Source organism: Dromaius novaehollandiae, chromosome 2, assembly GCF_036370855.1.
Source record: "Dromaius novaehollandiae isolate bDroNov1 chromosome 2, bDroNov1.hap1, whole genome shotgun sequence".
Classification (NCBI taxonomy): domain Eukaryota; kingdom Metazoa; phylum Chordata; class Aves; order Casuariiformes; family Dromaiidae; genus Dromaius; species Dromaius novaehollandiae.
In genome coordinates, this window is record NC_088099.1 from 118,202,775 (window position 1) to 118,274,863 (window position 72,089).

Below are 72,089 nucleotides of genomic sequence, written 5' to 3' on the forward strand. Positions count from 1 at the left end.
AACATAGAAAGTTGATACCGCTTCTTTTTGCAGTAGCCATTGCTCTGGGTTTGAGGATGCTTCACATGTAATTGGCAGGCTGGGAGGGATGGGGACATGCCTGGGCTCTTTGGACGGCAGTGCTGGAGGCAGCTTGATGCAGCTGTATAGAAGCAGGTGTTAAAACTGCCTCCAGCCAGTTCTACTCCTTGACGCTCTCCGCCCCGCAGACCCCCTGCCCATGCTCAGTCTGCCAGGCCACCCTCCTGCCTCGCACCACTCTTGGTGGGGGGGTGGGAATTATCAGTTGGGCAGCACAACCTCAGCTATTTCTACCCATACTCCTTCTTTTCCTTGCTCCCTTTCACTCTTTGCCTTCCTGATTAAAGGTAGTTGCTATTACAAAAATCAGCACTTTTACTTGCTGCCCCAAAGAGCTTAATTAACAGGAGGTGGATAATTTCCATATTTTCCAGAGACCAGAACTATTCTGATTTGCAATCCAGAAAGTCTGATGCCTCCAGGTTTTGCCAGAATTGCTGAATGCCAAAATTAGCATCCCCCAAGCCTGTTTTACAGGCAGTAATTCTGTAGATAACTGGTAAGGCACTTCTATTGTTTTCCTATTTTAGATTTACTTTTTTTTGAACTCAAGAAGCAGAAAATAAACCAATATAAGAGACTCAAAATTGAACTTCTCAGGTGGTCCTGGAAACATTTGTGTCTCATTTTACGTGTCAAAAGCTATCCTATATGGTGCAGTTATAGCTAAAATAGAGGAAGAAGGTATTATTCCTAGTGATAGATGATAAGGGCAAAAATGCATCCTGCAGTCTCCTAATGAGCCACAGAGAAAATGCTCAGCTGGCCAGAGCTGTACACTTTTAAATAGATAGCCTTCTTGCTACATGTTGCACACTACATTTAAATGGGGGGAAAAAAGTTTGTCCCTTTCTTCTAAGGAGCAAAATGGTAGAATTTCATGGGACTTTGCTTATTTTTAGTAGAGCTGAAGAACCACACAGATGATAATCTGAGATGAAGGTTAATGAAATCTATTAGCAATGATACTGTTCAGACAGAAATTATTCATTACTAGTCCAAACTGCTGAGTAATGAAGATATAGGATAATACACTCATTGCAGGTCTAAGCATCCCCCCACTCTTCATGCACATCTGCAAAGCCTGCTGAGATAAATCTATTTGCCTTTATATAGACCTTGAAATTACTTTTAACTGCTAAAGAAGTGTCATTCCAAAACTGTGGTATCTAATCAGGATAATAACATTTTACAGAAACTTTGAACTTACACATTAGGCACAACTGGAAATATTTCTATGCTGTAATACATGAGGATCTTAGCCTAGAGATCCTTTGCTACTGGCACTGCACTGACAACTAACAAGTTCCTTCAAAATCAAGCAGCATAATTTTTTCTTTGTTTATTTCCATATTTATTACAGCATTTGCCTTAGGCTTATGTTATAGGATTATATCTAGAAATGTATGGCAGCAAGGACCTCAAAATCTATTTCTTAGCCCACCCTAAAAGTAAGACAGCTTCATCAAATGCTAAGACTCAGCATCCAGAACACCAGGAGCAGAAACCAATCAGTCAAACACACAGGAGCATAAGCAGTACCTTGATTATCATAACTTAACCTAAGATGACAAATGAAAACCATCTTTCTCTTCTAGTTGCGCAACAATTTGTGTTTGATTATTAGAACTGATGCAAAGAGGGAAATACATTTTTATGAACTGGCACCTCCACCTTCTAGAAAGACCTTAACCATTCCTAGCACTTCTGAATTCTAATGTCTAGTATTTGTTACAATTTCTTTTAGTTTAAGTCTTGTGAATTCTCACCTTTCAAGGGGAGCAAAAGGCTTAAACTATTTGATCTGAATAAGCTTACTAGTATGAACAATAAGAAAAAAGGTACTAGTGCTTACTGCAACATATGTTTGCATTCAGCATTTACTCTCACAAAGCCCTGGACCTTCCTTAAGGCAGAAAGTATAACTGGCCAAGACGCCAGCTCTCTTTCTCTATTAAATTGTATTGATATGAACCTCATTTTCACAGAGGCTTAAACTCACTCCAAAGGAAGAAGTTACAACCCAATATGCAGTTAATATCGCTACTGAATACTAAAAAAATCACACACAAAAGGAATAAAAAAAATTGTTACCTAGTGTCACTTCTAAACTTTTTAATAGGTCTTTCTCAAAGATCAGAGAGGTAATAGCAGCTGTGTTGGAAATGTTTTTGCTTTGCTAACTCAGAGGCCAACATGACTTAATTCTGCTTCATGGTGTTCTTCAGTGTCATCCACACTTGCTTAGATAAATCTGGATGTGCCTCTGTGCAGACCAGGGACTGGATGGTCCTCTGATAGTGAGCATTTATTGTGGTAAATGCGGTCAGAAGTTATTGCACTGGTGGAGGCTCATTCTGCTCAGTGCATGCTGCGCCACAGATATCCTCCCCCTGCAGAGTGCAATGAAGTGAGTGAGGTTGTCTGAAGACTAAGAAAAAGTATCCTGCAAAACTTTATTTCAGAGTATGATCTTTTTGCTAGCATAGGCTAGAAATGTAATGACTTCTCAGTAGGGAGGAAGGATGTGTGTGACAGCCAGAATTGGTCAATCAGGCAGAAAGCACATTTGCCATAAATTTTGTTTTGTGTTGTGTTCTAACCAGAGTGATGCTGAGCTACTATTGTATTAATATATCACAATACATTAACCAAATCTCTGTTTTCTGTCTAATGAGAGGAAATAAATATAGGCAATTCAACTAGCTTTTTACAGTATAGTGTCAGTTACAATAGATAACCACTTAGTCATATGGGAGAAGCATTTGCACCTGAGAGAACAAGAAAAAAAGTCATTTCCAAATGACAAGAAAGGTGAGAATTTTAAAAGAGTGAGGATACCCACCACATTGTATTTACCACTGTGAAGACTTGCTCCTGAGTGGCTGCTGCATTCACTCTCTCCACCTCCACTTAAAAAGTTTCTTCTGACAAAACTGTATCATCCAGGACCAAAACTGATTTACAATATACTTACTTGCATTCAATCTGTTAAAAGTAATTACATGACTTCGTAGGAAAACAGATCAGCCAAAGTTTAATGCCTCTCAGAGGCAGCTGGCAAGATTGGTTCATTTCTTACATAACAAGAGCACACAAAATGACATTGGCAGCAAAGCTACCTAGATGCATCTACATAAGTTTAAAAGGCATATTCACTGTTGTTACATTTATCCTCTCCTCTGAAAGGAAGCCCATTTCTGGAAAGTATAAAATATGAAAACATCCATCAGGTAAAGCCACATTGCTGCAATTGAAAGATGTAAAGAATGTTTTAACCAGACCACTATTTCTGGACCAGCAATCAGAGCAGAGATGGAGACTTGTTTCTGGCCAAGGCCTATACAGTCCAGACAAAACAACAGAAGACAGGTGGAAAAAAAGCTAAAGTACTAAGAGTTTAAGCAACTTGCCTAGGATTACAGGATTGATGTGAACAGAACTAGGAACTGAACTAGCAATTGTTTTTTCAACAAAAAAACATCCTTGCTGCAAAAAGCATCTTTGATTCACTTTGATTCACATGCTACTGAATTCAGTCTGCAACTGACAGGAAGTTTAGATGCCATCAAAACTTGATAGAAATATTCAGAAATGATGAAAAATTGAGTATAAGAATATTTCTCTAATTTGCTTTATTTTCTGGAAATTTTGCTTTTTCATATACACCAAAAAATTGGTTTATTTCTTGGGCTAGCTGACATGAATCAATCAATTACTATAGAATCAAGTTACACTGAGATGCAAGCAAATTTCCGTGCTCACACGATATCTATGACTCTAATAATATCAGTAAAGACATTCACAAGGGATGATGAATTAAGATGTGCATAAACCCCCAGGAGATTTTAGCAAGAATTTGCCACAATAAACATGAACATTACTTTTCTGCCTCTGCTTCATGCAGAGCTATTCTTCAGATACAGTAAACGTGTCCACATAGAAAGTTAATGAGGTCTAGAAAATATACTGCAAACTGACTAGTCCCTTCTAAATTTTCTGCCATTCCCAAAGAAAACTGTGTAGCCCTTAAAATAGAGGAACTGCGTCCAAACTGCTTGTCATGAATAGCTGCAGGCTCATGCTGCTATCCAAACCAGGCATCACCTAGGCGACTGCTAACCAGCCACTAGTGGGCATAAGCTGAAAATGTGCAGGGAAGCAAGGTCATAATTAAAAAGGGTGAACTGGCAGCTGCCAAAGTCTGTAGATTGACCCTATTTTATTTACTAGTACAAGTGAAGCATTCATATCTGTCACACACCTCTAAGGTGACAAGGTTGTTCAAAGAAGAGGCAACAATTTTTTTTATTAGAATAAATACAGCATCATGTTAAATTCTTCTGATGCCTCAAAGTGTGTGCACATATGTTCAGTCTTTGCAGAGATTACACTAACCTTTGAACAAAGGGGAGATCTGAAAAACTCAGCTACAGAGACAAAAGCAGAGAAAAAGAAGCAACTGAAAGATGTCCTTTTCAGTAGAAGTAATTAAACAGCTTCATTTTTATTGTTGCCAGATGTATCAGCTCCAAGTAAACCCTGTCCTAATATTCACCTTGATCAGCTTTCCTAAATTCTTCCCTGTCTGTGAGCAAAGCAAAATTAAGCGCTTCTGCAGAGCTGAGCAGGGAAGCATTGGGGCAGCCAACATCAAGCACTTCACACAAAGCCCGAGGTGGAGTCCAGGCTGCCCTCAGTCTTCCAGCTAAAACGGCAGAGTCTGCTAAGCCCTATAGATATGTTCCTATGGAAGAAGTAGTTGGGTGGTAGGCTGTTTGTGGCATTGCAAAATTCATATTGTACATAGTAACTCTGAATCTAGAAAGTGAAGATGAAAGCTTGCAATTATTCAGTGATACAGGAGGGAAACATGGAGACAAAATCTACATAGTGAAGAATGCTGACAGATGTAAGGGAAAGACACAACAAATAGTGACTTATTAACATACTTATTAAAAATCAAAATAGTTTTGGTCATTATTCCTTCGACCTCCACTGGAACAGGCAAATGCCTAGAAATAATTAAAAACAAGAAAAAGCAATATAGTGAACCACATGCAGAACATAAACATTGCACCTACTAGGAAATTATTGGGTCTGGAAGGACAGAAAAGGGTAAAAGTTATGGTAACGATGTATATGTATATGCACACATACATACAGGCACACACTCAGCAGCTATGAACACAGCAATTAGCACCTGCATATCATGTGAGATAAGTCTGTATCCCAAATTGCTCTACTCAGACACAAAATTAACACAAACACCCTGTATCTATGTTCTCTGTGCATACATACTCCTTTGCTGTAACTATCAAGTTTCCTTATTTATTTGCTGCAAAAATTTATTGCTATTTCAGTTTTGCAAAAGCAGCTTGTGAAGCGGTGCAAAGAGTAATCCTCAGCTGAGTAAGATAGGTGCTAGCCTGTACTGTGGTTTCAGCCGTATGAAATTTCCCCATTGTTTATTGTTATTTACAATTATTGTAACTTACGTTATTAATTTTATATAAAATAAATCCCAGGGATTTTTTCCAACCTTTTTCTTAACTACTGTGCAAATTATTTCCCAGTAAGGATTATTAAAGCATATGCTCTGAGACCTCAGTCCTATAGATGCTAATAATCTTCTCCATGTGAGTAATCCTAGGGAAACCATTGCAATGACATACCTGGGTAAGTACTTTCAGGACTGAGCTTTAACGTCTTTCTTCTCTGGTTCAGATAATCCCAACTGAACAGATAACTTCTATTTTCAGGTCTCTTAACATAGGAGCACCAATACTAATCTCTCTCTCTTTTATTTACTAATTTTTATTTTATTTTTGCTGACTGTAGTTCCATCTGCCTTAGAAGCAGAGGTATCAGGTTTCCAAACCACAGATATAGTCATTGAGCAATGAGGTCTCCCTCATTTCACATTCCTGAATTAATTCCAATCCAGAAACAAAATGAATAGTCTCTTCTAGGATATTAAGTTTGCCTTGGTGTAATAGGACACAGAAGTCCCCACTACCCATGCCAAAGCTTCAGTTAAAAAAAAAAAAAAAACTTAATTTTAACTCAGGATAAATATTGGGTGGCGCTTGTTTTAAATTATACTCATTCATATTACCTCCTTAATTAATTATGCAATTACTTGTCACAAGATCAATTATCTAGATTGATATTACAAGGAATTTCAAACACAGTTCCTCAGGCAAGCATAGGGCACAGACAGGAGCAAAGGCCAATGTGATATTAAAGGATACCGAATGGGCAAGCACAGGTCATGAAATTGAGTTCATATACTTTATGAGGGATGCATTTTCAGCCTGAAGCCTGCTTTTCATTTAATCTCAGAATTTCAGACCTTGTGGTATAGCTACAGCATTTATTTGTTTTCTTGTTTCCAGCAAGAGAGAGAATCACTAACTAAGATTAAAGAAGATGGACAAAATATTAAAGAACAAACCGCTGAAGGGTACAACACTGAGCACTTACTGTCTTAAGAAAGAAGCAGAGATTTGAGTTTATCAGATAGGCCAATACCATAGGCACTTTGCAGAGGCACAGATTGCCCAGGGAGGTCAAGAGGTTGCAACTCTCACATTAGTGAGGGAGCATGTTTCATGTCTCGTGATGGGCTGCGGAAGGAAAGGAGAGGGGCAGACATATAAACTATGAGCAGCTCCTCTTTCTCTCTTCCACCATCACAGCAGGATCTACTTTCTGCCTCTTTGCAAGGATCTTATTTCTCTGCACATCCCTATACTTTTTGTTGAATAAGCAGCTTGCTACTGCTACCACCACACATGCAATTCAAGAGAAGGGAAACTGGTGGTTTCAGTTATTAATACTGTTCAGTTTCCCAGTGCTTTTTTTCTTAATTTTTTCCTTAAAACTAGGCAGGCAGCATTATTAGATTTGGGGGTCAAAACATTCTTCCTAAGGATGCCAAATACTGGGTGAGATTTATGTGGAGTTTTAGTAACGATAGCAGAAAGAAATTAAGGAGCCAGCCCTTTCGCAGAGCAGCAAGCAGCCCATGCCCTCGGCAGCCTGCGGAGAGACCATGCACAGTTTCTTGCCTGCATTCATCGGGGACTCCAGACAACACTCTGAATTCCTGCAGCCTGTGATGGCTCCCAAAGGGCTGCTGCTGTAGCCGAGGATTGCTGATGCATTGGCTGTTTCAGCCATCGCCCCTGCAAACTGAGGCCCCAGAGACTCCCATTACAAAGGCTGCAAGCAAAGGGAAATACGCAGCCAGCATAATCTGCATCGGGGAAACCCTCGCTGCCTGCTCAGCCCACAGAAGAAGCAGCCTTGCACCACTGTCACGGCACAACATCCGTTGTCTTTCTGAATCTAACTGTGAATTTCCTATAGCACATCCTAGAGTTCAGGTCTTTCCCATGTTTCTGACATGTCCGGAATTCATAAAGCCAGGTTAAAAATGCCACTCAGATGAATTTTAGAATATGTAGCTACTTGAGAAGTGCTCTGAAAATGCTTAAGAGTAGGTTTCCACAGAACACAAGTCATTTCCAACCACAAGCTAACGTTAGGTGGGTAGGGGTAGCATTTCCAGAAGTGGGCTGCAGCACACTGAATGCTGGGTGCGGGACCCAGTGCAGGGACCCCAGCCTGTCCATCTTGAGATAGGATCAATTCACAGTCCAACAGCAGCTTTGCAATTGCCACATAGCATTAAAACTAACAAGCCGTCAACGGAGATAATGAGCTGGGTCACCACACGGTACAGACATGGATAAGTTTTCCCAGTTCCTGAGGAAGCCTGAGAGCCCAGCACAATCTTGCACTGGAAGTTACAGAACTGAATATCTGCAAAGACCCATGAGATCCCCAGCGCTTATGTCACTCTTCAAAAAACAGATTTTTACTCCTGAGTCATTTAGGTACCTTCGAAACTGTCACTCTGATTTCACATAAATGATTAAATAGCAACAGTTGCATATTAACACCTGTATTAAAAAGAGACTTTTTTAAGTGTCCCTAGATATTTTTAACATGTCTTCGATGCTTATGGAAAAAGCTGTACCAAGTACCATTTCTGTTTTGATATTTTCTGCTACCATTAACATCACAAGGATGGCATGTTTTTGATGAATTTTCTCCAAAGGATTACCTCCCGGTAAGAGTCCTTCTGTGAAAGAGCTCAAATTGTGGGTGTGAATGAAAATGAAGGCTATAAGCTACCACTCATATTCTGTTATACAACATCTTCTTGACTCTAATTTACCCTATTTGCGAAGTTGCGATGTTTGGTGTCTTACACAGCCTACACTCAGTTCCTCAGGCTCAATTCAGAACATCCACTTCATGTAGCAATTAGTGTCATTTTATTATTATTATTATGAATGGCACAAAATCTAGTTTGCAGCAGGAAGCAAAGTAATTTCAGGGAGAAAGAACAGAGATGGGAGACGGGAAGAATCAGCTTACTAGTATTTTTAAAGCCAGCCAGAGTTGTTTTCTGCGGCACCAGCATACATGAATCCCCTGGCACCTGTTCTTTTTGCTAAAAATCAGCTTTTAAAGACAGCATTAAAATGAAGCACTAGAACACAGCATTAAAAAAGGCTCCAAAGTAAACCCCACCTCCTTCCTATGCAGGAGACCAAACAATTCTGCATCTAGCAACTCCAAGGGTAGATTTTAGCAGTTAAATACTGCAGGTGTCCTTAGGCAGAATATGGCCCTAAGGGTTCCCTCTCTATTTTCCCTGAGAGATGATGCTGAGCATCAGAATGGGGTGCTAATTACAGAAGTCTGTTGACAGTTTATTTTAAGGAACAGTTACTTCACAACCATTCAAGAGTTTTATTTGTATTATAATCATGATTACATCAGTTAGCTTGCTACCCCTGTAAAAACTGCTTCATATCCTTAACTCATGTAATTTTATCTGTGGTTCTAAAATGAAAACTACTATTATTACTACTACTAATAATAATAATAACAGAAATTGAAATAGCTTCCCCTTCAGCTTTTTTCTCGTACCAGTGTTAACTGAGGACATTTCAGATTAAGGAAGTTGTTCATCTAGTATCCTCACTTCTTACCCATTGCCAGTGCCTGACTGTCTAAATGACTTTAACATATTTATTCTTGCAACATTTTTGTAGGAAATATCTCTAGCCTCTGTTATGAGAGATGTGGAACTTCTGCACATGAAGACAACAGGCATTCCTAGACCACATCATGGATTAGGATGCAGACAATTCAGAATTAGCACATCCAAACTTATTTTGGAAATGGAAAGAGGCTGTTAATGACTGGCAAGTTCTCTCTCTCTGGATGCCCAGTATGTTGCTGAGCAGTGCCAGATTTTTAATGCCATGTTATCTTGGGAGGTTTGGGCAATGTACTTCATGACCTACTTGATTGTGGATCAATTGCAGTTCAAATTCCTAAATCCTGAAACTGGGAGAGCAGAGGGACACATTGTCCAAGTGCCACCAGACTTGCAAAGGCAATGTGACTGCACAGGACAAGAGAATTTCAGCTCTGAAAAAGAAATTCCAAGCCCAGACAGTCACATCTTGGCAAAACAAGAAATGCACAGATCTGCATCAAAGAAACGTGCTGCTTGCCCACTTCCTTTCCTTGAGTTTTGGTCTGTTCCTCCTCACTGCCTCTCTCTTTTCTCTTCGCTGTCCACTCTTATCTGCTTTTGCTCTCTTTACTATGTGCAAGCTTGGTGCCCAGTAGGTTCCCCACCTTAAAGAATATGTTCCCTTTTTTCCCACAACTGTTCTTCATATTTCTTTCTCTGTTCTTCCTTGCCTCCTGAGGGTTTCCACCTCTCCAATCTCAGGCTTTTTAGACAACCCACAAAAAAACATTTCTCTGAACCTGTCCACTCTCTAGAAAACCAGCGCTCTGCCGAAGCCAGGTCATTCTGTACGAATGATCTCCAGCACAGGAACATGAGCCTAAAGTGCAAGCATGACTTGGTCATGCAAAAACTGATCTCAAGAGGACTTGTGAGATATTTAACTAGTCTTTGCTACCTAACACTGGGTGTCAGGGCAACACTCAGAGTCCACAGAGTTATTCAGAAATCACACAGCTCTATGTAGATGACATTCTTGGTCTGTCAGCTTTCTCGCCTGGCATCTGTTTGACATCACTCCTGTTTCTGCAGCTCTCCCATGCCAACAGTGGCTGAGGGAAGTGCCTTCCCTTTTAAAAGTCATATTAACAAGAATGATGTCCACCATCCTAGAATTTATGCTTTAGAGTATGATACATATAAACAAAATTGCTGACATTCTCCCAAAGCTTGATCCCTTTCCCTTCTGACTCACAAAATAAAATAATCCTTGTAAACAGAAAACGTAATCTTATAAAACAATCCTTTCAGCACAGCCGTGTGACAGAACAACCTCTTGTGGACTTAAGCATATCCAAGAACAAATGGTTCTCAATGTATGTCAGAAGCTAATCTGGCTGGCTGTGCTGCTGCTCTACACAAAATTTTGCCTCTTCCTTTTGCTAAGGCCAGCTCTGTAATACCACCAGCAAAGGAACATCAGCTCAAGGTGCAAGTCCCTGAACTGTGAATTGCCTTGGTTAACATTACCCTGTAGTTAAAATCACTGGTATGGAGAAAGTTATGTCAAGAAAAGAAAGTCCATCTCAGCCTGTACTGTTTTTCACTGAAGTAGTAAAACTATATGACCAAACAGCCCCTGCCATAAGTAGACTCTGTCTGCACAAAGGCACTTTTTTGACACAGATATGATGGATTTCGTACAGCAGAAAAAACAGCATAAGCATTACAGCATAAGCAAAGTCTTCATATTGGTACAGCAATGCTCATAAGACCATAATCCTGCTTGGGTCGTGTGTACCAGACTACATAAACACACAGGAAAAACATCTTTACTACAATAGTTCTACCATCTGAGATCTCAGTGCTACAGCCTAACATATTCATGAACACGTTCAAGTTTTCCTTTAGTGAAGGAGGTTTCTTTGCTAAGAAGGTGAACTGGTCCCAGATAATACAGCAAAAGCACATACTATTAATAGCATCACAGTTCTGTGCTTACAACTGGGATTTCATCTTTTAAGCACCTTGCCTTGCATGAAAACAGAGCATTCAGAAGTAGCCACCATTCTTTCACCAACAGACTGTACACGGTACTTGAGAGTGTCATGTCATTGCTATAGGGAACTATAAGGAATTCTCTCCTAGGAGCAGAGGGTGTTTTTGTGAACAAAAAACTGTAGACAAAACAGCATGTTACTTCATCACATTGCAGACTTAGCAATGACAGGAGTAGCAAGATCAAACAGAGCATCTGATTTAATTCTCCCATTCCCTTTCCCTGTATCCCAGGTATACTGCAGTTCCGAAGACATCTGGGAGGTTGTGAATCAACGCAGATAATCTCATCCTTTGCATGTGTGGACACGTTCTCAGTAACAGAGTGGGGAATCAGTGCAAATGAATCCATTGATCCCTTTCACAATTCAGCCACAAACCAATTTAGCGCAAGATTTATGTGATGTCAAAAGCAGCAGTTGTAGCTTGAGCAGTGATACAATTAAGGATGTTTTAAGTGTTGGGGGGGGGGAATGAAAGAGTAGTGTTTCTCTTAACAAACAGTAAAAAGGCACCGATGGAGCAATAATGCTTTTATTGTCTGCATAGTTCTAGTGACCTGACTGTTTTAGCTATAAAAGGTCTTTAAGCTCTAGTAGTTTACAATAAAACCGATCATTACTGCAATGGCCCGTGTCATCATTAGAGACAGACAAGGAGTTCTTTTTCTCTTTAAAACTGGCCACAGACAAACATCCCACACACATGAGGCCATATGGAATCAGTAGCATCAAATGGGCCAAAGAGTAAAGAAAATTCAAGCCAGCCATATTGTAAGAAGATGTGGTATCTTGTGTAAGAGGAACCACTTTCGAAGCAAGCCAGCAGACAGCCTGCCATCAGCAGGAGGTGACACCCTGGCAAAAAGTTACGACACAAAAGGAAACAGGATACTAATGAGTGTATAATGATTTATCCATGCAGGTGCACTTTTACTTGCCCCCTCACTTAGCTCTGTAGAAAAGATAACTTCAGAAATACTCTGTATTCTTGGAAATTATTGTATGAAAACACTTTCACTGCAGTAAAGAGGCACACAGCTCCTACTTCTTTCTGTTCACCTCCTTAGCAGCCTACATGAACATTTTTCCTAACAGGTTAAACATGTTCAGAGCCCATAAACTGGTCCTTAATGCCATCACTCAGGAACTTCTCCAGTCACTTGTCTGAAGCCAGCATGAGATGAGTGGGATGCACCATCCACATTGTACTTTTGACCACCTACTGCTCAGATATTTCCACCTTTTAAGTAGATCTAAGATTTATCACTTAATGGACATAACACAATAATTAGTTAGTTGTGTTTATAAAGCATTAGAAAACAGACTTTAGTAAAATATTACCTATTAAAAGAATGTGTTTCTACTCAGGTAGTGGCTTCTGCACAGGCTTTTCAAAAGGCTTGATATAAACTGAAGGGGTCTAGGTAGATCATTGGAAACAAACATTTCATTCAACAACTGAGATATTCACACTCAAGTTTTACCATCATCTTTGTGATCTTCTCTACCACACTTAGCTCTCTTATAAGTTTAAATATCTGTTGGTCACAGGCAGTTAAAAAATTAATTTTGTTAGCACTATTTAAATATGCTTTTTTGATCCATGGCTTTTTCAGACCTTTTCAAGGTGTGTGTTTATTACGTGCATATAAAGCTGAGAAAAGAAAATTAAATAATTGGCCTTTCTAAATAGTTACATAAAAATATCACAGAAAACATTGCTGTTTTCTCTGTGCAAGACTTGGAAACTCCTGCCCCCCCCCCCATTCAACTAATAATAGGTAGTGTCTGACATTGCTTGATAGCTTAGCAGCTCACAGATAGCCACAAATTTTGACTTGCCAGACACATGATAGAAAGGAGATCACACTTCTTTGAAAAAGAGATTTACCTCCCTGTAAATCATATTGTTCTTACCCCCAAGCTCTATAGTGCACTTACATATTTGTAAACAATATTCATTAGCAGTTATATATTACACTTAGTATATTCCAAGTGGTTAACATTTCTATAGTATTTATAATATAACATTGTGCTCTATCAGTGATATTAAACGTGAACTCTGCAAAAATTTTGAAAATCATCTTGACTGCATTATCACAGAATATTACTGCTGCAAAGACAGGCCCATTGCCTAACTAACAAGTGTTTCAAACTGAAGGTTAACTGTGCTTTTCTTTAAGCTGAAGCTTGTAACCCTGCTTAAGTAAACCACCAACCATTTATTTCTGTCTTATGTTACAAAAACTTTCAGCAAGGCCTCTTCAAAAGCACAAGTAGTTTCTTTACACAACCTTACTGCAAAAAAAAGCTGTGGTATTAACAGCAAATAACTGTCTACTTAAATGAAGCTATGGAAAATTGAAACACAACCTGTATATTATAGCAACCAGTATTTCTTTTCCTTTATTCTTCCGAAGTCCCTAAATCCTCACAGATTATATTTGAAAATAAGACTTGCTGCAAATTATATCACAGCAAACACTTCCATTCCTGAGATACTTCAGCCTTGTTTTTGCATATATCTTTTCTCTTTGCTTTTCTGACCAGTGTTATTGTTGTGTTTTCAAGATACGCTAAAAAAATTATCTGAAAAATAGCATTCTCCTATCAATGGATTAAAAGCTTAAGTTTTCTGTAGGAAGAAAAAAATGAGTGTAGGAGCTAAGTTTCAATAGCTTTTAGCAAGCTGTGTGCCAGATTTAGAGCCAGTGAAACTGAGCTGCCTTTATAGATTCATCCTCACTTAAAGTGTACAAAGCCCATAAAAATAGAAAAATTACGTCATATTCTGCTGCGTCATTTCCTCACTGGTATCTGCATTTTCATATTCACATGTCCATGAAAAATGGCATATTGGATACGAAAACATAGTCATCTATTCACAAGGCATCTTGTCAGGTTAAATGCACACCTCTCTCTGCTACCTTCCTCTCTCTGTACCATAACTGTACTAAAGTACTATAATTAGTAATAGTAAATATATTGCAATCTGGCAGAAATGATTTCTAGCTTGATAACACCCTTCCAGTATGTCTCTATAATACTACAGGCCATATTCTTATGCCTGGGAGAGCTGCACATTACACTTGTCCATTTTCCAGCATACTATGGTTAACATTTGAAACAGTGCAACTTCCTCATTAATCTCCATATAAGCTAAGCAATTCCCATGAAACATATGATTTATGGAGAGGTTTTAAGACTCCTATCCAGAGCAGCAATATCCATGCTTATTTGTCAAATAAGCATGCTGCACACAGGTTGGCAAATTCCCATCTCGCTTGAAGAGAATCTAAGATTTAACGCCCGAAATGTCTGTCGTGCTGAATTATCGCCGAGCATAACAGGAGGGAAGCGGAGAGAGCAGGGAATTCTGTCAGGAGCCATAATCACTTCCTTGATGCTAAAGACTCATTTGCATCATGCTATTCCCCTGGGCAGCCTAAATGCGAGCCCTCAGCTGGTATCCGTGGTCCGCACAGCCCCCGCTCGGCTGGAGCGTGGGGCACTGCAGTCCAGCTCCAGCCCAAGCTGCATGCAGAGAAGGGGCCAGCAGCGCCGGCTGTGCATCCACGGAGAGCTCGCCGGGGAAGCTCTCCAAAAGGAAGGATTTTCTCAGCTAGCCGCTTTATTTTCTCTTTGACCCTCGGCGGCAGTGAAGGAGGCTGGCAGGCAAACAGACACTTGTCTCAGGAGATGTGTTGGCCTTAGTAGTAGCATCACTGTGTTAAAGATGTTAATGGATTTTTCCCACATGTATTTTCAATTTCCAGAATGCTTTAACACCTGGAAGTACTAAGCTAATATGCTGAAATAAGCTACACCTATATAACTTGTGGAAGTGTGTAATTAGTTTAGTATACTGCAGAGCCTTGCTTATATGTTCTAGGTTTTTTTAATAAAACATGTAGGGAAGTCATATTTGTTTGATTGACGTGCATTGCATCCATTTTTCAAAAGGTAATATTCAATCTGTATTGTATCATACAAACCATTCTGCAACAGTTACACAAAGGACTTTTTAATAATGCTTACACTTTCATAGTTTTATCAGGAACAATCACAAATTCACATGTTGTATCCAAAAACATGCCATTTATCTGAATCTCTGATTGAAATGTGATAAAAAATGGAAGTCTCATGCAACAAACAATCACTTACTAGGTCAATAAATCAAACAGCTCCAACATAGGAATACCTACATACTTCTTCATACTGGCTGCGTTTTATTCCTATAGATTAATATTTTGGGGAGAAGAAACTAGAAGGGAGAACCAATTTAGTCTCCCTGCTAAAGTCAATATTAACTGTAGCACTGCTAACTACAGTTAAAATCTGAGCAACATCTCAAACACAACTGTGTGTTTTCTTCCCTTCCTGAAGCATATAGCGAAGCATAAGCTCCACTAGAACAGGCAAAATGAAGTACAGGAGGCAAAGGTGATTCCATATGAAAAAAAAGTTAGGTCGAGATATTCTCAAATACATCTTGTTAGTGTTTTAAAAATAAGGTAGCTCATTCCTTCACTGGCACATCGTATTTAATCTGACTTCCCTTCTGATGTTCTTCCTGCCATGTGCTCTCTTTCCCAAGGCTCTGAGTGACTCAGCTAATGTTTCACAAGCACTAGTTTTGCAGATAAAATCTCTCCTCTTCTCTCCTCTCTCTTTATGTGTGACACAATTTTTCAAAACCAAATGCTTCAGCGATTAGCATTATCTGAGCTGGCCAGACTACAACAGAAACCTACTATGATCTTTCAAAGTCCAGATTCTCAAACACGAATCCCACTGAAATGAAGAGACTGCAGCCCCAGCTGGGCGCTCTGTGCCGTGACCCGGGAGGATTTGCTATCTTCTGATCTTTCACGTCCAGGTTCTTTACACAGGGAAATACACCCAGAGTAGTCCTTTGTCTCCCAGAGCAAGAACTGTGACTCTGGATATGTACACTAACAATTTTTTTCAAAGGCTCTGAGGCACGTGCCCCTTGAGGTTTGATTTTTTTGCTTCTTGACTGAATTCTGCTTTCAGACACATATTAGCCTTAATTGTGAGTTACCTGGTCTTGCTATCATTTATGTCAGTATAACTAGTGTTTTATCACATGGTTGGAAAATTTCCTTTTAAATCTAAATCAGAGGAGAAATGCATGGTAATACTTCTTTGATAGAAAGATGCGTTAAAGCCATATGAGGTATATTGTCCTTTCATAAAGCCTAGATCATTTATTGATGTCCTATGTTACTCTAGATTAATAAAAATGTGATTTTGTTGATTTAGTTTCAAACCCAGGTATGCAGCTATCATTACATCATCTTCTGCTTTCCAGAACATAATAGCCTTTCAGTCACAGACTAGTCCACAGATTTAATACAATGGTATGTCTTCTAATGTATGAGGGCTCTGCTAATACCCCTTTCAGAACACTGCTAATGCCCCTTTCAGAACACTGCCCCTTTCAGACATCTAGACATATTGCTTCATTTTAAATACCCCATATCCTAGGAAAGTTTCTCACCATTACAGAGAAATGGGATAAATACCTGAGTTAATACAATGGTAGTAGGAAGCAGCCCATAGAGTGGAAAAGAGTGTTATTTTATCCATACCTTTACGGCTAGTAACAAAACCCTGAAAGATACGGCAAAGCCAAGAGTAGGGTTTTGCACCAGGGTTCCTCAGAACTGCCAGCCAGGGCAGGACAGAGCTGTTCCAGTGATCTAAATGCATCCAAAATGACAGCAAATGTCAAAGCCTCTTCAAGAGCCCTCATTCTGCACTTGCTCACATTGGAAATAATGCTTCCTTGGAGAAGTTACCCAAATTTAACATCTAGATTAGCTGACCCCCTCAAGTAAGCATCCACAACACACACACCTATGCTTGAGTCCCATTCATGTCACACTGCCACAATAATGCAACACTCTGCATTTGGCTTTCCCACTTCTGGGAGTGTATACAAGGAACCTGAACGAGCCACCAGGAACTGTTTTTGTCTTGAATCATGAGGCTGCTTCTCCGCCTTCTTGTGGCCCTGTGTGGGTGTGTTTTTAGCCTGCCAATACAACAAATTAAAACATTTCTAATTGCACATGCTTTCTTCACTCTGTTCTGGCCACTGCTATGTGTAACCTGCTAACTTATCCTACTAATATAAGAGAGTTGAGATAGAAATATGAACTTGCTGGAGCAGAAGCACCCAGTCCCATATCTCAGTGGTGGCAGGGCTGATCAGGAGCATCAGGCAGGATGGATGAAAAGTTGAGACAGAAGATGCAAACTGAAGTCCCTTCAGATTCTCTGAGGTGGTCTGGTAATTCATTGCTGCTTCCAGGACAAGAATTAGGAGACATCAAATGAAGTTTGTAGGGTGAGGGAATGGAAACAAAAGGTGGTGGTTTTTTTCATAAAATGTGCATAATCAAGCTGGGGAACTCTTTATCACTGAATGTTGTGGATATTAAGAATTCGTACAGTTGAAGAGGAAGTTGGCCAGGATTATTACAGGTTACTAACTACGTAGAAATTATTTTAAGTCTTTATATGCTTGCTGCCAGAGATGGAGCATTTAGGCCAACGGACTATATGGTGATCAACTTCAGCCATTCTTATGTGTTTGTATTTTTCAGTTTTACAGGATGGTGCTGCTCTCAAGAAAATTACTTCTTATCCCACTTATTAAGATATAGGCCATTATAATACATAGATGGCATTATATTGGCAATCCTGATAGACATTTCTCTCTGGCTGTACTCATGAGTTTTGGTAGTTTCTGGCTAGTGCATGGAGAATTAGGGTACCATATCTGGTAGGCAACAGAATCTGCATGCCTAATTTCCCTGTACACTGGAATGAAAATGTACTTGTTAGTGTTTGTACATACAGACGTGCTGCCAAGTGCATCAGCAGTTACTTGAGTCACAGTGTCTGCTGAGTTTCTGAATCATGCTCCTAACCTTGAATGTAGTAAGATATTGGAAATGAAACAGCTTCTAATCTGTGCTTCAGCTATTATATATTTACATACCACATAGAGTGTAAGATATGGGACAGTAATAAGTCATGCTCCTCTTCCTATCCCAGAGACCTGGACTGTGACTGGCAAGTGCCTTCATATCCATTGTCCGGTGTGCGGACACATTTACTGGCCCCTCAGCACAATGGGAGTGTTAAAAGTCACACTTTCCCTCCACACACAAAAACATATCAGTCTACCTTTTTGCCTTAGCCATGAGGTTTCAGACATTTAACTAGTGTATCTTCCTTATCTGGCCCTTTGTGCATCGCAGCACTAGCCCTGAAGAGCAGGGCTGCTATTAGGAGGGACCTTGACAGGCTGGAGAGGTGGGCTGAAAGAAACTACATGAAATTCAACAAAGACCCTTCTTCTTCTTCTCCCATTAGGGAAAGAGAGGGAGAGAGAGAGAGAGAGACTAACTCTTCTTAGAAGTACACAGAGACAGCACAAGAAGCAGCCAACAGAAATTGTAACATGGGAAATTCTAGTTAGATGTTAAGAAATTTTTGCATCATAAGCTCAGTCAAATGCTGGTACAGGTTGCCCAGAGAATCTGTGGAATCTCTATCCTTAAAGATACTGAAAACACAGCCCTGAGCAACCCGCTTTTAGCTGGCTGTGCTTTCAGTGGAGCAACTCCGTGTCAGAACAGATGACCTCCAGAGGCCCCTTCCAACCCAAAGTATTCTGCAATTCTATTAGTTCTCCCCAGTGATACTATATTTTAATACCTTATAAATAATTACGTGTTTAGGACAAAACAATCCTTCCCCTCCAAGAAAGCCCACTGAATTGTTACTAACTACTAAAAAGCTTCTGAAAGCAAAACTGGTAACAATCAAAAAACAGCTGTGTACATTCAAACCTCTACGTACATTAGACAGTGTTTAGAAGAAGGCAGAACAGGGTTACGTGGCAGGTCCTTGTTACCAAATATCCTACCTCCAACAGCAACCAGTAGTAGATGCTTAGGGATATAGCAAGAAAACTTACTTGCATATAATACTGAATCAAATGGGTAAGCAGAACTTGCTCCCAGCCATCTACTGGATGTCTGTGCAGGAATGACTCTGCTTAAAAAGCAACTTCATTTCTCAGGCCAGCATATAAAGGTGAAAGGAAACTTTGAATAGTGGCTAGTGCATTAAAAATCAACTAAGACACTGGAGGAAGTGGATGAAGGTAGTCATCTCTGAATTTCATCCTCCACAGGGTATATCTCACAGACTTACTTAAAAGTAGGTCAAACAGATCCAAGGACTTTCTGAGCTAGAAGTCACATTTGTAGCACTAAGTACACGAAGTGCCCATTGACAGATCTGACTTTTTTCTCTATCCTTTTTAATTGTTTTTTAAATGCACTTACACTTATTACTCTTAAATAAAATAAAAGGTTGTGGCAAAGAGTTCAACAATGCAATTGAACACTGTATAAGAAAATATCATATTCTTGCTCTGGTATCAGAACTCCTGGCTGATCATTTCATCAGGTGCTTTGTAGGTTTTGTACTCTGATGGCACCAGACATGCAAAGGGACTAGGTAACATCTCTCAGCTCTGCATGTCTCTCCATGTCTCAGTCTCTGCTGAACAGTATGTCTGACAGTGTCAACGCTCACTCTTCCTCATGTACCAGAGCAATGCTCAACATCTTTCTAAAGACAGGACTGAGGTCATGGACTGAATCAGTATTTTATCCATATCTGACCTGCTGAAAATGAATAGGACATCCCTGGGGAGAATGGAAAGCTTGATCATGTATATTGCTAACGGGTGTCATTGGGAAAGAATCTATCATTAAAGCATGTTGTTGTTTGCAACAGGTGTAAGCAGAAGCCACAGGATACTCAGTTTACACCCCAGCTGATTGCCAGAGGCATACCAAAATTGAACATGTGAATTTCCTATGAATAAAATATATTCATAAGTGTTATTTTGTTCTGAGAGCTGTCACTTGCTATTTGATGCAGTGAAGGCAAGCAGCACAGTTGTGGACAACAGTGTAATGTGTAGTAAGTCAGCAACACTTTTTAAGTGCATTACCATAGGATGAAAGAGCACAAAAGATTCTTCCTTTTTAAACATTTGACCTATGTACTTACTCCTTAGCTCACATAATGTTTTAAAACATGAATGGCACTGCTCACATGCAAAACTCTGTCAAAACAAAGCTAAAGCAAAAGTATTAGATTTAGATGTAGTCATCTCAGGATTGTAATATTCACTCTGGCTTAATCCCTGTGCCAAAAAGGATGATCTCTGAATTAGTGTGCCATTAAGATATGTAAGTAGGTCTGTAGCTATCTCTTATAGCTACAGTTTCAGTTATACAGCTATAGTTTCAGACCTTTCTACATTAAGGACTGAAGCCACGCAGAATGTTCTCCAAGTATCACCATATGTCTATCGGGCCACTACACAGAATTCCTATTTTACACCATTATACAGAAAGCAGAGAGATACATTCTTCTGACAGTTAAGTGCAAAGAGATCTCTGTGTGCAAACTTTTTTGCCAAATTCTGCTCACTCATTTAAACGCAAAAAATGGAGATAATTCCATTTACCTATGCTCCCATTTTATAGACTCCTTCAGGAACTGGTTCATTCAAATCAAAAATTCAAGTCTGATCCTCCCATAATTGTGTTATATTTGAACTATTTTCAAGATGTTTTCTTCCTTTATGTGTTATGAATAATTCTGGTGTTCAGAGAGTTTGCAGCTGTTCAAGTTGCAGCTCATAGCTGAATAGCTTTGCCGAGATTTAGACACACATGTGCGTGCATGCACACACACACAAACAAACCCTTGACAAGTAAAGTGGTAAAATACAGAAAATCTAATCAGTGTAAAAATCTATTCCCAAGGAAAAAATGCTTTGTCATGTTCAGCATGCCAAATTAACAAATTTGGCATTTTAAGCAAATAATGAATCCAGAAAAAAACAAACGAACGAACAAACAAACAAATCTGAGCATTTACAAAGTTAGCTCTGATGATCTGCTTTCTCCAAGACTTGCTGTCTACTGGCACGCTGTCCTATCCCTCCAAGTCTAACATGAGCTAACACTTCCTCACTACTGTCAGAGTCAATGGAGAAATCCCATCCATATGAGCAAAGCAGCAGAATGGAAAAAGTGGAAGTAGGGGTGCTTTCCAATGAAGGAGACTCAAGCAGTTTAGAGGCAATAACATGCAGAAAGCAGACAACAGGCTTTCTGTCAGCTACTATTTAACTGAGAAGCCCCAGTTCCTAAGTTGAGCACTTCAGACCGGGCTTTGCTTCCTCTCTTGCAGTTCTTTATTCCAGCTCATGCCTTCATTTCCCTTTCCAGTTTCTTCTACCTTACATTTTCCTTTCCCATTCTGTCCTTTAATATTCTTACATGCAAATGGTTTTTCTTTCCTGCTACCATCCCACCTACCATCTTGTCATCTGAACATAAAAGAATGCAGCCTAAGAGTGTAAAGCTTGACTGATTTAAATTTAAAATAACAAAGACTGCAAATTCTGAAAACTGAAATCAGAAAACACATCCAAAACTGAAGCTCAGGAATGGAATTCCAATTTAACCTTTATTCCATCTTGTATTTGTCAAGGACTAAACCTGGGTACAGAAGGATGCCTCATGAACATCTGACTGCAGTACAAAACAGGTTCTCCCTAGCTCACAGCAGCTTAATGATTCATATGGGCAAAATATTTGCAATTGCCTAATAAAAATATTAATCCAGTGATGTTAATGCTGTGCCATCATTATAAAATGACCAGTTTGGGAGAAGCTGGAGTCTTTTACCAAATAATGCTGGAACCCTCAGCTAAAGAGCAATTTTTTCTCTGTGAGCTACAAACTGAATCTGTAATCTTGGCTTTTTAATTAAGGAAGAAGATAATAACTTGCAACTGATTGCTTGCTACTATGTATTCATTTGGATACTTGTTAATACTTACTATTCAGAAACAAACCACACCGTTTACATTTTTTGCTGAAACTTATGTTGATGGGAAATGCTGACCAGTCACTCCCATGCCATATGCAACAAATAGTCTTTAAAAAGCATGCTAAAGAAAAAAAATGGAACAAGAATATCATAATTCTTTACTTTCGTTGTTTCTTTTATTAAGTGACCTTATCACCCTGTTTCAGACAAGAAGCTTCTTTTAATAAGGTCTGTAAGGTGTCCAGCACAAAGTGTTTCAAAATCTGGTTGGAGCCTCTGGGTGCCCTACCAGAGCCAATAACTAACTATAATAATCGCCAGTAAAATGAGAAAGTTATGTTTCATGTGTTTCACTGTTTGAAAGGAAACGTGTACCTTGAACCTTCACAAAAGAGAAGTATTCAGTGTCCTAATCAGTCTATAGCCAGAAGGGAAAGGGAAACAGTAACTCATCAGAAAATGCTTACACTTGGGTTTGAAACTCAGGAGTTGCTGAGTTCCTGGAAAGGAACTCCTTAAACACAGGCTGCTTTGCCTGCACAGGGTATCTATGCTGTTTCACTGCCATGCTGCCATACCACCATCTGTCACTAGGTCAGTAAAGAAATCTCCAACTACACTCTGCTAACAGTCTCTGAATGACCCTTAGCAGATGTCTGTTTTACTTTGGGAAGGTGCTGAGGGGACAAATAATGGGCAAAATCCTGCTTTTCTCACTTACACAAAAACCTCCATTTTAAGGCAACAGAGTGATTTACACGAGTAAAGTCAGTGGGATTTGAGCCTCTGCACTTGGTTTGCTGGGCACCTGGACTACTCTGACAAACATATCCAAAAAGATGCTTTGGATGGTGCAAACTGAGTCCATTCTGCGATTTTTTCTTCTACTACTTTATACAGACCTACACATATTTACTTTCTCAGAAATCCAAGAGGGAGGAGGGAGATGTATTTTTGTGCATGACATGACTCTCTGTAGATTTAAAAAAAAATCGTATCTTGTCTATTATATCTTAGCAGGCTACTGCAAGCTGTTTTTCATAGGTCACTGCCTTCGAATTCTGTAAGTGTTCTGTACAGGTACTGCCTTACATCACCTATTACAATAATACCTGGTAAAGTAACTAAGATACGAGCTGTTAAAACAAGCAGCAAAATACAAAGTGCCTTGAAAACCAAGCATATTAAATTTTCAGACCATAGAGGCCATGCTCCCATCCATTTAGAGAGTGTGACAACAGGGACTAGGACTATTTTAGTATCATTTTGGTACTCACTGTTATCTTCAGCGGCACTCCTCTGACCCAGATACTTTCGGTGTGGTTCTTAGTGGGGAAAGCTCATGGAAACAGCCAGAAGAGGTCCTCATTCATACAGTGATGTCTCATTAATTCTCATGCTTCTCCAAATTGAGCTGCAGTTGTTCTGACAGGCAACTTCTCAGGAGTTTAGGAAAGGAAGGTGGAGCAAAACAACATGATAGTATGTTCCATATCAGGGAACAGTCAAGAATTTCAAAGACTTTTCTGACAGATAGTACTTGATAGGAGAAGATTGCAGGGAGGAATAAGTAAAATTTTCCTACTACGCTGAATTAGCTTAATTGCTCCGTGTTCTTAAGCACTGAAGACAGTAGAGTCCTGAAGACAGTTTTCCTCTCATCTCCTTGCCACACTCAACATGGCTGTTGGTGAGAGGGAGATCACACAAAGAGAAGGCAAGAGATCCTATGCAGGAACAGCAAACACAAAGAAATGCACATGGAGAAAAGCATCCTTAACTCTCTATCAGCAATGGGCTCTAAAGTTGCTACTACTGCATGTGAAAGAGCACATCAATTTTATGTAGATAATTCTATGAAAAAAAAAATCAAACTTGGTAGTCAAGCAAGCAAACAACATGAAGAAATGAATTATTGAGAACAAAAAGAAAAAACATTACTATGTCACTGCACAAATCTTGAGGACACACATTTCATTTTCCGCATGCAATTCCAGTCGATCCATCTTGAAAAGGGTAGACTTTCACTATGGTCAGGGAAAGGTAATAATGATGATATCAGAGACATGGAACAAACAGCTTGTATGAAGGGAGACTAAGATAGCATTCTCCAGTTAGATAGGTACTGAGATTGACAAAATCTCAGTATGAAGAAGGGCGTGTAATGATTTCGAATTCATTTCTCCTATATCTAGGGGAATGTTATCATGTAGCCGATTTAAATCAAACAAAGAAAAATTATTATTTTTTAAATGCAGTGTGAAAATTAGGTTTGCAGCATAATAATGCCAAATGATACCGTTGAGGCCAAACTTATGAAAGAGTTCCAACTGACTCATAGAAAATAAGCCCATCCAGGCTATTTGGTAACAATATTCCAAAAACAGTTCAGGCAGTTTCAGCTAACAGCTGTTTCCTGGAACGCGGCAGGATTGCAGTATTCATTGCTTTTTCTCAAGCTCTTCCCAAGCATCTTCCCTTAAGCATCACTGGAGGGGATATAGAGCTAGGCAGGCCTCTGGTCTGCTGCAGTACAACAGTTTCTGCATTCGCATCTTAATAGAGCAAACCACTCAATATTTGTTGACAGAGCAGCTGAAGGGCTATGAAGGTGGCAGGACCTCTCTGCATGGAGCATCCCTCTAAGAGGTTCCCATTACCTATAAAACTGTAAATAAAAAGTCACAAAACAAACAGCATTTGAAATGCAGGGAGAAAAAAAGACAAACAATGAAATTGTAACTTTCTTGCAGATATTTTAGGTACCGATCTTGTCCAGCAAGTTTGGAATCTTGCAACCTTCTGCCAAATAAAATCAGAGAAAACAAGGGAAAAAACAGTGGCATTCTTCAGGGTTTTCTATGGATTTTTTAGCATCCAAACAATTTTTACCAATGACTAACTGATTATTCATACTGCTTCACAACGTAGTAAAAGAAGGAGTTCCTTCTATTAATATTTGATAGGAAGAGTGCTTAACCATTCACACTGCATCAGGATGAGGGAGGTCTGATTTCAAGCTTATTTCACAACATTGCTAGTGTTAATTAATAACATCTGAGCCTCAAAATAACGATCCATCCTGCCAGACACTTGCATCTATTTATAAAGATAACTGCTAGAATATATTCATGTATTGCACAAGCATATACAGCCTGAACACATTGAATTTTTCAACAACAGGAGAAAAAAAAACAGTAAGCAGGCTGAAAAAGACTTCACTTTTAGAAGCATGAATCCAACAGCCCATCAGCAGGGAAAGACCCATCCTGCTAAGGGTAAGCTGAGATTTGTAAGGGTCCTGGATTCTGTATATTTTTTAATATCTAAGCATATAAAGAAAAATATTTTTCTGCTGATTATTTTATCAGATTCATTTAAAAAGTCCACCCTACTTTTCCACCTCTATTGAAAATATATTTGTCCAAAACTTACCTATTTCTGTTCATTAGGTACCTACCACAGTTTTTGCTTTGCTTACCTAATTCTTGCTTTAGTATGTTTAGATAGCACCACTGAAATCAAGACTTTTACCTGTTCTCTGGCTCACATTGAGCTCCTTTTTGAAATCTTTCAATGATTTTTTTCTCATCACTCTCATGAGATTCAAGTTTCTCATCTGCCACTTTTAATTCTCTGCACAATTCCTCCCAAATCTCTGCTCTTACTACTTATCCCTGACATGTAACAAGATAGCAAACTCAGAAAAGACTTCTCTCATGAGTCACCTGCTATCTCTTGCCAAAGTCCTACATGAAAATTGAGGACAATTTCCTGCAGAGCTCCCCTGACAGGTGGGCTCATTTGCAACTTGAACTGCAATGAATCTTCCCCTATCATCTACTCAACTGCATATTCATTTCTTTAAGTTACTGCAAATCTTTACAAATGTTCAAGGCAGAGTGTAAAGGGATTTTGTTCCTTCTACACAGTCAGAGAAGAACTATGAACACCTCTGCCCACACTGATAGGCAGGCTTGGCTATAACTGATACCTAGCATTACTTTTCTGATGTTCTCCAAAGCAGACAAAGGCAAACTTCATACCCCCCAAAAAAACCACCCAAGAAATGAAACCATCATCTAATAATCTTCTACAAAGATTTTAATGCACATTTTGAAATAACTTTAAGTAGATAAAATTCAGGGGAAAACAATCTAATATGTGAAATCATTAATTAAGCTACTTAAAAATTAGTTCCTTAAGAAAGTTAAGAAAACTATAAAGCTTAAGTATATCTTAACATTAAGAATTACTTCCTGAAGGCAATTTGAGTCTTGATTCTCTGAAGGACAGAAGGATACCATGACAAGTGGAATCAGAAACCCATGGAGACTTTATTCAAGTTGGCAAACTCAAGCTGCACATTATGTAAATGTTACAATCCACATAGCTTGTTACATAAATGAACAAGCAATGGCAATGCACCACCTGGTTCCTTCCTGGGAGCTTGCTTTTGTATAATTCTTGCTGTACAACAAATCAGTATTTAATTAGCTGCTCACTCAGCAAGATTTATTATAGATACAGGTATATTCCAGAGTTAGTTCATATGTGTTATATTTAAGTCACGAAGTATCTAAAAGCAAGATTCTAGCTTAATAAAAACTAAAGCAAAGTCTCAGTTTTTAAGCATGCAGACAACTTTACTCATACAACTCAAACCAGGTATGAGCGAGGCAAGGAAGGTTTGCATTTTGAAAGAACAAGAGACATGCTGTCATACAAGAAAGAGTGAAATAGCATTTGGATAAATTACTCTCCTAACTCTATAATTCAGTTTACACTTAGGAAAATAGCCAAAAAAGCAATCTGAAAATCACTTTCGGAATTTGATCTCTTCCAAAACACTCTAGTATTGTACTTCAAAAGGACGGAGATTGTTTTAAGTTAGGCTTTGCTGGTTTTGTTTGTTTGTGTATTTGTTAGAGTAAAACAAAAAGAAGGAAGATTCAAGTAACTGCTGTAGCAAAGGTTTCCTCATCATCTGTAAGAGCTTTGAAATTTCATTTTGACAAGACAGTTATTCTGTGCAAACATCATGTTGTGAAAAGAAGGAAAGCAAGGAAATGCAAAAGTTGTGTCATACCATTTCCCTGTGGTACTGGATGTTTTTGCTGTCAATTTAGATTTCATCACATTTTTCTAAATCAACTGTTTACAATGAAAAACTGTGCTGGTCATATTAAGACAAAAGTGCTTGTGCACACTGGTGTCTGTTCAGTTACTACAAGGATGTTTCACCCATTGGAACAAATCCATCTATTATTTGCATTCAGGAAGAGCAGCTGTTTCTCATGCATACTGCGACTTACTTTTAAGTCTGATAACACAACATTACTACTCCCCAAATGTTTGTTTTATTTTTAATGTGAAAATAACTACCTAAAATATTTAAATATTGCTTATCTTATAGGAACAACACTTAAAGAGCCTATGTGTGGGTGAGTGTTTTATTTTAGCTAATATTACACTTTTAGCTCATGCGTGTATTGATGTACTCATCGCAATTCATTCAGGGTTTTTTAAGATACTCATTGATTAAAAAAAACCCTGTGTCCTACTGGCTCCCATGATAGCTTGAGTAGAACAGGTATTGTATAAAGGAGACAATAAGCAATGCAAAATACTTCAGAAGGCCACAGAATCTCCCAAAACAAAGGTAGTTTCAGTTTTCATGCTGATCTGGGAGATGAGCTCTGCCCAGCTCAGACTATATGGTGAAACAGAACCCGCACTAGCGCCTGGAATCACACCATTCACATCCCATACTATCAGGTGACAGATTTTTGAATAATACTAATTTGTACCGTGTTTATTTCTTTAACATGGAGGTAGCACAGATTGAAGTCCAGACTAGATCTAGATTCTTTTTCAGAGGTTACTAAAATTCACTGAATTAAATGGCGTCTCAGCAGACCCATTGCTCTTTGTGAATTAGGATGAAAACCAGAAAGACTTATGGTGGGGAAAAAAGATTTTTTCTTAAATGCTTAGACAGCTTTTTCAACTTTTATTTTGCACTTTCAGGAGCACAGATTATAGTCCTCACCAAGAAAGGATGCTCTTTAAACTGTCCTCAGCAGCTATTAGTCTGCTCTGTTCTTAAATGTTCTGTTAACAGAGATTCCACCGCCTCCCTCTGCACATCTGTGATTTTGTTTAGTTGTCCTTTCTAGCACAAAATATTTCCTGATGTCTAAGCTTAATCTTCCTTATCACAGTTAAAGGCCATTGCTCCTGACCTATTCCCAGGAGACCCAGGAAGCAGCGTAGTGCTTTCTGTTTGCACAGCATTTTACATACTTAAAGATGTTCTCCTCTAAGTCTGATACCTTCTGTATTTGACAACATTAGTTCCTTTAACCATCCATAATGAGAAAAATTTTCTGGACCTCTGATCTCCCATATATGACACTGCACACTTATGTTTAAATTATGGCCCAGTATGACTCCTACCCTCTAGACCCTGTTTTAGTGAACAGTTCCTCCCTAACCATGTCTCTGTACAGATGATTTACGCATACTTAAGCACAGTACTTTACACTGGTCTCTCTTGAATCACATCCCATTTATTCAAGACAAGGACCATACATAAGGACCATAAATAACTGCAGATGCCCCAGAGGGACAGGGAAGGGGGCAGAAAAATAAAATGAATAAAAACCAAAACGATTCAAATTGATACTGACGACCTGGAGACGTGAGCTGGAAAATAAGCAGGTTGACATTTGATGGGTATGAGTACAACATACAGTGCTTAAACAGGAATAATCAACTATATAAAACACAAAACAGACTGGCTCAATGGCAGCTGTGCACCATCTTCTATTACATGAAAGACTGCTGCAAGGAGGACAGAAAATTACCTATTGATATTGTCTGGATAAATCAAGAAGCAATAGGCTTCAACTGCAGCAAAGTCTTAGGCGAGACTTTGGGAAAACCTTTTTAACAGTAAGAGTAGTGAAACACTGAAACTGACTCTTTGATGAGATTATGGAGTCTCCTTCAGCAGAAGTCTTCAGGATTAGACAAATTTCTATCAAAAATAACCAAGGCAACAGACACCACCTGCCTTGGGGGAGGGGGGTGGATTATGTTCACATCCTTCCAACCCCATTCCAGTTGTTCAAGGTCTGCTGTTAATGATATTGCTACTACTAATAATATGTATATAATATATAGTGATCATTTAAAGTGCTTATACCCTCACCTCAATTCTCTTGGGTACTACCTGCATATTAAATCAGAGTATTCTCTATTCCATTGCTCAGACCACTGATGAAAATATTGTTTATATCCAGACCCAGAACTGATCCCCAGAGAACCCCATGAGATTTGTTCTCTCACTTGAGCATGAGCTGCTGGTAACTACAGTCTGTGTGCTTTTTCCCAACCAGCCACACGTCTACTTTGTAATAGTTAGATCTAGGTCGTGTTTTCTTGGCTCTTTCGGAGTCTGCCAGCTGAGACAATATCAAAAGCTTTATTAAAGATATCTTATTTATAGTCGCCTGTCTATCCCCTATTCCATGATGTCACAGGAGGTAATTAGGTTGGTTTGGTATGACTTATTCTTTTCAAGAGATGCTTCTTGTTCTTGCTAAATGGATCACTTATTTGTACTTTTCTGGGTTCAAAAGTTAAGTTGCTTGTGCAGTGATTGTCAGAGTCCTCCTTCTCCCCTCTTGCTTCTCTGCTTCTCTCCTCTTTGCTCTTTAAAAAACATGACTATGGTTGTCCATTCCCTTCTTCTGGAGCCCCAACCACCCTCTATACCTTCCTGAAGAAGCAGAGACAGTCTCAAATACCTCATTAAGTATTCCAGAGTGAGTTTCATCAGGCCCAGCCAATTCACAAGCATCTCTAACCTGCTTTTTCTGAAGCTAGTTAGAGCACTTACCCATCTGTCACCGATGTTCATTGTGTTAGCCATCTGGCCACATTTATCCTGGTTAGTGAAACAGAAGCAAAAAAGGCACTTAAACACTTCAGTTTTCCCTATATCTGATAATAGTTTTCTCTTCTCACTATGATTTGTTCAGCACTTCCTTCTCCTAGTAATGCACTTTAAAAATGTTTTTGTTACCTTTCTATCTTCTGCCTGTATTAACTCCTGTAAGCCTTGGCATTTTCTGTTTTGTTCCTGTGTGCCACAATAGTTTAGGTTGTTTGGGTTTTTTGTTTGGTTTTTTTTTTTTTTTTTGGATGCACAAAGTAACCAAATCCTTCAGTGTCAAATAGTGAAACAGTAAGCCAAATTAAATGAGGAAAAAGGAATTTTAGAAAGTTAAATGACACCCAAACAAAGCTTTTAGTAAAACAGATTAAATAAGAGAGTCTAGGCTGACATAAAAATATTTTCCAGGGCTATTTATTTCCTTTGCCAAAAAAACAAACAAATAGAGAAATATCAGACTTGCACAATGAAACTTAAAAAAAAAAAAATTATTTGACCACTGAACTGAATTACTAGTTATTCATCTACCTCCAGGGCTGCTGGTGACCCTCTGTCCCAAAACCTAGAGATTATTAGTATAGAAATCAGTTTCCTTTTCGCATGTATAATCACTCAGGAAAATGAAATTTGTATGCCAGTCCATAAAGAGTTGTATAATATAGCCATGTCAACTGCTGCAAAATACCCTATTTGAATTAGTAACCTGCTTAGATTCAGTGTAAGTAGCCTTTTCTGCAGATTTGCAATAGCAGTTAATATTTGGATTTTTAGTCTGTGGGTGGAGAGAGACCCTAATCCTTACCACGTTGCAACACCTGAACCTAATAACATGTCCCCGGAAGTAAGACTTTGTAACACAGCATCTCTGACCATAGTCAGCTTGTCAGAAGCTGACATGAAAAAGGACAATAATACCTCTAAAAACAATGTAAGATATTTTGAAGACATGAGTTAAGGATCTGTAGTAATTCCTCAGCATTTGAAAGGAAAGATTCAGGACAGTGGGCAGACATGGAAAAGGTCCCCTGCCCTTACTGTGGAAAGCTAAGCAGGCTGAGGGAACAATCAGGAGATTAGGAAGGTTCGTTAAGTTTGTCGAGTTCATAAATTCATTGGCTCCCAAAACATATCTTAGCTACAATATTATGTATTCTCTGAAGTGAATTGTGTTTGCCTTTGCACCTGAAGACACCTGAAATCTTTGAAGCATGACTAAACCCCTTTAAAACATCTGCTCTTGTTTGCCCATCGGCTACTGTTTTTGATATGAGTGACCGGTTACCTTGGTGAAGTGTTAGAAGTCATGCTGCCTGTAACATCAGGTCTCACCAGTTATCCTCTGGACTGAAATCAATGGACCTTTAAAACTGTAGGTATAGAAGATGTTCTCAGTTTTTTAAAAGTTCATAATTCAAATGCATTTGGAATTCAATGTGGAAACATACTCAAAACAACATGTTGTTAGCAATGAGAAAATACGTAGCAGCAAATCTAGAACAGTTTATTCTCTATGAATAATATGACTTCTCAGGGAGGTCACAGCCCTGCCTGCCTTGCTGCCACCCTCGGGCTCCCAGCTCCCCTTCCCTCATGGAGCAACCTGCTCCCCGACACACTAGGGAAAAAGAAATCTTGAAAGCGGGTTTTCCTTCCCTCTGTGCAAATGTTTTATGGCAAAACCTGGGTGTTATAAAAGAAGGTCAGAAATTAGCTCAAGATGGCTGCTATTCTGGGGCAGCTTGGCAAAACTGGCAGTCTTCTATGGCAATAAAAAAATGACAAATATGCGCTCATGTCTCAAGCAGCAGCTCTTACTCTGTGTCTGGCCCAGCTCAGCGGCAGCACAAATGGCCAAGACATTCACATACCTGGTGATTGCCCCTTTTCCTGCTGGGGAAAGAGATCTTGGAAATAGCTGAGGAACTTCTTTCCAAGGAGTGAACAGGGTTGGAAAGCTGGAGTGTGGCCACACATTTCCATCAGCCATACTTAATGGTGCCACACGTTGCTGAGGTTCCTGAAAAATGTGGCTGTAGAAGAAAAAGTAACCAGCCAGAAGACCCTAACTGTCAAGCCACCTTCACTGGCTGACCACCCTGCCATTAGAATGGCTCTTCAGCTATTTCTGTTTTAAGTCATATGTATCCACATGCCTGTTTGGTCCCATATCTTTTGCCTTCTCCACAAAGTCTATGAGGAAAAAAAAAAAATACACCCTTCCCACAGCCAGTCCCAGCTATTTCTGAGAGACCGCTCAAAGTTGGGGACGATGGGCACGCTTCGTAATGTTCTCCCTCTGCCGTCTCTCTCTTTCCATAACACTTTGCCCACATGTCCTGCATAAGCAAACTGAGGCCGAACATGCCCAAACCTCCTGCCACTTTTTGTTGGGTTATGAATACAGGAGACTTACTCCCTCCTATCAGCCACACTGAGGTCAGAGAAAGGGGAAAGCCTCTATAAAGAACAGTGATTTATTTTGCCTCATTTGTTCTTTCTGTAGGCACCATCTCTTGAAAGATGTCTGAAGACTTTCCGGGGCTGACTTGTTTTTTGTGAAGTCACCTTAAATTTAAGGTACAAAATAGCATCACAACTCACTCCTGTCACAAATAAACATAAAGGTAGATTACCAACAAAATGTCTTCAATACAGAAAAAAATGGGAAAGCAATTGTAAAACGTTTACCAGTAGTCAGACTATGCATGTGCCAGTAGAGCGAAAAGGATGTACATTCTCAGGCAAGGCTATTTGTGCCTCCTCCCAGATTTGTGTCTAAAATATGGGAGAACACAACAGATGTATGTTACATTGGATAAGTAACATACACGTCGAAACCACATTTCTTTGTGTGGTGTGGCAGGGAATAGTGTCCTTTCCTCACTGGTAATTAGAGGGTGCAGCAGATGGTGAGACTTACTGTACTTGGTAAGGTCCATTAAAGGAACCCAGGCTGCCAAGTGATTCCTCATTACAACAAGCCTGTTAAGGTGTACCTAGGAGTTTTCCTAGGGTTTAGGAAATATTCTCTTGTATAGTAATATCCTATTAAAATTATTACTCTCATTCCTACTGAATGGTTTTCCTTCTGGCAGATTATATGCACTAGGAACATTAGTCTAATTATAATAACACCCAGAGGAACCAAACTGTATGTATACATGGCCAGATACAATTTCTGTCACTGCCCCAAAGATCTCATAAATCAAGCAGAAGAAAGAAATATTATCATCATTGCACAGATCAAAAACAAAGGCACACAGAAGTTAGATCTTGTTAGTTACATCCAAGAAAGGCTGTAGCCAAGCTGGGCCATAAACACAGATCTCTTATGCCCATGCAAGTAAGTTTCACAGCCCCCAGCCATTTACCCTGTTCAGTTTTGTCTCAAGCCATTGCATTTTGGTACACAACTTCCCCAAAACAGCCATACCCTTCCTTGAGAATATTCTCTTTAATTCCATTTTTTATGTCATATTTTCTTTCTGCTCTGGCAGATTGCACAGAGGTACACACAGAGATGTGAAATGAATGGTGGTTACTTCCTGCCATGTTCGTTGCTTGGGATAAATAAGAATTCATGTCAGGGGGTGAAAAATAATCATTCCCCTCTGTATGTGAGTCACCCAATTTTCCTGCAGCATGTATACTTCCATCCTAAATTGAAAGCAGCTATAAATGAAGAATTTTCAATATTCCTCCTGTGGCTGCCATATAAGTTCATAGTGTTTCTCAGGGGTGATGGAAAGCAGAAATCAGCATTAATCTTTCCCCTTCAATCCAGTCATCAGAGCACTCTGCTAATAATTTTTTCCCATAATGTAAGAGCAAAAGCAATTCCATCCTTCCTTAAAGGGTATGCGAAATAATAACAAACAGCCACCACACAGTGAGTTCCTTCGAGTTAGTTCTCCTTCATATTGCATGAGAGAGCTTTGTTTCAAAACAGTTCTTTGCTCATCTTTGCTTCAGCTCCTTGCCCAGGTCATACATGCTTCTACATAAGTATTACATACTGCTTCTCACAGCAAATAGTAGGAAAAAAAAAACATATCATAAACCCAGAAGCAGATATACCACCACTTCTGGGCACTTCCCCAAAGCTACTTCCAGCAGATAGCTCCAACCACAGCAGCAACTCCTGGAGCACAGGAGCTGGTGCTTCCCTTTGCTCCCTCCCCAGAAACAGGGCCAGCGCAGACGCATTTCTCACTTGGCCTATGCGCAATTGAAATTCCACTTGGGTAGAAATCTGACATTTATGGTGCCCTACATTTACTTCAAAGTGCCTTAACAGATCACAGAAAGGTGTGTGTGATTACTAGCAAGGGAGCTATTGCAAGGGCCTGTACACATCAGAGCAATACACACAAATAATGTCCCTAGTACAGTAATTCCAAACATGCAGCAAAGATTCAAGTGCCAAATACATGATCAGCATTTCAACTATCCAAATACATATTCCCACACACACATAAGCATGTTAACTGATCACAAAGCACACATTTAATGCAATGGAATATAATGTATTACTACAGAGCTAGTTAATGTAAAGTTCTAGCTGCTGGACAGTTATGCCAAGCTGGTTATTGTTTATCAAACAACATGTCAGTGTTGGACGGTCTTGATGCCTGAATACGGACACTTCAGTGGTAACTCTGAAACTGAGCTGGAATCACTGCTAAAAAGGCCAAAGGATCCTTTGACCAACTGGAGAGGCTTAAAGGACAGGACAAAACCTGCTGAACGAATTTCCAAACTAAAGCAATAGAAAAGTTCTTGATCAAAAACGACTGCATATGTAAACACTGAACATATTTCTGTATCAGCTATACAGGAGATGAAAGCAGTATTACGCCATATGCTATCAAACTACTTTCTGGGTTATGTCAGAAAGTATTCCTTGTAAAAGGAATTTTCTCACATACTTTGCCTATAAGTCAACTTGAGTTGTTGCATTTTCCATGTTTCTGCTGATTTTGAGACTGCTCTCTCTCCAGAGAAAGTGCCAAATATTGAGGGCAAGTAGATCGCAGCAACCACAGAGAGAACCAGTAAGGAAACCCAATAAGCTCTTCACTCAAAGAAGAAAAAAAGCATCTCTGAAAAACAGACCAACACACCAAATAAACTGATCGTTCCTGGTTCATAAAGAACTTAGATCAAAAGATACTATTTAAGGAAAAGGAGGTAAAAAGAGAAAAAACGTGTTATTTTTAATTTGCCTTTCTGTACCAAGAAAGGATCAGTCATCTGTTTTGTGGGGATTTTCCTACACAGCAATATGTTTTCAGGAAAAGAAGCCTGATTGCTACTTACTTTGCCTAATTAAAGGTAGACTACAGGCAGTCTTGGAGGTTAAGATTCTGCAAACAGTGCCAGTGACTGCTCTGAGCAGGCAGCCAGAGCCATCACCTTACACCCTGATGCAGCTCTTCAAGGTGCCTGTGTGACCTCAGGCAAATATCAGTCATCTCAGCCATGGAGTGAGTGTGATGCGTTGGGAGACTAGGATATGATTAGGGTATTAAAAATGTGAAACAGAGGCAAAGCTACATCATGTAAAAGTATGCCTGTATGCTTCTGGATAACAGTTAATGTCCCTGTTTCTTTCTCTGGGTTTTAGGTTCATTTTCTTGCTTTGTTATGGTACATTGAAAAAGGAGTTCTTAAATACAAAATGAGATTTCATGAACTAGTAACTTCTTACTTTCAATAATCTTATTTTTGTACACTGAACAGTTCTGATCTGATATAAAATGAATGATTCAACAGAGAGTGGTCAAATCTTACACGGCAGCTAGGGACTTCAGAATACTTCAAATGCTTGGGTTTTTGATCCTTTGTGCACTTGTTTCACTTGGCTTTCAATCAGGCAATATAACATTTAAGGGGCTGGGATTTGTGGGTGGCAGGGGGTAATTCTATGAAAGACTGATGATTTTGAAATATCGGCTGCCAAACCAAAAAGCCAAAATTCAACTGCAATACCTTTTAAGCCAAGCTCCTTAACATAAGACCATAAAAGTGTCTGTACTGGGTCAGACTGCAGGTTCATCTGTGCTTTCTCCCACAAGAGCCATGTGAGAGTGCTTGCGGAGGGGTGTAAGAGCAGGGTAAGTGTATATGATTTTTCCCACCTAATAGTTTCCCAGCATCCAACTGTTTTTAGCTCAGAAGTGTGCTGAGCTACCTGTGATTTCCCTGTGTATTTCTTTTTCACGATCTTGTCAAGTCTCCCCTAGGCCACACAGAAACCTCTAGTTTCCTCAATGTTTTGGCAGAGTTGCCCAGGTCTTCTGCCTCCTGCGAGAAGAGCAACCTCCTTGGGTTTGGTTTGATTATGACTGCTGTGACCATCAGATTGCATCCTCATGTTCCCATTCAGGAAGAGACAACTAACATTGGATTTTTTTCTGCCCTCTCAACACCATTCAGTACTCTGTAGACCTCTACCACAACTCCCTTCTCCCAAGTCTTCTCTTTCCCAGACTGAGGAATCCTATTTTATTGAGTCACCTGTGATATGGAAGCCATTATAGACATTTGATCATCTTTGCTGCCACCCTCTAAACTTTCTCCATTTCTGCTCCACCTTTTTTGCAATGAGGAGACATTATTTGAGCCATAAGTTAGCCATGGGTTTATACTGAGTAATAATGATGCTCCTGGTTTAGTCTCTGCTCCTTTCCTCATATTTCTGAACATTTGAATTGCTTTTTGACCGATACCAAGCACTGAGTTCATGTTTGCATGGAACTATGAGTCATAACCCCAAGATTTCACTCCTGAGCCGTGATGGGAGCTCAGAGCACATCATTTTATATGCAGAATTAGGATTGTTTTTTCCCATGTGCATCACTTCATATTTATCAATTTTGAGTTTCAGATGCCTCTTCTTAAATAAGAGTTCTGCTTTGTATGAGCTCCATTACTGTCTTCCAAAATATTCTTATTTGCTACTGTATGTGTTTCTTTGTATTTAAAAAATCATGTTTTTCAATAACAATTGTGCTAGCAGTTTCCACAATACATATTAACTTGCCCTTTAATTCAATTTGAGAATGAGAAATAACACTTTGTATTTTCAGTTAAAATACTTCAATTGTCAGAAAACAGTAGTGTTCTTATAGCCAAATACATCGTCATAAAAATTCCTAAAATTGTCTTCACAGTCACAGATAATAATAAAATGCGACATGCATTTTGTCATGTCATTTCAGTCCAGAGAATCATATGAGTTTTCTGAGAACCTCTTTAGGCATGATTACCTGGGATATAAACAATATGGAATCGATATAGCATTATCTGATATGGAATTAACCAATGTGGAATAAGCAGTTAATCAGGGATAAGTGTCCATAGGATTTAAACAGTAATACTGCTTACCCTACTAGATTTTGAACTAAATTTGAAACTTGACTTTCTTTTTGACTTGTTCCCACTCAAAAGTTCTAACACAATTTCATCACAATTTATTTTTGTACTTAGAAAAGTAGCAAATATAATTATCTAAATTACAGTGAATCTGTGATTATCTCTCATTCGATAATTTAATAATAAATATTATTCTCAGGCTGATACATCCTAGAATTTAAGACACTGAGAAAACAATTAAGGGGCTGTAGATATTTGCATGCGAGCCCTCTGAAACAGTAGGGAACAAGCCACCTCCACAAAAAGAGAGGGCAAATTTTCAAACAACATGAAGATAATTACTGAACTGGTGTTTTTTAAAAGCTGTATTTGTTAGCTGTGGTTGAACACTTCTGGTGGTAATACTCATATGCATCCATTTAAAAGCGTGTATTACATTATACCAAGGGAATGACACAATCTGGCCCTATGTGTCATCTTTCAGAAGAAAGTATCAAATGAACAGAAAGTTTATCCATGTACTTTAGCTGAGCCAGGATTCCACATAACACTGGAAAGTTTGCAGTTTATCCATGTACTTTAGCTGAGCCAGGATTCCACATAACACTGGAAAGTTTGCAAAGCAAACACTTTGAAATTTTAGTCTGCAGAGCTAGCTGAGAAAACCACTCTGTCTTAAATACAAGTAAAACTACAACTGCAAGAAATTTGCACTTCTCTGAGCACCGCAGTGTGCAGAGAACACATATGCATGTCCTAGGGATAAAATCTACCTGGAGTTCCTGGAAGGACAACTTCTCTTTGAACCTTCTTTTGACAAGGAAATTTCAGAGACATTTTTACATCTGAAATTCAGTCACAAGGGTCCACCTGCTGTGTGGATGGTGATGATAAACTACGTTAGTCAGCTTTGCTAGTCACTTCTTGCTTAAAACTGGACAAATAGGAATGACAGGACCACAAATCACTGTCGGATAAAGGAAAGGAAAAGAGTATTTGGCTTCAAGAACTGGAGGACTCTTACTCAGTTTGAGTAGGCTATTTGGGTAAACAGAAGGAGGAAAGGGGATGTAAATAAAGCCCACATTACTATCTTTTTCTAGAGAGCTTGATGAAAGCACTTTAAATTAACACAACTCTCTGACATAGCTGCATTCCCCGGTAGTTATGGATATAACTGATATCAGGCATTATAACTCAGAACTTTTATTGACATTTGGTAATGAAAGCTGCTTTAACAGGAAGCAAGAGCATTTTCAAAAGAGCAGTTTATTGTGCTGAATGTTAAACCTTGAGGAGGAATTCATTACCGTCAACCTGCAGAAGAAACGCAGAGATCAGACTAGCTGAGACGGTGCTGTTATCTCCGGAGCTGAAAAGGCTTTGGTCATTACTAGAGAAGAGCCCGCTACCCGCTTTCACTAGGAAACAGAGCTTCACAGTTCTTACTGAAGGGATCATACTCAGCTCTGAACACTTTCCCTTTCCCTGTGGCCAAGACTAGAAAGAAGCAGCTATGTGAAACTTCTCCTCCCTTAAAAGAAAAGCCAGGTATAGTAAAAGAATGCTCAGATGTATTTATTTCAATCCCATTGCCCCTGGCCACCCATGGATTTTCAGCTCATGTCCTTAGTTACCACAATTCAACAAGCAGAAACAGATAACTAGCTCTTTTAAACATTTAAAGCTCACACATATCCACACTATCAGCATTGACTCCTGTAATTTTCCTCTCTTATTCTATTTAATATATCATTTTAGTGGGATATTACCTACCCATCTGCCCTTAGGCAGTGAAGGGTGTTACTTGTAGGTTCCAACCCCTCTTTTTTTCCTTTTTATTCACTGAGCCTGTTAGGCATGTCTGTGTAACCATGTATGGGTTACATCAGCTCCAAGGCTTTGAGCTGAGGGTGGGGAAGCTGCAGTCCCCAAAGACAGACACAGGACTGGGACTGCCCTAAGAAGTCCTCCTGAGAGTATGTCTACAGGGTAAATCCTGGCAGATAAGATCTCACGCAGCCCACGCTCCATGCTGGAAGACCATATTAACGTGGACTTGGCCAACCTAAAAGTCCAGCCCCCTGGCAGGATTTGTTAGCTCAGTCTCAGCACTGAACTAGCATGGCCAACATGCTTTTTTGTCTTTGAACACTGACAAGAGTGACTGTGCACTGACATACAATATAAGCATACCCATTAAGGCAGGACTTATTATTTCGAACGTGTGGTGGTGGCTTGCTCCCTACTGTTTCAGAGAGCTTGCATGAAAATATCTGCACATAACCACATGGATGGGTTTGCACTACAGAGGAGAGAACAAAGCTTAGGTATTTTGCAAGACAAATACTAGCGCGAGAGAACACCTGCTCCCTAAATTTTGAGAAAGCTCGTATATGGGTATCTTTGAGTGAATGTGAAGTAGATTACCTCACACTGTTGACTTTCAAAAGCACTTTCCTCCCTTTTATATTTGTTGTAGACACATAACAGTGTCAGTTAATCATGGTGCAGTTAGTTAAGAGTGAGATGGTAGGACGAGCTATTTGATTCATGGGCATGCTTGACAAACTCAAGCAAAACCATTCAATGCTTGAAAAGCAAGAGAATTGTGTCCATGTAGTTGTATGGATGAAAACAGAGACTAAGTATTAAAAACAGGCTGCAAGGGCAAACGCCTTGAAAGCTGGAGGAGGTCTGTGTTTACACATGACTTCATATTGTCACCCACAGTAACTAACCAGGTCCAACCTGCATTCTGGTAAGATTTACTAGGAGCAGCGGATCAAAGTAGAGGGCGAGAAATGTGGGGAATTCAGGGGAAATGCAGTCAGTCATATGGTCAGGGCACTAGTGCCAGTCCTCCCACCCTGAGCGAGCAGAGCCAGGGCAGCCCCAGCCCCAGGGGGACATTGGGCACTGCTGCAGGGCTGGGCCAGGCTGAGGCCGGGGCTGGGGTAGGGGTTGGGGGTCCCATGGCTGGGCTGGACTAGGGCCATGGCGGGGCTGGAGCCAGCACCACTGCAGCGTCACGGTGCAGCGACTGATGGCCCCAGGCTGGGCCAAGATGGGGCCGGGCCTGCAGCTTCAGCTGCACGTTGGCAGCAACGCAAATCCCACAGTTGCTCATACCTGTCCTGCACATTCAACTGATTGTGCCAAAGGGCCTCCAGAGCCTGGGCTCTTGAAGCGAGCTGTGCTCAACGTGTGCACCAGGACAAATCCCATGGGCTGCTCCCAGCCTTTGCCACTTCATAGTTTCCAGGCTGTCAGGCTGAGACCCTGCTGGGGGCTTCTGCGAGCTGAGTGCCCTCAGGGGCGGCTGCGCTTATGTGCCCAGCCCAGCTCAGCTGGTCCATTTCAGGCTGGGTCCTGGGTCTCCTCAGAGCTGCATTCAAACCCCTCCTTCAGCTCTTCACAGACTCCCCTCATTGCTCACCAGGTCTCACCCATGCACGCTGGGATACAAAATCTACCTCAGCCTGTATGGAAACAGTTCCTGAAGTTTCCAGCTCCACCCTGTGTCTATTACACCCCACAGTATGCTACAATAATATCAGTGCTTTCCTGTGCTGTTGCTTCCAGCTGACTGAACTGTGTAGAGGTGTAGTGGATCACCTCTAGGTACCCTGCCCATTTTGTAATCATATTCTTCCCTATGACAAGTTTATCTGCCATCATCAGATGTGGACATTGCCTCCGTTGCTAGGCTCTAATTTTTCATCTAAACTTGCCAATGAATTTGCGGGCACTTTAAAACACCATGTGGCCACCAGTGACAAAGTCGAACTGGCTATCTGAGCCAAATGGCCTACAGATATTGATAACTATTCCATAGTAAGTGATTTCTTACAGTGAAATTTCTCATGCTCCAATCTCATGGAAAAAAGACAGTTTGGGATACTCTTGTCACTCCTTTTTAACAAGCTATGGAGAGAGAGAGAACCTCAATTGAAGGGTATCCCAGGGCCAGGCTGTGAGGCTGGCCAGCCAAGAGAGCATGGGGGACCATGGCCATACCTGCCGGTGGCACAGGACCTCCCACCTTCTCACCAGCCCAGCAAATCCCTTTTGATGGCTGCGTGAGGTAAAGCGCTGATTAAGCATGACCAAAACTGGCAAGGCTGGGCTTATGCTGAGGTCACATGGTTTGTTTCCTGCTCAGCTGAGTGTTAAACAAAAACTGCAAGCCTGGGAGTTTTAATCTGGCCTGGTAATTTACAAGATTTTATGGTCATTTCATGCAATTCATTCTTCAGTACAGTAAACCCCACACAGAATGGCAGATGACATTTTAAATACTCCAGAACTGCAGCAGGCAAACTTTATGTGCATTATGAAATTTCACTTCCCTTCCCAATGAACATTCTCCTAACGATGTATTTGCAATGTTGATGTAGCTTTATTTTACCGGGACAATTGAGCCTGTTCTCCCTAGGCAGTGATACAACCACAACAAAGAAAAGCCCCACGAGACATCTCTTCTCCCTCGGTGCACTTTATAAATGATCCATCACAAAGAATGAATTGCAGCCCCTTTTCAGATATGCTTATATGTTCCCTTATCTCTTCTCAAGACATTTTAAAAAGTTGAAGAAAACATAAAGATGTTTGAGTCACATTATTACCCTGTGCTGTTTTGTACCACATTCCTCTTGGAACATTTTGAGAAAGACTCCACAAATAGGATGTAACTGGGAAGTCTGGTCTCTTTACTGGCCTCCCATAGCTCTAAAGGAAATCAAAAGAAAGCTTAGCAGAGCTTAAAAAAAGTTGTTATTGTTGCCTTTACAACATCTTTCTAAATTAAGAGCATTTTAATTCAATTTTAATACTGGAAAAACAAGATCTGCATTGTTCACATCTGCTTGTTAAGAGTAAATAAGAGCTCATTTTGGGGAAAGAAGATGCAGAATGACTGTCCTTCCTGTGCCTTCAGTCCCTTGCCTCATTCATTACTCACCTTTCAAAGTTGGGAGAGGCTGAGGCAAGTGGCTGCCAGCAGCAGCTCTTTTGCTGTGCTAGCGTGACTCATTCACCAAGCCTCACCCAATACCTGCAGCATTGGCCCTGTAGAAAAATAGTAAATCAGGCTGTGAAAGACCATATAACACTGCATACCCATGAGGGCCTAAGAAAGATTGTGCACTGTCCGCTGCTGGCTTTTGGAAAACACTATGCCTCACACCCGAATGCTGTATATAGATCCTTGAGGTGGTTGGTGCTGAGCTGAGCCAAGGGTACCCACAGTGACTGTAGCTATGTTGCTCCCAGACCCACAGTACGTCATGCAGAGCCACTGGGGCATCTCCACACCTGGGGTCTCAGCCCACCACTTAAAATATTGAATGTTGTTTTGTTTGTCTCTTCACGATGCCTCTTTTGCTCCTGTGTTTTTCACTTGCCTGCACAGAGAAAACATCTTTATGAGCAAGTAGTTAAAGGTATTTGATGAAATTCACCTTGGGAGGGCAGGACATTCTCTATAAAAAAGACTATGACTCTAGGTCCATGTCCTTCACTTTGAATATATAGTCCTGGAAGGGATTGCTATAGCTTGGTGCATCCTCTGAATTACAAATTCCTCTTGTAAAACCTTTGCAGATAAAGGCAAAGGGGTGTGAACAGAAAATGAGTAGCATGTTAGAGAATCCAAAGGTTGGTTTCTGTGACCATTTCTTATCTCTCACAGCTGGATGAAATCACATGGATCAAAACTACTTCAACATCTCCAAAGTCTCGCAAAATATATCTACCAGTAGAATACAAGGCTGGAGTCTGCATTATTTCATGCTCCTGTTGGATGTCTCTGAACATAAAGTTGTGTGGAGTAGAATGGGCAAAACATAGTATGTGTCAAATCCATAGTGGGCAGCAACAAAGTACCAATCAAAGTTCAAAGCCAGAAGGGTGTCCCGATCCAGTATCAGGAGGGTTTCCTTACGATCCCAAGGACGAGATTAAGACACTAAAACCAGTCAAATATCGTATAACCTTTTAACTTTATTTTCAATGAAGTGGGGAGAAAAGGTGTGGAAAAGCGAAGGGGAAAAGATAGAGAAAGTTGGAAAAGCAGAAAAGAAACTAGCTACCGCCACTCCGAGTCCGGTGGTGTTCTGCTGACTCTGTTCCAGATCTCCAGCCCTCGCAAACAAGCCCCCCCCAATTCCCCCTGTCTGCAGTTTTTATAGGTTCCTGCCCCGCCTCTGGGAGGTGCTTCCTCACGTCCCATGCAGATTAGCTGCCATGCGCAGTCCGCCCTCTCGGAACCTTCCAGAAACAGCCTGGGGGCCTCTGGGGGTCTCCTGCTCATGCGCAGATGGCAAATGAGTACGTGCGGTTCGTGCCAGACGTTGTTCCCTAGAAGCCGCCTTCTGCCCTTTTCACACTTTTTTTTCCCTGTGCAAGTGCATGAGGTTGTTTACCTAGTGGACGGCTCCCGGGCGCACCGGCGCAGCATTGCCCGGCACGCCTTGGCAGCGGCGGCTCCATGGCAGCGGCTCCGTGGCGGCGGCTCGGCGACGGTGATGTCGAGACAAAACCGTATCTAGTACTGGTTCTCTACAAAGGGTTTATATTTAACTCAGCTTTTGCTACTGGAATTAAGTATCTTTATTCGGAAGTTCTGAGAAGATGTCACGTGCTCTGTTGGTCACATTGCAGGTGGAGGAAATAAATCACCTTGATCAGCTGCAGTCCTGTACTCGTTGATAGGTATCCATCTAGGCTAAAATTCTACTGCTTCATGCATTTAAGTCCACCTCAGTACAGCAGGCCGTCCCACCATGGCAAGCAATATTCAGACAATTATGCTACAAAGTGTTAATCAGTACTGTGATAATGCTATAAACACCACAATGGAGAGGCTGGAATTTTCCCAGGACCCAAGCATATCTTTGGTAAGACTTGCTTTTGTGATGGACAGCATATCCAAATGCAATTATATAGAAAAAGTATCCCAGGCATATACACAAGGGTAGTACATCAGCCAGATTCCATTATTCCTTATCCTTCTGTCATAAGGATGGACAATGTTTTGATCTTACTGATGGGAGGAAAGTAAGACCCTTGCATGACCATAGCCACAACAGTCATTTTGTCTCTTTCTTGTCCCCAGTTCATTGCCTCTCAGGATATGATTTTAGTCCTTTGGAAACGTAGCCTACTCACTCCGATTTCCATTCCTCAGCTGTCCATATGTATTTGTCAGACATACGTGCCTTACAAACCCATTGCCCTGTTCAATCAGCAAGGCAAAGAAAATGCCAGAACTGCTGGGAGAGGTTTAGGATATGGCAGCAAACAGGCCCCAGGCGCTGCAGAGGATCAACGGTCGAAGGGTGGAGGAGCAGCGTGGAGTTTGTGATGTCGGCCTGTGAGCAGATGCTATGGCTCTGCTCTTGGACATTTTACATAAAACTTCTTATACTAATGGCACTCTAAAAAGACAGAAGTTCTCATTATAAAAACAACATAGCTCTGCCTTTTTTTCCTTATTAAAATCAGTTCTATTTATTGCCATCCTTATTCTTGCACAAATCAACACTGAACAACAAAGAATCTATTTTTTGACCCTACAAAAACCACAAGACATTATAACTAGTGTAGAGGCATTCTATAAAAACATTCTATAGCGACAATAATTTTGCAGAAAAGCTCTTCTGGGTATAAGAGGATGAAAAGGCAATACATATTTGAGTTGCAGTTTTTTCAGTTAATATTTCCTTTCATATCTACAGTGACATATATGATTATGTACTGCTATTATTCAAAATTTTGTGGGAAAAAATAATTAGTAAAAATACTCAAAGTCAATATGAACTTAATGTTTCATTTTTAATTTAAGCTAAGGTGCATCAAATGCATTAAAAACTTTTAAACAAGCACCTATTTTTGGTTCAGAGCAATTTACTTTTCTGTTTATCTTACAGTAAACTCCTCCTTGCCCAGTCATCAAACTAACTATATTTTCATATATAAGAAAATATATTAGTATAGAAGATTTGCTTCCAGGAGGTGGGGGACTATTGCCTTCTACTTTACAAACACACTGAGTTCTCTTTTGTATCACAGTAACCTTTAAAATAAAAGGTTATTCCGTAGTTAAAAATATCACAGATTTTTAGTCATTTAGGTACTGTGTAATAGAACATGAAGGCCTTCCTCAATACAGAACTGTGCCCATCTTCTCTAATAACTTGAATTGCAAAGAAACTCCAGATACATATTAATGTAGCTAGGTTAATTAGTCTGCCAGGCACTACCTGGAGCTGGCTTCACAGCCATGAATGGTAGGATGTGAATGAAACTGAAAGCCAATTAACTTCTTCTCAGCGAGGACACACAGAGTTGGGAAGAGCTAGCTGTGCCATCTTCCTTCTGAGTTCTGCCATCAGGAAAAATGAAAAGGTAAATGAGGATGATTTCCACACAGGAGAGAGGAAGAGACAAAGAGTTGCACCAAAATGAAAAACAAAAACCAGTCTTTTTACAACTCTTCTTAGCAAACTTTGATAGTAGAAGGAAACAGAACAAAAACATTTTCACAGAGCAAGTGCTTGTCAATTCTGCCATCTCCAGACAGCTACAAGTCGAACTGCACCCTCACAATGTGCATTTAAGATCTGCTTCATTTAACTCTTATCCAGTCAAAGCGATGGTTTTAGAAGGCTGACTCCCAGTGAGTCACTGGAGCATTTATAAAAAATAATACAATTAAAAATATTATCACAATAATAATATTAAGTAAAAAAAATCCCACAGAAATAACAGGACAAAATTGAAGCTACCAGCAGCAGCCAGAAAGAAACTAGCTGAGCTTCAGGAAGGGGTCAAGGACAGGGGAAAAAAAACAATGACTAAGGAAGATGCATTGACCATGCCAACAGGATAACTTTGTGCTGGGGCCCCATAGGAGTCCTGCCTGGCTTAAAGCACATGAGCTCCCATGGACTCCCAGGAAGGGCACAGCCTAGCCGACACAGTGATCTCACATGGGCTGAACCTGAGTCCCCTATTCTGCTGGGGGGTAAAAAGCCAACGGGGCTATCTCCCAGATCCCACCCTGGCACTGCCTCTATTCCACACCTTTGCCGTGGCTGCAGATTTTTGGAGCAGGTTATCTGAGCAGAAAACAGGGAACACATTGCTGGGTAATAACAGTCATTTAAAATGGAAACTGCACACTGGAAAGACAGCTTTTTAATTTTTAAGAGCACGGAATCACAAGCAGAGATTTCATACAGTTTCTACTGTGAGAGCGATTTCTAACAAAATCAAATGTTCCTCCAGCTGCTGTGTTTTTTCATCAGCAGGGAAAACAAGTGAAACGTAACTGACAGTTCAGATGTATTTCTTCATTGAAAAGTTCTTCTGTGGACAGAGTGTGATTTGGTAAGAAAAGAAGTCCAAAGTGTCAAAGTGTAAAAAAAAAATCCTCCCAATAAAGTATATTGAAGGAGGAGATCAATCCAGGCATATATGTCTTGGAAACTGTAGCAGCCAATGGATTGTACCTATTTCATGAAGAGATGAAGTAAGAGATATTAAAAACAACTGCAGTAACAAGCCTGTTTAAAAAAATCTAATTGCTAAACACAAATCAAAGATGCTTCTTACAATGTCTATTAGCCCTTTGCACATCTCCAAGAATGGAAGATTTTGCTGGAAGACCAAGTCTGCCCTTTGATAGTGATTCATTACAATATGCTGCAAAGTTCTGCTGCAAGAATCTGCTGCTGTAACGTGACCTTCTTCCAGTTAAATAATGCCAAGACTGAAGTAATGTGCTTGTTCTAACTTCTAAACGAATCAAATACAAGCACATTTTCCTAATTCTGGTATTATCTAACAAGCGAGGGAGCTCATGTAACCAAGAACTTTACCACAATAGCGCTTTGTGGTATACTGTAATAGATCCTCATTAGGGGATCAGGAATAGGAACCTGCATAGCAAATTCTGACATTTCCAAAAAAAAGTCCCAAATCGAATACGTGAAATTTCCTGGAAAACAAACTCAACTTTTTTCTAACAGAAGATAGCTGAAAGAATTTGCTCCCCACTGAAAGCTCTGTCCAAGATAATGCATTCCAACATCACATTTCCATTTCATTCAAATATATATTTCAAAAAAACTATTGCTCCATCTAAGATTTTTATCAGTTGCATTCATAAATATCATCAAATGGTGCCAGCTCACAGCCACACTATGAAAGCTTTAAGCCTATTGGTCTTTCATTTCCAAACAATTTTTCTGGATTTTGTGTGGATGCTTTGATTTACACCATCTAAAATGAAATCTGAATCAGGACTAGTCTAAACAACAACGTGGTTCCTGCAAACATGGCTTTTCCAATCCAGTAAGTTAGCCACCCAAATGCACAGTGAAAAATATTTTCTTCTGTTTGTTTGTTCATTGAAAAAAAGAAGTCAAACTGGGGCAAACACAATCTTTTAAAATTCCTCAGATATGCATGACCCTGACCACTTGTTTCAGTGCCTAAAAAAGATTTAAGCTCCTTCAAAACTGCTTCCATTTTTGAAGTGCTGAAAGATAAAACTCCTAAAATTAATCCTTCCATCTTGCTGGTTTTGACCCATGGCTTCTTTTCCCCTTAGTAGTACTATTTTAAGAGCCAGGCTGTGTTCAGCAAGCCAAGCTCTAAACCATCATCCCACGTTAGCTGCAACTAACCCCACTAGCATTCATGTAGGGATATCAAACTAAGGCTTACTGAAATTTCCTCATGATTACTTTCAAGCAAGAATTTAAAATGAGCCCAACTAAGCATTGCCCTTCTGGGGCCAAATTCCATTCAGGAGTAATACTCCTGAAATCACAGTATGTTGGACACAATGACTTACAGAAACAGGTAACTTGTTCTTTTTCAAACTACTTCATACAGGTGTTTTAACGCGCACATTCCCCAGCAATGCATTATTTCATCCTCTTCCTGGTAGCAGAATACAGGTTTTCACGTTTTGTTTCTCTGGCATCTTCATAAGGAAGCCAGCTCAGTAAGTGGTGCCTACAACCCAAGTGATGTGTTAATGCCCTGGGTTTGGGTAGGGAGGAGAGGGATTGTGATAGTTGGTCTCTTTTGTTTGATTTTGCCTCCTGCTGAGTGCACTCAGTGCAATATTGTTTCTGTATACTTAAGAAGAGCACGCTGGAGTGCAAGAGGAAAAACAAGCCATTTGAAATACTGGAGAATATTTCTAGCCTGCAGCAGAAACCAACATCAGGCAAAGAATTTCAGTATAGATTTTGCACTTTTCAGTCTCTTGCCACATTTCATCCTTCAGCTGGAAAATTCACTGCAGACTCAGTACATTCCCCTTCAGTTAATACTTTGACGAGAAGCAGGGCAGGACTCTACTCTAACCAGTTTTCATCCATCGCCACTTCTTTCCTCTGAGCACCTGCTCTAGCCCAACAGCAAAACACAGAATGGTAATCACCATACATCTATCAGACACATCTAAAAATGTAATTAGCTTGAACTGTGCACTTATCATTTATTCCATTAGTTTTAGGGAGGCTTTATCTTTGTATTTGCATCAACATAAGGAGTTTTCAGGCAGTTACTATGTATGTGCCAAAGAGCATACCATTGCAATGACACTAGGCTTGGGCTGAGGCAAATATGTGCAACATCTCCTTTATCTTCATGCTTAAATCAAGAGGTAGTAGATGTAAGTGAGAGGTGAAAAAGAGAAGTTGCTCAATCATCTGACATTTGAACCCTGTGTGCATACTTTGCATCAAAAATATTTTGCTGCCCCTTTAGGGATAACCAGAAAAATTATTCTACACACTCTGCCACATTATTCCTCCTATAGCACTCTTCAAAACACAAGTGTTGCTGTTCTCGATGCCAGCTCTAGGGCATCAGTAGCTGTTGTCTCTGCATAAGAGAGCTGTGGTCTGTGTGTGCTAGAGGGTGTTAGTAGGCCCATCTGTTCCTAGGAGAAAATTTCTTCTTGTTACTGGAATCAACTGGAAACGCAGGATACATTTTGAACATCTTTTATCTGCCTCTATCAATCGTATGTAGGAACTAAAGCAAGAGATGATGCAAGAACACATACTTCCTTTGAGAACACACTGACAAGTCATTGATTTGTTCCTACTTTTAATCTGCTTGTACTTCTCCTAAAAATGTAATGCTCGAGAGGGTAAAGTGAATAAAAATAATCAGAAGGCAGATTCTCCTCAGCAGCAGGAAAAAGAGCAAAAGCCACAGAGATAAGAAGCTTGAAAGTCCCAGAAGCTGGAGAAGAAAGGCGTGTTGGGTAGAGATACAGGGAGAGGGGCAGGTGGTGCCAGGAACCATGCAGCAGTTAGAAATGTGAATGGAGAAGGCCAGTCAGCGCAGGCAATCAGTCAGGTTGGACAGGCAGGACAGGAGGAATCCAAAGGTGGAGAAGGGCAAATCTGAGCAATTACTACCTGGTCAAATCACAGCTCAGGGAAATCAGGGAGCAAAGTGTTACAGCTAAATTCAGCCAGCAAAAGGGATGGAGCAATATGCTTGCTGATCAGAGGAGATGGCATAGATGACAGATACTAGGGAGAGGAAGAGATGACAAGAGAGGGGATGGTTTTCTGTGTAAACAAGAGACAGAGAGCTGCAGAAAAGCTGTAGATCTGGATCATAATAGCAATTTCTCAGACAGTGCAGCAATAGGTTACATTTGACAGCTGCATTATAGAAACATTCACCAAATAGCACTTGCACAAGTTTGTTGATTAGTGAATAGTCAGGCTTATTTCATCCTTAGCTAGTAAGCTGGATGTTTTGAACTTAGAGCCTGAATAACTGACTAAGCATTTCCAGTTTTGGTCATTAAGGATCATGCATCTTAGTTTCTCAAGTGCTATTACACTAAGTGTATTACTAAGAAAATAAATATGGAAGCATTTCTGTAGACATAAATATCTCTAAAATGTAGAGATAGGCTTTTGAAAAGTTTGCAGCTTGTCTGAATTTCAGACTCTGTAGGATGTCATTGAAGAAACTGCACTTCATAAGTGGTACAAAAATCATACAAAGAAGACAATGTCAATATTATCCTTATCAAGCCAAATGCCCAAAGGAACTAAGTTTCCCTGTACGGTAATCCAGATGTTACTCAGTTTCTAGTTAAGGTAGCTGAATTTTTCATCTAGGTTTGTGACTGCCTGTCTTTACGGTGCCAGAAGCATTTTTGATAACCATATGGTCAGTGCAACACTCATTAATCAAATACACTTTGTAATATGTTTGTCCACTTTCTGTCAATACACACTATATCTGCATGGCCTTTTCACAAGAATTTCTGGGTCGTATGTGCCTCAGCAACAGAAAAATCCTTGACCATTTTAGCTAGAAGGAGAAATGAGCAATTTGTCTATGAACGCTATAGACAAACTTGGGAATTGTACAATTCCTCCAGTACAGCACTAATAGCCCAACCCCCAAATGAGCTGAGACCATATAAGTAAAGACAGTAACTCCACTAGTCAGTAGCAGTAGTAGATTTATAACCACTAATACAACTCAGTTGCTATCTACTTATAAACCCTGAAGTAACTGGCAATAAACTCTCCAGAAAAAAAACTTAGGCATGCTATTGACAGATAAATTCCACAAAAAGTTTTGCTGGAACAAACAAGGAAGAACAGAGAAACATGTTTTCATCACTATTTTCCTACTACCTTAAATATACCTTTGTTGTTTTTAAGTATCATTTCCAGAAGAAGTATATGCTATTTGAAATCTATTTTGTGAGCTAGACAGACAGTGGGGAAATAAAATTGCAATAAATAAACTCACGCAGAAATTCATATTTGAAGCTTTTCAAAAGCGTGACTAAAAGCAAACTATAGCATTTCTTTATCTGGAAACTGATGAAAGCTTATGAAACATAAACTAAATTGGGGAAAGTCCATGAGGTTTCGTGCAGGCTTGGTTTCCCCATTCATTGTGCTGTCACGTAAAGCGCTAAAGCTTAATTCAACACAGTGAGTAAAGAGAAGAAGAACAAGGGATTCAGGATTAATAACCAGATTATTTATTGTATTTTTGTGACTCAGGAACATCTGTACATCTAAAATGGGTTGTTCCATTGTTCAGTTTGGCCAGAAAAACCGGTGAGAGAGCTTTTATTGTGTAAATTTTCATATGTTGTTTGGCCTGCCCTTTTCAGGAATTCATTCGCTGCTTATATTCATTTATGTTTCAATCACTCATTCATATACTACAGAGTGTTATCATTCTCTCCCCACCCTCAAAGGATTGCTTTGTGTAGTTAATGCAATCAATACTTCAGTCTGAGGGGATAAACTCTACCCCAGACTTCCATTGTTCTGTGGTTGATTTGATTTTATCTCAAACTACAGCCATATCAAGCAATATTTTGTCCTCTGCTTGACAGGTCTATTGCTAGGATCTTTTTCCTTCTTCATTGTTTGTACTGGGCTTATATTAGATCACTATTTATTTTCATTTCCTAATTAGTGTTCAGCTGACCCAGAGTCATGTTCTAGAGCAGCTGAGATTTATATCTATTTTTTCCTCATCCATGCTGTAACTAATTTAAAGTGATAATACTGCTGTCAATCAAAGATACCCTTGATGATATTTTAGTAATAAATATTCATAATTAAAACTTACTGAATAACTTGACTTCAGATGTAATTAAATCAGGTTAACTTTTAACATGTGACTCAACCTATTTAAACTAAATCCTCAGTCAGTTAAGTTTCAGGTAAACATATACAACCCACAGCACTAGAGCCCCCCACTGAAAATCTCATCTTTTGTATTAAAAATGTAGAACATCCCATCTAGACACTCAACAAAAAAAATTTTTTTATTTAATTCTGAAACCCATACTCTCATTCTAAGAAAATGAATCAGTGTACTAAATTAGTGTTGGACGATGAGGCTACTCCTCTGAAGCATCTTTAGAGACATTAAGTTGTAGTTTCTTGGTCACAAGTACACGCAGTCATTCCTATTCAATATTGCAGGGTTTCTCTTAACTTGTGTGATGAGAAAAAAGCCACAATAATGGCTAATTTTATTTTTATCTTACTCAGTCCATCTTGAAATGCTTGTGCCTCTTCTGGTCTCCTGTCTAGGCAAACAGCTATGTATGCTACACATGCAAATTTAGACAATTTAGAGACTCTTCAGCCATTCAAGAGAGACATGTCTCCATATTCTCTACACTTTCTATAATGCATCAGGCCTAAATACTCCAAATGCTCACAGTAAGAGAAACGCACAGGAGAAGGCTTGTCTCAAGATTTTGTAGAACAGGTTCTTATTGTAAACAAACTGGAAAGGATAAAAGTACAGTTAAGGGAGTTCTTTATCTGTTTTTGATGGAGTTGTGATACAGTGGAGAAAACAAGTCTTATTTGTTTGACCTAATGGACTTTCACAGTCCTGCACAGGAGTGCAGCAAGTGCATCTTTATGTTCTTCCTCTCTCTCTAATCTCCTCTTTCTCTCCTTGAAGGCAATGAGATTTTTTTGATGATTGCTATCTCTGAGAAATAAAAAGATTTGAAATAAACTTTATTATAGCTGGTCTATGCAGAAGGAAGGGAGTAATTTTAAATAAGGATTGACAATGTAAGAATACCCTCGCTAACCAAAACTATCATGCAACTACCCTAAGTCTTCTTGGTAGTTTATAGTGAAATGATATACAACCCCAAAGCTTTGAGTGAACTTTACACTCAAGCTATTTTTTAACATAAATTTTAAAAAAGTATGATCACTTCCAGAAGTAAGAAAGTCCCTGCAAATATCACATTTAAAAGTGAAAACTGTTTACCTTTTTGAAGAGTTTTCTTTTTAGTTTTGAAATCTATATTTTTATTTGAAAGATCACAGCAAAAATTTTATTGATTACATTTGACTTTGCACAGTATAACTAGAATGGTACAAAAAAATCTGCAATTGTGGTTTCACAATGTGTCCAAGAAATGCAATAAGCTGCATGAGAAAAATTTGCCCCACTAACTCAGTCATTTTGCTTACTGAAAATGCAGTGCTCAAGGAACATCTTTATGAATTCAGCCACTGATATAGGTTAATTTTTTTGCTGCATCCTATGACATATCTCTTTAAATAAATAAACAGGTAAAAGTGGAGCAGTATTAAAGTAAAGCAGCTCTTTCTTTGGGAAAGGATTCAGAGGGGAAACTGTGAAGAAACAAAACCATATAAAGGCGATCATAGCCATTCCTGAACTGTGGTCAAATTCAGCTCATCATTTCAGCTGAAAGCTGTATGTATGTTTAGTGGAAACAACATAAGAAGCAAAAGGTGGGGGAGACGATTGGAAAGGAAATTCTGAAACTTCAGTTCAACGTTTTCTAAATGCATTTCAGCCTTTGGTTGCAAAATATCTGTTTTCCATTGGACTTATTAAAAGGGATAACTTACACAGTAAGGATATGAATAATTTTATTTCAGGTCAAATAAGCCTGCCTAAAAGGGTGTTTTTGTCAAAACCACCTACACACTTACATCTTACATTGCAGAACCAACTAACTCACTGTTTCTGCAATCTACCCACAATGGATTTTGTCCATCACAAGAATCCACAATGAAAGATGCTGAATTTTTTCACTGCCTAGCCACATATAGCTTGTCTTTGAAAGCTGGCATTTGCCTCTCTATGTATGTGAGCCAATTTTATGTGTGCTTGTCATCTAAGGGATTTTGAGAAACTGTGGATGGAAAATTTACAGCAGCCCAGCTGAGCCCAGAAATCCCACTGTGTGGCAGTGCCTGCTAGCCCCACACACGTCCATACAGTGTCACACCCAAGCACAGGAGAGCAGCGCCCATGGATTTTGGTTAGCTTTCCTCCTTCGGCTTCTCATTGCTGGCCTCCACTTCCCTCGGTGAGAGGCTTTTCTGATTCCAGCATGTTTCTTCTCAAGGCATAAGGAGAACAGCGCTGTCACCTTTGCTACTGACTGCCAAGATGAAAGGCCAGAGAAGAGTGGGAAGAGTCATTTATGCCAGCTGAGCCAGTGATAGTGGAAATCTAGGGTTAAGCATCCACATTTCTTAGCTTTGAGGCCCAGCCCCTAACTCTATGAGGTCCCTGGCTCCAAAGTTACTAACACAGCCAAGCTAATTCAGAGCCTCCCAAACAGTAGCAGAAGAGGAACCCACCCAAACACAGACTGTGTTGTGCACGCAGGGCAGATGTGAATTCTGAATGTTAAATCTCATGTTAGCAGAAAAAGTTATTTTGAATAGAACATGCTGTTTAATGGGGAAAAAAGCACACTACTTTCTGACAAGCATATAGTAAGTAACAAAGAGTAAAATTGGCTGGCGAAGTAAACAAAGTGTGGGTTTTTTTAATTTACAGCAATAAAAATGTCACAGGTGAGCAAAAAAATATTTTTGCCCATACTTTGCAACACAATCTGTTGAATTAAAAATTAAGACTTCTGTTTTGCTACCACAGTTTCTATCTTTGAGCCACACTGCCCCTTTAAAAATCAGCTAGAGTCAAAAAAAAATGCGGTAACATGTTTTTTTCTTTGTTTGTCAGAATCTGTTAGTTTTATGACTGTGCTAAATCCTGCCATTTAGGGTCTGGGCTTTTTTTATATTTTGTACATGTGTTTGATGCTTTTATGTGAAATTGTTTTCACTTTGTGCTGTCTAATATAATATCTCGAGTCATGCATCACTTGTTGTTGTGAATAAAGATTTGCTGTGGAATGCTCAAATAAGGAAAGGCTGTCATGTCCCAGTGACAGATCTAACATGTGAAGCAATCATGTTCCTGGAAAAAAAAAAAAGATTTATGTAGATATAATATCTTTATTTATAGCAATTATACAGAAAGCTATTTCAGGACAGCTGCTGTCCAGATATCCATATCTCACTTCACAGGGATAATTCTACTTTTCTTTTAAAAGAGCCTTATATATTTTCAGTACACACACTCTGGGGCATATTCAGACAGAGTAAGTTTGACCCAACTTTCTCTGCCCTTTTAACAGAGAAATCCAGGTGTTTCTGATGACAGATTTGAATGGTCGCAATCCAGTACAGAGCAGGGAAGCCACGTGTGCCAAGCCATTTGGAAATACAAGGAAGTGAGAGATGGCTGGTATTTAGGCTAAATAGCACCTGATGAAGAGTTGAGAGAGATCAGCGGGAATCAGTCCATTAACTCCTCTGGAATCTGGATGGGAACTATCAAAGTCGTTTCCGCCCTACACAAGTCTGCATGTTGCAGGAACAATCATAACTCTTTGGAGATTTGCAAGAAAGCATACTGATGCATAACAGCTCGAATATTCTGATATAAAGATTGCATGATCTTTTCTTTTGGAAATGAATAGTTAATTACATTAAATTAATAGGACCATTTATGTTGAAGTATAGGACTATTTGATTCTGATCAGGACTTTCTATTTCTGAACGCAGACATCGTAAGTGCAGAGGTTCACAAGAGGACAAGACTACACTGCAGCTAATGTTTAGAAGGAAGCAGTTCATTTCTCTTCTACAAAGTGCTGTTGTGAAAGACTTTTGTCTGGGGAATATATTTAGCAAGTGAAATATGCCAGAACAAAAAAGCCTATCCATTGTAACCTATCCTTTATCATGCACCAGCCCCCTTAATCAATTTACCAACTCTTGTTTATAGAAGACTGTATTTCCCCAAAAGAAGACGACCTCCTTTCCAGCGTTTGGTTCATCCTTGTTTCCTACTCCTGGCATTTTTGTTCTGTTAAACTGTACGCTTTAGCCTCTGGGTTGCACAAATTTTTGTGTGTTCAATAAACTAAAACAATCTAAGTTATTACTCTTGGATTGCACAGTATTGAGACCAGAATGTTGCTAGTGTGCCTTACCCTGGGAAATAATAGGGTTTTCGTACATTCAGTGCAGTAACAGACGACTGTGTTCACAAGAGAGCTATATTTACTATGGCCACTTATGTTTTCAGGCTGATGTTACTGCTCTGTTGTGTCTGAGCCTGTGAAATCAAAACAAATTTAGCAGTGTCAACTTCTGATTCTGTATATTACAAAAATGAAAAAACAAGCTGTGCTGTGTTCAGCCTCAGTATGACTGCAAAAATCTCAGAAAATAACAGATAGAAAAGAAAGAAAAAAAAGGAAAAAAAATCAGGCGGAAAAAGAAATAATGCCCTAAATTGGCTTTACTGGCCATTAAAAGATTTGAGGTTAGCTGTTAAGACACAAATTCTCATGGGTGTACAGCTTCCTTATAGCCTATGGCTAGAGCTGTTAATAGACACCCAGCACACCTCTAAATCTAAAAGGTTTTGTGATAATCCCATGAGGATCTCTCACCTCCTATCTTCGAATTTTTCTCCATTTCATATTGCATTTTCTTTCACTATAACATCAATTTTAAAATCAAGCAACAATGCTTGTGTTTAAGTGGATCAATGCTCTTAGCAGAACGTGTGTAATAAATCACTGAACACCTGTGGGATTACTTTAGCAATGCTGTTCAAGAAAAGTGACCAAAAATAATCATAATAAATCAATTGATTAAGAGGTATAGTACTTTTAGCCTTACATCTTGATAGGGAGAGAGTGATTCTAGCAGAACTAGTTAAGTGGTTCCTTAGGACTCATGACAGATTTTCTTAAAGACTTCAGAGAGGAAGAAAGGAGATTTAACAAGCCCTCCTCTAAAACTGTGTGCTGTTGCTGAAGCTCATTCCTTTCTGTTTATACCTTGCTTGCTGAGTACAGCTTTCTTCTCTCAGAATGAACTTGATACTTTTCATACAGACCAAATGAAGAGAGCTTTAAATATTAGCAGGCCGCCCAGACAAAAAGCAGCAGAAGGTGGATTTACATGATCAGTCCCCAGGCTGGGCATTTAAGATATCCTTACAGATATACAGAGCTTCCTACTTCCCACAACAACGCTGTGTGTGACTGACTAGTCCCACTCTGTGACCTCCTGTCAGTTATCATTACCATCATTTTCTTTTTTGTTCTGCTTCCTATGTGCGGCATAACACTTAAAATACAGAAGATGCTGTAACTCCTTAGGACCATTTCTGGCTAGTGATATCCTTGCCTGACTCATTGTTACTGTATCTTTCTACACTGTGAATCAACTTGCTCTAAATTCACTGAATTTAGATAGAAAGTGAGAACACTTGGCAATATGTCTTTATGTTTGGACTTGCCATGCAATATTCAGGGAATTTTTTAAAAAACACATAAGATCATCTACTCAGTGTTTCAAACTGGACAAAAAGGACGAGGTAAAGTCTGTTATTCAAATGGCAATTTACTCACTTCTCTTTAACGTGGAGTACACATGTAGTTTTCCCCCATAATATGCATAAAGATGTACATAATAAAAATCTGGAATACCTAATTTTAATGAGCAGCAACTGTATACACTAAAGCCAAAATGGCTTATTCATCAGTCATTCCTTTCTTCATCGTAGTTATGAGGAACTTAGTAACACCTGCAGTTTCATTTGCATTCTCATATCCATTTCTACATAAAGAGAAGAGAATGAAATTTGTCATCAAGTGGCTCACACTGGGACTGTTATGTGTTTAATATTTATGGCACTCTTAACTGCATTCTAAAAATACCTAAGAACCTTTTTCCCAAACAGAAGCAAAAGATGCTTTGTTTGCAATATGAAAAAAAAAGATTGTGGCAAAAAGGTCGAGCAGTTTGGGCCAGGTGGTGTAAATCAGCATAGCACTGACTTCTACATTGGTTTTAGACTAGGTAGGTAGGGTTTTTTGAACGACTTGACTAAACAAATGAAGTACTTTCTGAGCAGCTGACATGAGCAGCAAGGTGAATGATTCCAAGTTTAAATGTGCTTGAGTAGTCCTTCTCCACCTACTACATGTGGCCTGAGGGAAGGAGATGAAAAGCCATAAGATGGAGTATAGCAAATAAAACCAATAAAAGAAGCAGTATCTGTAGAATCATATTACATCCATCTTCAGAGATCTGCAAAACCCACGAACCACTGAAACAGCTGAAAAGCAACGTTAAGCTTAGGCAGGCAAAGGTACCCTCTACACAGGGAAGCAGAATAAGTTCTGATCGACAGGTTTATATGAAAAACATTTTAGTTTTACTGCCATGGGTGTAGTGAAATTGTCCAGCTATTGTCTTTTTCAGCTTTTACGAGATAGCTGTTCTATAAAATGTGTCATATGAAATCTTCATAAAAGACATCTTTGGCATTTTATTAAAAGCTACAGATCTGGCTTCTAAAAGGAGTGTAGGCTTGTCCGTTCATAAAAATTTCTTTCTGTTAGCACTTATTTTGTTTACACACTCTGTTCTCTTCCCACTTCTTTACTAGCTCTTAATTTTTTCCTCAGGCCAACATACAGTCAACATTTTATCCACAGACACCCTGATAGGTACACAAATCTCCACCAGGATGCTTTAATCAGCACTTAACCACATGCATTTCTGCTTGGTCTCCAATGTTTGAAAATATCTTGCTAGGAAAACCCTTGACAGTCTCAGCAGAGCAGTCTAAGTCGTGGAAGATCACAGACAAACATCTTTTTTTGTCATAACACCTGAAGGAAAGGTGCATTGAGAGGTCTGAGTGTCTATTTTTTCCATATTTTCTTGCTGCTTTTCTTTTCCCCTTTGTGGGCAAAATTATTTCTGAATTCAATCTCAGCAATACCTTTTGTTCTGCTGTCATAACACTGTCCCCATGGTGTTAAGCAAGATTGATGTTAGCCACAAAAATTTGCTCATTAAGAGTTAAAAGGAGATCTGCATGGGGCCAGACTACACTGCCTCTGTCTAGCATGAGGTTGCTCTGTAGCATCTGGCATTGGCCACTCAGAAAAAGGATGGTGGATTAGATGGATCATGGTTGTAATCCAGTTTGACAAGATCTATGTTCCTGTGACTCAAGAAACATAATCCAATTATTCAAAGAAGCAGGCACAGTGTTTAAAAACACAGTCTCTTGTGTTAATTTTGCACATGAAGCAATTTATGGTAAATAAGGCCTGTGCTGTATTTAAGGAATGTGTTAGCGGGACATGTTTTTCAGAGCTCATTTAAAGGTTTGCTTTAAAACAGGAATTTGTGTGTATTTCTGCTAGGATCTTTGCTAAAAGGTGTGAATGCTTAAAATAAAACTCCTGCACCCAAGACTTATGTATTAGAAAGTTTGATGGGCCATAATTATCAGTGAGAAGTCTACATTACAGAGGAAAATACACATATAAAAATTTGCCTTCTGCATGATCCTAATATTACTTTAAGACCCTTACCCCTGTTTACAACCAACTCAATCAAGTGCAGCAGAGAATCATGGCTGTTAAACCAAATATAGAAAATCTCTTTTTTTGATGACCTTGCAGCTTTTTTAAAAAATTATTTATTTATTAAGGTTGCAGTGTGACCTCACACCTTAATTAACAGAGACAAAACCTTGAAGAGTGATATGTCATTTAGCCTGATTAAAGTTTGCTGTAAAGTTTTGCTTCCCTGTAAGATTTTGCTTCGCTGATGTTTGATAACTGTAGTCTCAGAGCAAGCCCTGAGAATCTCTCTTACTCTGTACCCAGATGAAATATCCTGACACTTTATCAGATATGATTGTGACTGCCAAGCAAGTTACTGGGAGAAGGGCAGGAGGGTACCTGAAAAGCAAGGAGTGAGGATAACAGACAATACTACTGCATCCACCTTTTTCCCTTAAAAAATGAGGCTAAGTATCAAAGCATCAACCACCATCATCAGATCATCATCTAGTTTAACCAGTGATAGTTCTTTGAAAACTTTAAATCCCCTGTGAGCTGGGTCCTTGGCTGTAGCATCACTGCGTCTTTCTACATCCTGAGTGAATGATTTGTGGTTGTAGATGCCCAGAGTGACATACTATGAGCCTGCTATAGCTCAGCTTAAATTGGTTCTCTCTAGTCCCCGGAGTAAACAGGTCCCTACACCCTGTTCAGCTGGTTCTTCTGTGCCTTCCTGCACACTGCCTGCTTTATTAGTGCTTTCTCACGGTTAATTCAAAAAATGAATACCTCTTCTGCATTCAAATTCAACCTGGAAGCTTACCTTTATCACAAAGTAGTCAACTAATAATGCCCAGAGCGAGAAATGGTTTGGGACTGTACATATTTCAGCATCAAAGATGCATTATTAAATACTATACTATCAAAAATATTTACCAACTGAAAGTGGTACATCTTCCTCATTTCTGAGCTGTCTGTTTTGCTTTTTTCTATAATATAAACTCTTTATAGCTATCACAAGTAATTATATAGGAGCAGTACTGTGAGAAAAAGATTTACCATTATTAAAATTCCACTCTGCACGAGGGAAAAATTTCACTTAAACAGAAAATCAAAATCTTGTTTCTGGATATCCCACATGAGCCATTTAACTAGCTAGATATGCAGGGTTTATTATTTGCAGTCTTTGGGTCATGGTTCTTTTTAATGTAGTCCCAGCAGTAATATCTTGCAATAAGGTGCTATACAAAATGATATAATGAATTAACAGAGAAGACATGAACCAAAGCTGAATCTCACAAACCTCATTCTCTTTTGAAGAGTTCTTTCGAACCCATTTTAAGTCACCTTTACATGCTAAGCATAATGTAAGGTGCCTACCTAAAAGTTATGGACCTAAAGCTACAGGAACACAGTGGGGCTTTGTATTTTGGATGTGCATTGTTGCTGCCTACATCAGACACTGATGCAAGTCACTCAGAAATAGCCATAGCAGTGATTCTGCCTAAATCTTTTGGAATAACTGGCAACTGCTACTGAGATATGCATCCAGCAGAAAGATCTGAGCTACAACTCACTCCAAGAATCTCTGGATATCCTTCTCCATCCATAAAGTCAACTAAACAGAACTAGTAAGGCTAACTACAGTGGCGCTGCCTAGCTATGTCCAATAACAACATAATTGTTATTATAATTCCTGTTTCTCCATCTGTCTGGTTTCACTCTTGTGTGCAGAACAGCAGTCTGGGATATAACCATATGACTCCTCAGTGTCAGGAAAAGAATTTAAAGCTCCGCAATTTGAGGCTCCTATTCAGTTCTAATGTAATCTTTCTCAAAAGCCTGGTATTTAATGAATGGACAATATCCAAAGATATTGTACATTCAGACTTTGCACCTATTTGCCTCAGATTCAATTTCATTTATAAGATTGCATTGAAACCAGTTGGGCAGAAGAAAATTGTTAGCTTTGCAAAACAGCCAGAAAAACTTGATTTACATGAGACAAAGCAAAGGCTGAGTAATTAGAGCCTTCTCTTTCTAACCAAGTCTCTCCTTTTGCAATAATCAGCTTTTCCTGAACAAGTTAATGTCGTAACTTCTGGATATTCATTTTCTGAAGAAGAGCCTTGGCTTGGAAAGTGGTAATCCTGCTTCATCCTACACACTTCAGCCCCTTTGTTTTTACACCTGCGTATCACACTGGACAGCTTAGCTTATCACAGCCTCAAGACATGTTGATCCACCCCTTGCTATACAAATTACTCCGTTCTTGACAGGGATCTCCAGTGATTCTGTACAAATAATTCTCTAGTTGAAAAAAAGGGACATACAAATAATTGTGAAAACTTTGACCACAGGTTATTTTCTTTAGATTTCCCATAATCCATTCCTTTCTACTGCTAATAAACTCATTGGCTGGCTTCCACGATAATATTGATGACTTAAATTTCATGGTGAATGGTAAGGATAATGCGGATGTAACAGAAGATATATTAGACAAAAATGAAGCCTCCTACACATCTGGTATGCTCATCTCCCCCAGTTTCCATTAAAAAAAATGTTGCTTGTGGGATCGTTCCTCCGTAGTGTTCTTCAAGGAAAGCAGAGATAGCAACATATGCCAACTAGCTAGTATTCATGCATAACCACCAAAAACAGCCAGAGGGCATAATACTCTGTTTAATGTCTCTCAAACTTATATACAGTGTTAAGGATACTACAATCTAACAAGCTACCTACAAACACAGATGTCCTGTTCTAGCACAGTGGGAATCCATTCAGGAATAATTTTAGTTTTGTTTTAATACCTCATTCAGTTTGAAAATCTAACTGCTAGAAGTCTTTGAGGAGATCAGGCCATTATAATTCAATAGTCTTTTCCTGTCATTATCCAAGGTTGCTGCTTTGTTATTCAGCCAATATATCTTATTCTTATTGCCAAGCATTGAGTCTTCAACACAAGCTAACATTTTGTTTATAGTCCAGGTCTGTAAACTTAAGGAAGCTGCAGGACACAGTAAAATTCCTAGTATAGTTTCCCCTTCTCTTTGGCTATGATAAATAATTGCATCATGATAAAAAGCCTGTTCCACCAATGGAATGTCAACCTTCTTTGGAAAATTGCTTTTCAGTACAGTATGTTTACATAGACCGAGAAGATCCACACTGGAGTTTGATTCCTTGCTCAGATTTCTCAAAGCTCTGCAGGCAATGACTTCTGCAATAGGCAAGCACAGCTAGTCAGGCGTTTCACTGCTGTATATCAGGCATGTAAAGGAGCAGGTTGGTAAACAAGATCACTGAAAAGGGAACTAACTCATCATTAGCAGGGCAAAGGAAGTAATATTAGTCTTCTGAGCATGAGCTGCCTTGTTCTCGTACAATGTATATTCATACTGCGTGCAACACACTCTCCTGTTCAGAGTTCTTATTCAGCCAAAAATAAGTCTTTTTTCTGAGAGCTCTAAGAAAAACATTCATGGAGAAAGAAAGAAAGAAAAATGTCTGGGAAAAAGAATAAAAATAGGCATTCTTGTAGATTTTCACTACCTTGCACTAATAGCTTTGGGTGTCACTTTGGTTAGAAGGCAAACTACACAAATCTATTTAACTGAATATGACTATAATTATAAAATAATAAGACAGTTACCAGTAGTTGGAGAGGAGAAAAACATGTCTTATGGGTCATACTTTTGATTATCTGTGCCTTTTCCCCTCCCCCTTTCCTGTTCCCTGTCTATAGAGCTGAGGTATCAGGACTGTAGGAGAAAAGGAAAGAAATCGAGTAAAAGCAGGATGACTAAACAAACTTGGCGGCAATCCAGAGAAGCTGCTATCAGAGCGGGGAGACCAGCAACTCTCATGGCTGCAGGCTCTGCTGCTGCTAAGGTGGGTCATCTATCAGCCAAACAAGACACTTCTAACAGATGACTGATAACGAGTTCAGTGCCAAAATTTTGTGGGAGGGAAGAGGAAGTGCTCGAGGCCCTAATGCTCTGCAATGTCTTCTGCTGGGCTCAGCATGAGCACCAGGGGCCGGGGGCAGCCGCCAGGCAGGCATGCCCTTCCCCGAGGCTGGAGTCAGGCGCGCTCACTTAATTGTCAGCAGATAAACATGATAAGCAGGAGTCTCATAAATTCTCAGCTTTGGCTTAATTCCTTTATTAATGTCAGTAGCAAACGTCCACTGAGAGAAAAGATTAGTCCAGCACAAAGCTCTCCAGAAACCCATGCCTAGCTACGTGGCTGTCATCTGGCTGATCGCAGGGAGCACACCCTGGCTGGGCTCCTGATTCTGAATACACCAAAGAGGGGTCCAAAACAAGCAGCCCGAGGATGAGCTGCTTTTGTCATAGAAATTTTTCAGCTCAGAGCAGCACAGTTGTACCCCTGTGCATCTACATTGTAATCTTGCGTAGTTGTAGAGGCTTTTAGAGCTTCATATAGACAATCTAAACTATACATTTTATTAAATACACCAGCTGAATACATTCATATTTTGGTGAGTGTACTACTTAAACTATATTAACTCTTCTTTCTCTTTGAAACCTATATATTTTTGTAGCAATGGCATTTTGCTAACACTCTTAATATCAGGTCTATGAAAATCACTATATTGGGCAAATATTGTCCTGTAGCGGCCTAATTTTTAGTCAGTAACAATTTTTATTGATATCAAGCACAAAAAGCTGCATAAAATGCAACTTACTTTCTCCATATTTACAATAGCTTAGAACCTACTTGTTTTTTCCAGTTGATAAAGAGAGTTTATTTTATACCAAATCTCAGTCAGTAATTATTTTTATAGCCTTAGATGCAGCCTTCTGAAGATAGGGAACTAACTAATTTATTATCTTTTTATACCCATTGTGAAAGAAGGACCATTTTACTCCTTAAACTGTCTTCCAAAAACCTGATCTGCAGCAACCAGTTATTCCTATGCTATATAATTTCCATAGCAACACTGCTTACTGTGAGAAACAAAGCCCTAATTGACTGAACCACATACAACAACTTAGAAATGTTAAAAGAGAGAATGTAACCTGTTACAAGTAATCTTCTAAATCTATAAATTATCCCCACAACTGCTTCTAATCTTTCTGGGAAAGTACATGCCATATTGAGTTTCCCTGTTTCAGTCAGGAAACACGGGCTATAGGACAGCAACTTTAATTGCTCTTCACCCACTTTCATTTACAGTACATCTCATTACAAAATGGCTTATGGTAGTTATATAATGACCTTTTCAAAAACAGCTAGCTTGTAGAAACAAAGATTATTTCCTGTTAACTACTAACTTTGAAATAAAGCACTATTATTATTAATTTCTCAGAGAAAAAAATTGGTCAATCTCTTAAGACACTCATGCATTTCTCATTATGTCTATATCAATTTGAGCAGAAAAAAAGGACTTCTTACATCCCCAGGCCACCTTCTAACATTCTCACTGGGGACCCAGACTTTCAACTCCCAAGAATAAAGTCAATATGTGAGCAGCACCATCACAGTGCTTTGTCCAGATAGAAAATTAATTAACTATTTGTATAGGAACTTTATTCATTTCTGGGAATAGCAGCAGTAAAGCATTACTTTCCACTTGCTCAGTAACTTTTGTGGCATTTTTCTTGTTGCCTGAAGGACTCAGAGCCTGCTTTTGCTCTCAGTAAATGAGCAAGCTGTGCATTTGGGACTAAGGATTTAGGAGGAAGAACGTTGTTAATGTGGACAGCTGAAAGTACATTGTAACTGGAAAAGTGATGCTGTATTATGACCTGAGTATTAAGTTGTCATTATTTCCACTGCTGAAATCTCCAAACCGATGATTTGTTTCTCCACAGCAGCTATCCAATTTGATGTCTTTGTGCTCTGCTTTGGTTTCCCAACGCATGATCACTACTCTGTGTTCAGGGGTTTTTTTCTTCACAACAGTCTCTCTCCTTTCCTTTCCGTTCTTTTCCCCCATCCCTGATACCAGACACTGACTTGCTCCCAGATGGAGTCACAGAGGGAGCAGACGGGCTGCTCCCTCCCCCATTAACCCTCTGCACTCCACAGCCCAATGCCAGTGGACGCAGGAACTGTCATGATGACCTCATACCATCTCAGATGTCGTGAGTTGCTCCTCCGGCCCCTTGGTTGCAGAAACAGACTGTTCCTGAGCCATTCACAGTATTAAAAAATGTACGTAGAAGTGGATAGGGAACTTTGCGCCCTCGGTACACACCCACACAAAAGCAAGGGACATCTCCCCTAAGCAAACATGACTCAGAAAGCACAAAAAGTAGAACATACTATAATTCATTGTATACAGCAGTGGCAAAGCGGCAACGTTCATTGTCACCCTTCAGACTACAGCCACATTTGGTTTCATGGTGAGATACATGCGAAACAAGATTTTTTCTCTTCATGTCCTCCAGTGGAGCCAAGCACCTGAGAACAACCTGATAGAGAGAAGCCGGAAAAGCGCCTTTTCCAAGCAGTGCAGAAGAGATGTATGTGCAGATCTTCTTAACATAATAGGATTTGTGCATTTACTTCCCACACACTGTTCTGAGGCTGGGATGGAGAGACCTGAGGCTTTGCATCCAAGAACATTTTACACAGCCTCTCATGGTAATGGGTAGAAAGAAATTAAAACTGTTTAAGTAAAAGACAAACAGAAAAAAATAAAAAGAAGTCACTGCTAGAGACTTTTAGAAGGGTTCAGCTGTAACAGTCCTGATTTTAAAACTGCATTTAAAAAAAATTTTTATATTGTACCTCATGGGCTCTGCGCTTTCATTCATGTTGAATGAGTTACATTATCCTGATTCATTAACCACCTGTTACCACCTTTACCTCTAGGGTATGTTTTTGCTCCTTAAATGATCTTTTCTTTAAAGAAAGTCAGCTAAATACCCATGGAAACTGTGCCTGAAAATACACAGAGCACCTCAAAGGCAACCATTCACGTGTCATCACCGTTTTCTTTGCCTTTGTCTAAACTGACTGCCACAACATGTTTATTTTATGAAGGGGGATGTTTGGCTTGCGAATGTCCAGTCAATGCCTACGTCAATAGTAAAATGTTTTCTGCAAACTCTGACATTTGGATTTCAAATACCAAGACTTTCAAAATTCAGTATTAATGTTCATGACTTTTTGTCAGGTAACCCTTTGTCTGCTGATGTATCTACTGACCCTGTGGTAGGTCTGCCAGAAATACTCCCTTCCCTCCTGGTATTTTTTAGAAATTACTTTGATGTTCCAGTGCACCTGAGAGAGGCAGCCTGGCTTTACCAGGGATGTCTCTTTCCCTCTCCCTTGTTGCTCTGTGTGTTGCAAGGCCCCAAGTATCTTCTCCTACATGGTTGTATACGCGCATGTGCTTGGACAGGGCTCGTGGCTGTGAGGCTATAGGAAAGAGTACAAAGACTGTCTTAGAGGGACATGGTGGGTGAGCGTGCTTGATGCTGATGAGCGTGTGGTGGGGCAACGTGCAGTTATGTTTAGGGCATGTTGCAGAGACCACGTAGGCTGACAGGGAGTGGAGGAACAAAGGAAATGATGTTTGGGAGGAGCACCCCGCTTCTCCCTGCTGTCCTCAGGAAGGCAGCAGAAGAGGCACAGAAGGATGGTTACACTTAGACTCTTCTGAGCAGCTCTTTCATGGAAACCTATGCTGGAGTCCAGCTCATGGTCACAGAGAAGTTTTCAGCCTGACAAAGAGCTGAAAGTCAGAAAGAAATTAAGCTTAGGCAAAGAGAGAAGTGGCATGAAACAACATACTGACAAAGTGGCTAAAGCAATGTTTGCTGCATAACCTGACAGTTCTCCACAGACCTCCCTCCTTCTGAAGATCAGTAATGTATCAAAGGTAGGAAAGAACATTCCTATCAAAACACCTACAGCTTTTTTTCTTTTTTGTTCTCATAGAAGTCCTCTCTTCCCCTTACTTACTGCACATTAAATGAGTTCCCTAAAGACCTTAAAGGAAAAGAACAAAGAGATAATTGTAGACAAGCAAGTGGGCAGAACTATTATTGATATTTTAAAAGGGTAAATCAAGACTGAAGGGTGGAGATCCTCTGTTATTTGTTTTCAGGGAGGAAAAAAAAGACCAGCCTGAGCCAAAACAAGCTTTTTCTCCTTTTGTTTTGCTTTGAGCGGTGCCACCCCACCAGCTCTGTGCTGTTCTACAGGTTTCCTCTCAGGATAAGAGAAACCAGTACGTTTTTCCAGTGCATGCACCCTCCCCCGTAGACACACACACACACACACACACACACACACACACACACACTCATGTATGTTTAGTGAACCCATGTGTGGCATCACAGTGCTGGTAACTGAATAGAGCAGCTGTGGAAAGCAGCCTAAGGGCTTGCAATCTAACCAGACACAACAAAGGGTGAAGAGGGTGGGATCCTCCTGGGAAATCAGGGCCAGAAATGGATGAAAGCTGGGAACATATTAGGAGGAAGTATCTTATACATTTGACTTCTTTTTACTCATCTTTAAGCCTCTGTGTAGCACTAAAGGCAGGATAGGGACTAGATGGACCTTTGGTTTGATCTAGTACAGCCATTACATTCTAATGACATAACTCCACTTTCCATCTCTGTTTCTAACACTGTTTCTGCCTCTTTACTGCTAATAAGATAAAAAAAACAGCAAATTGGAAAATGCTGAGGCAGTCAGTCCTCTCTTAATGCTTCAGTTCAGGCAACTGCATTTGGAAATCTTGGCCTTAACTCTTAAAATTAGTAGACCATTTGTTAGGAATCAGGTTGTCAGTACATAAAAGCCAAGGTCTCATAGTACAGTATAGTGGCCTGCTGACGTATCTACAGATGTACTGTGTACACACCTTATAACATACTTCTTGCTAGTTCATTAAGTTCACCATATCTTTCAGCTGAATACAAATACTTCAGATTTAATAAATCATCCGAGAGTCAGTACTAGCTGCCTTTGGAATAGCCAGAGAGCCAGATTCATTGATGCCAGCCAGTGTGGACGTGCTGGAAGGCAGATTCAGTGCATACAGGAGTTACTGAACACATATTTCTGCTTTGTAACTCATCTTTTTTCACATTGCTCTGTGATTTAGTTGTTGGTCTCACCTGTTAGTTTCTGCTGGAACTCCTTATCACAAGCTACAGATTTCAAGCAACAAGTGAACCAAGAAGTGAGAATGAGATTGCAGTGTTCAGCAACATACTTCCTTGTCCATCTCAGCTCCCTTGGATGTTGGGGAAAGTTTCATCACAGATGACAGTGGAGCAATTTGGTTCACTGCAGACAGCACTTCTGCCCGGAACTTCTGCCCTGAAAAGGACCCTCCTTTTCCTCACCCTATTTTACATCCCTTCCTGGCTGGACCAACACAGAGAGCTTTGCAAAATCCCAGGTCCCAGCAGTAACACCTGCCTAGCTAGTTCCATCTCCAAGCAACCGGCAGCTCCTGCTTCGTATTGCCTTTTCTGCCTGCATGGTCCATGCACTGCGAGTGGATTCTGCATGGGCGAGGGCTGCTCAGAGCAGAGAAGCAGCCCTTCGCCAAGCAAGTTAACAGACTCCCCAGGTTTCCTTTCCAACTGAAGCCTCAGTCTCTCACAGCAAGAAGTCAGCTGGTTGATGATGCTTCACCCAAGAATACATAAAATTTTAACGCATATCAAATTTTCAACATGACGAAGTGTATAATTAGTTCTCCATACAGCATCCTGCTAGCATTGCCTAAATATTCTGTTTGTGCTTCTAACTACACATAATAAAAAGTCCTAGGTTACCATCGCCACCATCATAGAAAAAAGAGTGCAAACCTGAAGAGAATATAAGTGACTGAGATATAAATCTTTAAAATAAAGGTCTCCTATTTTTTTTTCCTCTTCTCTGTTTTCCAAGGAAACTTGCTGAGGATAAACTAAGTTGTAAGGCATGGTCTGGGAAAATGAAATTTTGGAGGCAAGGCTGTGCAACTCTCTACTCAGTGCTGAATGGGGGGCAATACTAAATAGGTGAATGAGTGAATCAAATGATCTTTCTTCATTTGCTGCAAACAGCTGTGTTCCTGTTATTCAGTTGGTTGCTCAGTAGAGGTTGTGCATGGGTTTGTGCAGTTCATTTACTGCATTTTTTACACCAGAAATTGGTAACTGAAGCCATAGTGTTCTCCAACTGCCCAGTGATCCACTGGTAAGCAATTTTAGCTACCTAAGTACTATTTGAATGAAGGCTAGCACTGCTGAAGCCTTTGACTAACATCTTAAAAAAAGTAATACATAAAGCTTCTCAGGAATTTCAGTCACACCTTCAGCTTGTTCCACAGATATCTGTGTGTGCCCCAGCACCCTCACCTTCTCAGGGAGCAATGTATAGCAACATACTCATAGAGTATGCAGGAACTGGATTTCACAGAGCTTTTTTTTTTGGTACAAAACACATCTGCAGACAGGGAAGAAGAAAATATATTAAACTCTGGGTATGTGAATTCAGTATGATGGATCTAAGCAACCTCTGAAAAAATTAGAGAGGGAGAGTATTTCAAACAGATTGCTCCCACGTCTTCACTGTTCTTCTCAGGACAGAAAAAAAGTTCATAATTATCACTTAATAGTGTCTTTCAAGATACATCGTTTAGTATTCTCCATCATATGTAAAGGGAATTTTCCCCCATCTTGAGGAAGAGAAGGAAAAGAGGAATCAGGTAATACATTTTTGGAAGCATTTCTCTTTTAGCCAGTGCTGCCCAGAGGTCTGACCAACCTTCAGGTGCACTTCTTAGAGGCTCTGGTGTCATGATTATTAAAAGTATGCTGTGGCTGCCATCTGATCTTTACATCTAGGTGTCCTTCCTGAGGAAGGAAATGCTTGTGGGGGATAAGGTTTGGTGCCCACCCAGGTCTCACCCAGGAACACAATGAGGCTCTACCAGTTGTGAAGCTCTCCACTGTTTATATACAGCTATTTTTAGAAGACTGTGATGAAGAAAAAGGATTTGACCATGTCTGAGGAGGTCTGACAAGCTGTAATTGCTTTCTAATCCCTTAACAATACAAGCTTAAAATTATGCATATGTTTAAGTGCTTTGCTGGATTGGGGGATACAGTTGAAAATCAAGCAAATGGCTTGGAAGGATCTCTATGGATGAGGATATTAGCCTGTATGATGCCTCAAGTTCTGGTGCACATCTTTCTCTTCTGTTTCTTACCATTTCCAATCTAAATTTCAAAACACATTTCCAGGTTTTTTTGGCCTAAATGGCTTCTCCTGTAAATGATATCACATATCCCTACCATGCCATGTATATGCTACAGTGTTACATATCTTTTGTTTCCGTTTCATGTGGTTACCAGCATTGGCTTTTATTTTCAGCAATGCTGTTCTCTCTTTCAGATGATGATAATGTAAATGGATATATGCCCTGAAAGGATAGATAAGGGTAGTGACATATAGCGGCTGATTGACAGCAACTGTTTAAGTGCTGTCATATGGCTGGCATGTCACTTAGTGATCAAATTCTTCTCCTGCCAGTAAAAATTACATTGACGTCTCACACGGATTTTGGCCTCTCCATTGGGCTATAGCTCCATTCACAGAATTTACTGTGTATCTCATATGTTTAAAAAAATTGGATGGGGAAACTTTCTGTGCTTGCTTGACTTCTCCTCCATATTTGTGCCAGCTCTGCTTGCAGAGTAACACACATCACTAATTGTCCACAGGCATATTCAGTGATTTATATGGAGATTTACATACAGAGAGAGGAGGGAGTCAGACACATCATAGAAGTACGTGGGCCCTTGACAATTTTTTATTGATACAGGACACCCAGCAGCTTCTAGAGGCACTTCTGTCACTTGAGAGCATACCTAAATGCAGAGATAAGGACCTAGCTCAAGTTGACTGAGGAAGAAGTAATTGCAATTTCATCCCTGTTAAGATAACTTGCAAGGGCTCAGGTTGATACAAACTGTGATGATTATTATTTTGAAATGAAGGTTTGTATTCTGGACCAAAACACTGCTCTTATTTCTAAGGACACCCAGTAGTCCAAGATATTTTATCCTAAAATATTCCACACTCAAGTCATTGCTATCAGGAAGACAGAGTTTAAACTGGCTTCCTGAACATGAAAAGAGAAGCATTTAAATACCAAATACAAACATCATTGGTCCAAGTCATCCTGTCTCTCATCAACCACTTTCTTCATTTAATACTGCCATATTCTGTACCACAAAATGCTGTGTGTCGAACGAGTAGGGGTCATCTTTATAAGTTGTGCACAGCTGCAGGTCAGTGTGAAAGACT